The sequence below is a fragment of the Equus przewalskii genome, chromosome 16 (genome assembly GCF_037783145.1).
Source record: "Equus przewalskii isolate Varuska chromosome 16, EquPr2, whole genome shotgun sequence".
Lineage (NCBI taxonomy): Eukaryota > Metazoa > Chordata > Mammalia > Perissodactyla > Equidae > Equus > Equus przewalskii.
In genome coordinates, this window is record NC_091846.1 from 38,265,021 (window position 1) to 38,337,109 (window position 72,089).

At 34.1% G+C, this 72,089-nt stretch overlaps 1 long non-coding RNA gene across 1 annotated transcript; it reads right to left on the reverse strand.

Annotated features, from left to right (window-relative positions):
- Positions 1–36,533: 36,533 nt before the first annotated feature.
- Positions 36,534–40,917, reverse strand: LOC139076389 (uncharacterized). The gene is made up of 2 exons (XR_011527955.1): positions 40,724–40,917; positions 36,534–37,155 (listed from the first exon to the last, which is right to left on the reverse strand). It is a non-coding gene; the product is annotated as an uncharacterized lncRNA (long non-coding RNA).
- Positions 40,918–72,089: the final 31,172 nt, after the last annotated feature.

The window sequence follows — 72,089 nt, forward strand, 5'->3', positions numbered from 1 at the left end:
TTATTTAATATAGAAAACACTAGTATTCATCTGCTCAACATACATTTCTCCCTCTCCTGACTTGTTAGTAGGACCTCTTTCAGGTCTCCTGCCCTACTCAATGTGACTCAGACGAAGGTGACTTCATTCTTTGCTCCAGGGTTAAATCTGTTGACCAGGTTTGTCCTCTGTCTCTGTGAACCCTGGCTGTTGTCCCTGAGGTTTCCTTATCCAAAGTTCCCCATAGCCATACAGGATTTTCCCATTGGGAAGCAGCCTTATCAGGGGCTGTCTGTCTTTAGGATCCCACTTTCTCTTTATGAGACTCTAGTGGCCTAGAGATAACCATGAAGTTGAAAAGTCATAGGCTATTTCAGGACAGATTTGGTGTTTTTTGGCAATGTAGCAGTCTTAAAGAGTTATTAGATTTAGGGTGTACCTGTCATATAAGATAATAATTTCTTCATTATTATGAAAGACATTTTGAATGAGGCTTTCTCTTACTTTGAATCAGATGCATCTTAAACAGTATATGATGCATATCTACACACACAAACACACACATACATATTGTTTCATATGTAGTTCCATGCATTTTATTAAGCAACTTAATTCTATTAGCTGATATAATCCTCAAAACAATTATATGATGAATTATATTATTAATAGTCACTTCTTGCAGACTAATAGATGGAAATTTGTCAAGGTTTAGTAAATTGCAATAGTCAAAAAGAGTAACGGTGATTCCAAGATCCTTTCTCAGGTGGTCTTAAACTCAAATTTATAAATTTCTCTCCTAAAATAAGAGGATATAAACTCCCTTTCAATTTCACAATTCACATATCAAAAGTGCATTTAATCTAAATTTTATTCGAAACTCATGAAAGTATATGCTTCAGTCAAGAAGTAGTAGCATAAGAGGAAGATCTCTTGAATTGTTAAAAAATGAAAACATACTTTTTTTGCTTATTATCTAAACTACATCTAAATGTAATGAGTCATTTCTTGCCTTGCTGCCTTTAACATGAGGAAAAAAGAGAAAACATGACATAGGTGTTGCCATTTTGTCCCTCTCTTTATTAAATGTTTGGCTAGTGAGTCTGAATATCTATGATTCTACCCAAACTTTCAATGAATAACAAAGAAATAATGCATTATTCATCTTTCTAATCCATTGAAGCGGATTCTGAAGGATCTTTATATTCAGAATTCTACTCGCTTAAAACTGAAACATGTCATAGACAGCTTTATGATATGTGACAGTCACTCAAAATAAGAGATGCAACAATAATAACACCAGAAGTAGGGAACCATGGCGATGTTGTTTATTTAACACATCTACAGACTTCTGTAAGTTAGCTCTCCTAAAGAAGAAAAATATTCACTCTTCCTGGAAATAGATGTTAAAATTTTATTTTGCCTTTGGAATTGTAGGTATCTGTCTTTATTCTAAATTCTAAACATGTTTAAAATTTTTAAAATACATTTCTTAGTTGTGGTATTTCTAGAATTAAAGACGTCTACATGACATTAGCCTTTTAAGCTTTGGGATGCTTATAGACATTTTTTCAAATTTATAGCATACAGCACATAACTATGCTGAGGTAACAAAAATTGGAAGAATGTAAAATTTGAATTTTGGAATTGAGGTAAATCTGGGCCAAATTGCTTAATATAAAAGAAGTCATAATCAGAAAGCAGAAGGCAGAACCAAACTTGAAACCGTATAATAAAACAATATATGAAATAATCATAGCGAGAACAATCAAAAAGTCAATGTGTTGCATATAGCAATGGGGATAGTAGCCTAATGTGACCAAGGAAGCAAGAACCCAGAATCAGGATTCCAGTTACAGTAATAAAGTTTCAGAGGTCAGACTTTAATTTTGGAAGTAACGTTGTCTTCAAGTGTAATAATGAACTGCATGAGGGAGGAATGTTGGACATTATATCAAGAGAAATAATACGACAAAGCAGAGAACAACGGAATCAAAGTAAGTTTTGTGTTTGTTTGTTTTGTGTTTTCAGAAATAAGTAGAAACCTCCGAAACAGCAGTGAGTCATTAACTCAGAGCAGTGTCAAAAAAAAGGATTATTAATTTGTAGCTGAATCTCTTCATTACAGACCTAAAGAATTCTTATGGAAATGAGTTTTAAGCTCAGAGACAGGGCTGGGGATGGTGTCACCGGTGTGATGCTAATGAAAATTTTCCAGCACTTGCAAAAATACTCGTTTTGCATTAGATTTTATCCGGCAGTTCCCTTTACAGTATAGATTCCTGCCAATGACAATGCTCTCACAGAAGAAAAAAGATTTCTTTAAAAATGACCAAAAGTAACAGTTGTAACATGGACAAAAGCATAGGACTGTTAAAAATTCCCATTAGTTGAGTAGTTTTTGTATTCCAAAGGGTATGGTTTTTCATGGTAGTGGTAGTGGCGTCTATGTCAACAAGAAAGCCCTATCATTGTCCAAATGTGTTTATAAACTATACATCGATGTTGGTCCTATGATTTCCTTCAAGAAATATTATTGGATGCATTTTGTACATTTGTTCTTTTTGTCCTTAACAAATATGAGTTCTTGCAATGGGGTGCACTTGTAATATAGACAGCTGTCCTTATCTTCAAGTCCCTATTCTTAGAGCACAGAGGATATTTTGGTTTTGTACTTAACTTCAAGCTTGTTTATCTTCTAAGGCTTCTTAAAAACACTCAACTACAAACAATATTTTTAAATTGGTTTTGTCCTATTCTAATTTATTTTTTCTAAGTTCTCTGTTTCAGGTATGAGTCCAATTTAAAAAATAAAATAAAAAGCAAAGCTCTCTTTGTTTTTGCCGCTGATTGTACCCCAAAACATTATTTGAAATGTTCCTGAAATATATTCTTAGAATCTCATATTGATTCCTTCTCATTTTATTTAAAATTTTGAATTTGTTTTGCTCTACCATTAGAGAAAGAGCTTCTAAAATACACTAAAGGCCATTTTTAAATTATGCACAATTGGGTTAAGTCTCTTCCTCATTTGTTTTCATTCTTTTGCTTTTAACCATCTTCTCTTTCTAAGAAGCTAACCACTTAGTCAACTCGTCAGTACAGCAGAGGACCACAGCTGGTCGACAGTGTGTATTTACAAATAGGACTAGGAAAAGCTCTAATCACTGACCTCAGAATTTGGATTAAACAAAGTGACTTTCTTTCAGATATTGATATGACGTGCATCTCTGCACAATTTGTCCTCTTGTCTAACGGAGCTATAACCATTAGTCCTCAAGACCAGATTGCATCGGGGTTTCTTCAGCCTCTTTTTCATATCTCGCATATGGGGGACTCTATTATAACCTCCAACGGATAAAGGAAAGAAAGTGCTGTTGCTGGCAGGAATGCTCTATACATGTCGATTAGATCAAGTTGCTTGATGGAGTTGTTCAGGTCTTAGACATCCTTCTTGATTTTCCACCTACTTGTTCTATTATTTACTAAGAGATGCTTATCTGGTGGATTTGTCTGTTTTTCCTTTCAAAGTTCTAGTAGTTTTTGCTTCATATCTTTTGAAACTCTGTTTTTAGGTCCATAGATGTTTAAAATTGTTTTATCTTCTTGGTAAATTGACTCTTATCACTTTCAATATTTTTATTGATGGTAATTTTTCTCATTCTAATGACTACATTGTTAATATTAATGGAGCCACTCTAGCTTTCTTTGATTATATTTGTATAGTCTATCACTTTCAGTTCTTTTATTTAATCAATATTATTTTCATTCTTAAAATATTTCTTAATATCATATAATTGTGTCATATTTTCTTAATCCCCACTGAAAATCCCAGTCTTTTAACTTGTGTGTAATTTATTTTCATTAATGTATTTATGAATGTGGTGGGATTTAGGTATACTATTTTTGTTGTTGTTTTGCATTTGTCTTCTCTGTTTTTGATCTTCTGTTTCCCTTTTCCTGCCTTTATTTGGGATTATTTGAATATTTGTAGTGTTCCACTTCAATTTAGGTGTTAGCTTATTTGGCTATGTCTCTTTGTATTTTTTCATAGCAGTTTTCTAGGGGTATCATATATATTCATATATGCATGTATAATAATATATATTATATGTACAGCATATATAAACTAATACATATATATAATTGTTTATTTTTTAATTACATATAGTAAAATTCACTCGGTTTACAATTCTATGAGTTTTGATAAACGTAACCATCATCACTATCAAGATAGAGAACAATCTAATAATCACCACAACAATGACTCCTTCATGCTTTCACCTTTGTAATCCAAATCTCTTCCACTCTTAACCACTGGCAACCACTGATCTTTTATTCATCATTAGAGTTTTGGGTCTTCCGATATGTGATAAAATTGGAGTCATACAGTTTGTAGACTTATGAATCTTTTATCATTTAGCAAAATTCATTTAAGCTCATCCATATTGTTGTGTTTGTCAATAGTTTCTTCCTTTTTATTACTGAGAAGAATTGATATACCACAGTTTATTTATCTATTCCCTTGTTTATGGACATTTCAGTTGTTTTCAGTTTCAGGCAATTATGAATAAAGCAGCTATAAAAATTCAATAATTGTGTGTGTGTATGTGTGTGTCTGTGAACATAGGCTTTTATTTCACTTGAAAATAAAATATCTAGAAGTGGAATTTCTGGGTCATATGGTAATGTTTATACAAAACATTTTCCAAATTTGATATACCATTTTGTATTCCCACTAGCAATATATGTGTTCCTATTACTCTGTATCCTCACCAGTAATTGACATTATCAGTTTTTTATCTTTTCTGATAGCTGTCTAGTGATGTCTCATTGTGGTGTTACTCTGCCTTCCTGAATAACTAATGATGCTGAACATCTTTTCATGGACATATTTGCTATTCTTATGTCTTCTTTGATGTAGTGTCTGTTCAATTTTTTCTTCATTTTTATTTGGCTGGTTGTTTTCTTATTGTTGCATTGTGAGTTTTCTTTTTATAGTCTGGATATATATCCTTTGTCACTAGGTCATTTGAAAACATTTAATCCCATTTGTTAGCTTGTCTTTTTATTCTCTCAGCATTGTATTTTTCAGAGCAAAAAGTTTAATGGTTGATGAAATGCAATGTGTCAAATTTTTTTCGTTTTGTGGAGCTTGATTTTGGTGTTATATCTAAGAACTCATTAGTAAGTCAAATCCTCAAATGTATTTCCCTATGTTTTCTTCTAAAATTTCTTTTTTTTTTTTTAATGATTGGCACCTGGGCTAACAACTGTTGCCAATCTTCTTTTTTTTTCTGCTTTATTTCTCAATGCCCCCCTCCCCCGCCTGTACATAGTTGTATATCTTAGTTGCAGGTCCTTCTAGTTGTGGGATGTGGGATGCCGCCTCAACGTGGCCTGATGAGCAGTGCCATGTCCGTGCCCAGGATCCGAACCCTGGGCCACCGCAGTGGAGCGCATGAACTTAACCACTTGACCACGGAGTTGATCCCTAAATTTTCTATATTTTTATCTGTTACTTTTAGTGCTGTGATTCAGTTTTTGTACAAGGTTGAATTATGCATAAATTGAGGTTCGTATTTCATATATGGATGTCTCATTAAAACAGCATCCATACTTTTGAACTTTTTTAAGCAAATTGTTGATATTTATGTAATGTTACTCTTCATCCCTGGTAGCTTTTTAGTTCCGAAGTATATTTTATATGATATTAACATATCCACTCCAGCTTTGTTTCGATTAGTATTTGCAAGGTATATACTTTTCCATCTTTTACTTTTAATCTATTGACACCTTTACCATTAAATTTGGTTTCCTGTAGGCAGCATATAATTACGTCTTATATTTTTGTCTGATCTCATAACCTCTGTTTTGTAATTGGTGTGCTTGGCAATTTAGATTATTTTAAAATTCTAATTTAAATTTATTTGCTATTTGGATATCTCTATTTTTATTATTAGTTTTACTTAGAGATTAAAACTTGCATGCCTAATTCTTCACAGCCTATTTAGAGGTAATATTTTACCTGTTCAACTAAAACTTAGAAGCCTTGCAACCACACAGGACCCTTTACCTTCTCTCTTTATGTTATTGTTGCTTCATGTACTATATCTGCATACATTACAATTCTTCAGACAATGATATAATTTTTGCTTCTTAATCTAGTCTATTATATTTATCCAGATATTTTCCAATTTGCTGCTTTTCTTTTATCCTGAAGTTCAAATTTTTATCTGGTGTAATTTGCCTTCAATCTGAAAAATCTTTCTTTTGCATTTCTTTTGGAGAAGGTCAGCTGGCTACACATTCTCATAGTTTTCCTTAATCTGAAAAGGTCTTTATGTCATCTTTATTTCTTATGAATATAATAGCTATTCATATAATTCTGAGTAATTGGTGCTCTGTTTTGGCAGTTTGGTTATGATGTCACTGGGTGTTTTTTGTCTTGAGTTTATGTCTCCACTCTAGGTATTCTCTCTTTCTCTTTGGCTCCCGTGGGCCCTTGTCCTGGTCCCCTGGCTAGAGAGCTAGCATTCTGTCAGAATTTTAACCATCCCCACCCTTTCCTGCTATTTTGCAGTTCCAGGTAACTGGGGGAGACCTGTGGAGAGGTGGTATGAGGAAACAGAGAGAAAAAATGACAAGGATTTCCCCCCACATTCTTTAGACCATAGGGGCCTCTTGCCCAGAAAGATGGGCTCCTAGTCTATTTTCCTTAATTGAGATATCATTGACACCTAGCATTGTGTAAATTTAACGTGTGCAATGTGTTGATTTGATACACTTATATATTGTAGCATGATGACCACTGCGGCTTCAGCTCACACCTCTATCATGTCACATAGTTATCATTTCTTGAAGTGAGAACATTTAAGATCTAGTTTGCTGGCAATTTTGAAGTATATAATGCAGTACTGTTGACTATAGTCACTATGCTGCGCTTTAGATCTCCAAAACTTATTTATTTGGCAGTTGCAAGTTTGTACCCTTACCATCTCTGAGTCTTAATTAATGCCACATAATGGTGGCTTTGCTCATAGGCCTGGCTTTGACTCTAGTCTGAGAAAAAGGGAGAGAAAGATTTCTCTTCCACACTCTCCTACATGCATAGACTCTTTTTCTGATTCTTCTAACTGAGAAGTGTAGTTTTTCTCTGATTTTGTGCTATCTGCATTCACTGGCCAATTCCAGGATTTGGTCCATTCACTTGTGAAACTCAGAAGATAAAGTGGGGGCAGAGGGAGAAGAAGGAAAAAAAGAAATTCAATTTTGATTTCTCTTCCCATCTGCCTATTATTCTTTAGTTGTCAGAGCCCTCAGGGAGTAGCTTTTTGTTCTGTCCAGACTTAGAAGAAGTCAGAGGGAGAGATAGGCTGTGTAGACTCAGTCCATCTTAGTAAGCCTAGAAGTCAAATCAATGTCTTTTATTCTGAAATTTACTAAAGGGAAAAAAAATGTGCTTAGAATAGTTTTGCATTAGTTAAAATTTGAGAATATTGAACAAATACACATATTTTTATATTCTTCACTTTTATGAAATAAAAAGCATATCTTTGTATTACAAATATTAATGTTATGTATTCCAGCAAACTCATAAAGAATTTCCATGTAAAATACATCTTACCAATTTTGGTGCTCTAAATTGGGAACATTTGTTGGGAAAGGCAAAATTAGGAAGAGTTTCAGAGAAGAGAAGATATGAGTAGACATTCTTAGAATCAAAAGACGAATAGTCTACAGGCAATATTTTCAAAACCTACAACAAAAACAATTTTTAGGAATGTCGATTAAAAAGATAAACACAACTGTAGTATAGAAATTTAACACAATATTTTCATGATAAAATACAAACTCTTTTCGGGACACAGGATAAGTTAGCCATTGTATAGAAGAAACTCAAACTAATTTGTCTGCTTGTATATCATTCATTTAAAAGTACACAGGGTTTTCTGTTGTTGTTTATACTAATCTAAACATACCTCTAAATGTATGTAGTTTAGTTATAACCAAGGTATAATTGTAGATACAGATGATGCATTTAAAATATTCCACATTTAAATATAATTAGCTTCATCAGCATAATATGTAGACAATATGTATTATAATACATTCTTATCTTAACAAATTCAAACATTTTCCTTATAAAACAAACAAATCATGTTTATTTTCTTCTGTATGCATTCATGTATTATTATAACTATTACACCCAGTAGAATCTCAACCATTATGTTAAATACTACCTTAACCAAAATAATCAACTGTTATTTACAATAGACATATAAAAAAAATGGAAGATGGAAAACCAGGAACAGTCTTGAAATGTACTCCCACAAACACACATTTCATATTAATTTACAAAATTTAAGGAATAAAAAATGAGCAGAAATGTTAAAATCATCTATAGATATTTTCATTTCCTGTTTATCTACAGACATTCTATAATGTATAAGATTAAGACGTAAGGGTAAATTAAAAAAAGTAAAGTAATCAACATTTTTTATTTCTCGTTTCTCAGAAATATTCTAGGTTTCCACTGATTAATCATTGCTTAATTCAATCTAATAGTAATTTAATATTTTAAAATTAACTAAAGATCTGGATATTAATCATAAAACTAGTGAAAAATTATAAAAATAATTAAATCATGAGAAATAAAACCTTAATCTTATAAAAAATAAAACTAGAATAAGATGTTACATTATTTTTACATGATGGTAGAAATCAAGAAGACAGATTGCTTTTAAATGAAAATTATACAATCAGTTTAATTAGTTCCAAGATTCATCCTAAGGTGTATTACATAAGCTTCTTAATATTGGTTTATATCTTTTTCTTTTAGAGACATTTTACTCATGTCTACATTGTTTATTTTGTGAACTGATACCAAATGCATTTTTGTCTTTTTCTTTATTTTTGAGGAAGACTGGCCCTGAGCTAACATCTGTGCCCATCTTCCTCTACTTTATATGTGGGATGCCCTCCACAGCACGGCTTGACAAGCAATGTGTAGGTCTGCACCCCGGATCCAAACTGGTGAAGCTCAGGCTGCCAAAGCAGAACATGCAAACTTAACTGCTGCACCATGGGGCCAGCCCCTGCATTTTTGTCTTAGAAAGTATTCTAATAACAAGGCCATATATAAACTTACTTCTTAATTGTATTTTTAGAAAAAACAAAAGCAAAATGTTATTTATTCATATTTAAAGCATTAAACAGGTTGCTTTTTCTTCCCATTAACTTTTAGTTGGACTAGATATTCCTAGAATGATGACATATGTAAATAAATGACATTTGTGAAATAAAATAAATTTTATCTTTAAAATTTCCTGAGTAGGAAAAAAGGGAGACACAGAGGAATAATTAAAAAAAAAAGAAAAGCAATGTCAAGGATCCAGATACAGGCACATATTGTCTTCTATTTTCAAGAATGAGGAAGGGCTTATATGCAGGAAACTCATTTTGAAAAACACAGAATTAGACTGAGAGGAAGGCACAGTAGCCATTGTAAACAATCACTCAGTTCCCTGAAAAATCCCTCAAGACCATAGGATTAGAAAGAATGGCAAGAGATGTCCTAAATTAAACAGACTATCTTTGAGACAGATAAGACCGAAATTCTTCTCATCAGGATTTTCCCATTTTTTTCAATTGTGGTAAATTTGGTTTATAACATTATATAAATTTCAGGTGTACGTCATTGTATTTTGACTCCTGTGTAGATTACATCATATTCACCACCCAAAGACTAATTACAATCCATCAACACACACATGTGCCTAATCACGCCTTTTGGCCTCCTCCCTACTGCCTTCCCCTCCGGTCACCACCAATCCAATTTCTGTCTCTAAGTGACTGTTTGTTGTTGTTCTTATCTCCTGCTTATGAGTGAGATCCTATGGTACTTGATCTTCTCCTTCTGACTTATTTTGCTTAGCATAGTACCTGCAAGTTCCATCCGTGTTGTCACAAATGGCCAGATTTCATAGTTTCTTACAGCTGAGTAGTATTCCATTGTGTATATGTACCACATCTTCTTTATCCATTTATCCCTCGATGGGTACTTAGGTTGCTTTCAAGTCTTGGTTATTGTGTGTAATGCTGCAGTGAACAAAAGGGTGCATATATCTTTACATATTCATGTTCTTTGGATAAATCCCCAGCAGTGAAATAACTGGATCATGTGGTAGTTTTATTCTTAATTTCCTGAGGAAGCTCTATACTGTTTTCCATAGTGGCTGCACCAGTTTGCACTCCCAGAAGCAGTTTATGAGAGTTCCCTTTTCTCCACATCCTCTCCAACACTTGTTTCCTGTCTGGTTAATTGTAGCCATTTTGACCGGAGTGAGGTGATATCTCGTTCTAGTTTTGATTTGCATTTCCCCGATAGTTAATGATGTTGAACATCCTTTCAGGTGCCTTTTAGCCATCTGTATATCTTCTTTGGAGAAATCTCTGTTCAGACTTTTTGCTCATTTTTTAATTTGGTTATTATTTTCTTTGTTGTTGAGACATACAAGTTCTTTGTATATTTTGGATATTAACCCCTTATCAGATATATTGTTTGCAAACAACTTCTCCCATTTGTTAGGTTGTCTTTCAGTTTTGTTGATGGTTTCCTTTGCTGTGCAGAAGCTTTTTGGTTTGGTGCAGTCCCATTGTTTATTTTTTCTGTTGTTTCCCTTGCCCGTTCAGATATGGTACTTGAAAATATGCTTCTAAGACCAATGTCAAAGAAAGTATTGTCTATGTTTTCTTCAAGAAGTTTCATGGTTTCAAGACTTACATTCAAGTCTTTAATACATTTTGAGTTAATTTCGTGTATGGTGTAAGATAATGGTCTAGTTTCATTCTTTTCATGTGGCTGTCCAGTTTTCCCAGCACCATTTACTGAAGAGGCTTTCCTTTCTCCATATGTTCTTGACTCTCTTGTCGAAAACTGGCTGTCCACAGATGTGTGGGTTTATTTCTGGGCTCTCGATTCTGTTCCATTGATATGTGTGTCTGTTTTTGTGCAGTAGCATGATGTTTTGGTTACTACAGCATTGTTGAAAGAAATTGAAGAAGACACAAAGAAATGGAAAGATATTCTGTGCTCTTGGACTGGAAGAATTAACATAGTTAAAATGTCCATACTTCCTAAAACAATCTATAGATTCAACGCAATCCCTATCAAACTTCCAACAACATTTTTCACAGAAATAGAACAAAGAACCCTACATTTTCTATGGAACAACAGAAGACCCCAAATAGCCAAAGGAACTCTGAGAAAAAAACACAGCTGGAGGTATCACACTCCCTGATTTCAAAATATTCCCATTATTTTAATATGCCTTTTGTGGTAAACAGAATAGCGTCCCCATAAATATTTGGTATCCTAATTCTTGGAACCTGTGAGTATGTTACCTTCAATGGCAAAGGGGACTTTACAGATGTAACCAAGTTAAGAATATTGAAGTGGGGCCCATTGTAATCACAAGGTTCCTTATTTGTGGGAGACAGGAAGAGAAAATGTTACAGCCAGAAAAAGAGATGTGATTGCCGAAGCAGATTTTGGAGTGATGTGATAGCTAGCTTTGAAGATGGAAGGATTAAGAGTCAAGAAATGAGGTCAGCCTTCAGAATCTAGAAAAGACAAGAACATCCAGAAGGGAGCCCTACTAACACCGTGGTTTAAATCCCATAAGACATTTCAGATTTCTGATATTCAGAACTCTAAGAAAATAAATTTATGTTGTTTTAAGCCATGAGCTTTGTTGATAGTTTATTAGAGCTGCAAGAGGAAACTAATACAACTCTCAAATGAAAGATCTGTCATTTCTAAAGTTAGAATCCATGAGAAATTGGCTGATGGTAGGCCAAAAGAAGAAGCATTTTTTATGTGTATCTATCGTCCTCAATCCTAAAGCAGTGACACTCTTGAGTGTAGGATTTACAAATCAAGAGCCCCCTGGAAGATGGAATATGAGGATAGGAAATTCCTCCAATATTCATCTCAGAGTTTCAGGGATATGTTTGGTATGATGATTATTTTTTAGGTAACTTGAGAGAGACATTATCTTTCTGTCGCCCAGAATAGAAGATGCTGAAGAGCAAAGCACCTTCTTCCTAGATGTCTGTGACTCAGGATGAGGCTTTGCTGAGGCAGCTGCCTGAGTAAATTTGAAAGCAGACTGTTGCCACCTGAGCATAGGGAAGACCCAACTCTGTTCTTCTGATTAGACTAAATGTGAATGTGAACAGCTGAAAGTGTAAGCAAAGCAGGACTTGGACCGCCTAAGGAGAGCGGTGAGATTTTGGTGGCATATCACTCATGACCGTCCTTTGGACCTTCAAAAGGACAGCTTGTGGTAATCCCTTTGACATACTCTGACTCAGATTCTTAGAAATAGAAAATGTCCAATTGACGGTTTTGTGTGGGACCATATACTTCATGCACTTTGGGTAAAACAGCATACTGTTTACTCAAACTATACACCTGCCATGTGCATCTGAAGGCTACAACTTATAGGGAAACTTGGACAGCCCTGCCATCAACAGGCCAACAAAAAATGGGGACTTTAGGGGCTGGATTTGGAATATGGGATCAAGCCAAAGTGGCATTTCCAAAGGCTTGGCATCACAATGAAAAAGACTTTCTAATGGAAATATGGGCATTGGAGGGAGAGCACTTTAAGAAGGCTTCCTATCCCTGGAAAACACTTTGGAAAGATACTGGAAGAATTCATGTGTGGACTGAATGCATTACATGACTGAGTAAACATCTCCTGGTCAATGAACTGACTGAGAATTTGCACACTCCCCCTGTCGTAGATATATCTATATCACTACAGAATCTGATGTTTTAATAGTCAGTGACTAGGCATTATAGAGACCCAGCCAAGGTGGGGTGGGGTGGGAAGGGATTATGGAAATCTTCTGGTAAGATTAAACTATGGTAGTGTGGCTTTTATTATTGTTCTTAATGGCCAGAACATAGCAGTTTAAAAGAGAATTTACTTTTTAACTAGTTGAAATTGGGCAAAAATGGTTGCACCCTTAGGTGAGATCAATGGATAGTGTTTCACAGTAATATCTGGACGTTTGTATTGGAGAAAACCTGTGTTATGATACCTGGAGTATCATTAAGTCCATACCTAGTTACTAAGCTGGACATTGTAAATGTGTGGTTAATGACTAAAAATTATTTCTGTTGAGTAGGAATGGAAAATGATACTCTAATTTTAACTGGATTTCGTGTGTCAAACATTAATCTCTCCTATAGTTATACAGCATAAGAAAGGTTTTGTAGGATTATTAGTAAAATTAAATAAAAAGCAAACATATGGAGATGATAAACTCCTGGGTGAGAAAGCATTTGGAAAGACTGTGTGGAAGCCCCCAACTGATGTGATACCTATGGAACTAAATTAGCCTGAAAAAGAGGTCAAATTGCCGTTAGGAAAATTTACACGCAATAGAATGCGTCCATCAACACGTGTGAAAGCATACCAGCATCTCTTAATAAAAGAGCGAAAACATATTCCAATTGGTGAGACATTATCAAAAGATCTGTGCAGAGAGAAGTTCACATTTTGTTCTCTATTTTTTTAGAATGAATTCTCACTTTCCATCAGATTCAAATACTTGTGATCATCACCATGGTAGAAGGTTTCTTGCTTTCTAGAAAATAATGCATAAATATTTTAATACAAATTAAGAAAAGATGCTTAAGATACATTAGTCAAAGTGATACTGCTCAGGTTTAGAGCTTACACTGGGGCAGAAGGGAGAAGCAGTAGGCAGGTCCTCCTTGGGTGCACTCTAGATGGTTCCTTGTCAATATTGACGAGTGGTACTTAGTAGTTGAAAGATAAATGAGTACCCCACAGGGTTTACCAAGTCTTGATGCTTGATCTAGGAATGCTTTTGAAAAGAAATGCCTGATGCCTTGAGGTTGTTTATTGTGACTAAACTTGCAATTTATGCACTGCAAACACACGACTAGTGAGCTTTATAAGCTGAGAGACACTAAAACTTAGCTTCCCTGAGTTAACTCAGTTACTGTACACAGTTCTTATCTCTCTGAGTCTGGAACACTTCTCAAAGGGAGAAATATGTGTCTGCAGACTTTGGGGTCACCCAGGGGTTGAGGTGAATTTTGTTTCTATTGAGTCTCTCTTAAATCCTTTTCTCATTGCTATTAAACCTGGGTTGTGGACGCAACTTGAAAAGCAAAACTATTCGTAATTTTCTTGTTTCTCACTACTGAATTTTTCAATCTCTGGCATCTGTACCCACATACTATCCCTTTTGTTCCTCTTGTTTCCTCACTTCGGGCACTGATTTCTTTTTCCTTTCATCTGCCTAGAGGGTTTGCTTCTCCCTATTACTATCACTATTCAATTTTTACTTAGATCATTCAAATTAGCTTATAAAAATATTTAAATATCCTCACACTAAAATAAATAAAATTTTTAAAATTCTAATTTAAAAAACCTACACCACAGCATCCTTCAGTGTGTTTGGTTTTCTGCTTTTCCTCACGTTCAAGTGTTGCTGAGAAATCTTGCCTCCACTCATGAACTCTGCTTACCCCATTCTCTTCTGAATCAACTTTATTTTCAGTGCTATTCCTTTGAAACATCTCATTTTATCGCCTTTCGTCTCCACTGTGTCACATCTAAGCTGCACTTAAAAGTTGCCAACTCTCCTTCATGAAACTCTTTGCTTTTGAGTTACCATATGTACTCTCCCAATTTTTTTCCTATTTCTTGTTACTTCTTTTCTAGACTCCCTAGCTGAATGACTCATACCTTCCTAAAGTTTCTTGAAGTTCCTGATCTTCCTTGAAGCTCTCTAGTGTCCATTCTTAGATGGAGATCTTTTCTTCTCTGTTTACCCTCACTCCTTGAGTCATCCTTCCTAGACCCATGGCCATCATTATTTCGATTCTCCAAATTATTTCTCCAGTCCCACCTTGTTCCTCATATTCTAGGTTTGCAGATAAAATTGACCACAGAAATCACCTTATAGATATGCAGTAGGGAACTCAAGCCTTTTGTACTCAAAAGGAAACTCTTGCTTTCTCACTTCAACCTCTCACTTCTCACCACTTCTCCTATTACTGCCCTAGATCAACCTGGCATCATCTCTCAACAGGGCTACTGTAATAGCCTCATGAACACTTTTTCTGCTTTCATCCTTTCCTTCTGAAATCGTGCTGCCCTATAAACCTTTCTACAATGATTAAAATGTTGAAAATGATGAAAATATCTGTACTGTCCAATATGATAGGCACTAGCCACATGTGGCTCTTGAGCACTTCAAATGTGGTTAGCGTGACTAAAGAAGCGAACCTTAATTTTATTTAGTTTTAATTAAATGAATTTTAATTTAAATAGCTACATGTAGCTGGTAGCTTCCATAATATTAGCGCAGCTCTAGAGGCTACTCTCCACATGGAAGTCAAAATGTTCTTCTCAAATCATGAATTTAATTATGTTTCAGACTTAAATCCCTCCAAACTCAATTCCCTACAATAGCCTGTATGGTCCCTTCATCATAAGGACCCAGTTTACTAGTCTGACCTAACTTATTTTTTGTTTCAAGGCCCATATATTTGCTCTTATCTCATCCTGCAACACTCCTTACAGCTCTGTTGTTGTGACTTGCTCCCTCCATTGTCTCATCTCTCCTAAATGACTCTACTTTAGAGAAGCCCTTCTATCTAAAGGAATACTCCCCATCACATCTTCCCCATTATATGCTTTCTGTTTCCATATGCTCTGAATCAATTAAAAATGTATAAAAATGGCTATGAAGAAATACAAATTTCTATAATGGTTCATTGTTTCCATAAGAGTATTTGTCTCTTTTGTTTACAGTTCAAGCTTCAGAAGTTAGAGAAGACTTTCATATAACCAGGGTTTAATGCTTACTCATGTTCCAAATATACAAAAAAAATTTTATGTTGGTAAACATTAGAATAAAAGTACTCATTTTCCAAAGAATTTGAAAGTTACATATAGATCAGAATACAAAAAGAAAAGCAACAAATTTAGAAATTATAACATGAAATATAGTGCTAGATCTAAAATTAAAAGCATGTCATATTAATAGATGTAAATATGCCAAAATAATCTATTTTAAATGCTCTTTTAAAAATATAAAATAGTTTTAAAAATAAATAGAATGAGCTACAACAAACCAGGTAAATAATTAAACACAATCAAAAAAAAAAGTAGGTATCATGAACTTATTTCAAGCAAGTTAGAACTGAAGGCAATTAATTAAAACAAATATGGCCACAATGTGATAAAGGATATAATCGATAATGAAGACATATAAGCTGGGCCTTGTTAAGCTTTCATGTTTGGTAGAGCTGCAATATACTTTTAAATTCTAATTTATACTTGTAAATTTAAGAAATATTAACATTGCCTTAAAATTTGATACACACAAAAATGTGGTGCCCAATAAATTGTGCTGTGGTTCAATGCAGGAGGTATCCATTTTTAATATCTTACTGGTGATATGCCATTAAATTATACATGTATGGTGATAAATCTAAAATAGTATGCTTCAGATTACTGAGTTCAAACCCTATTGTGTAGATTAATTAATAATGGGAGATACACTTTATCAATTCCGTGGACACAAAGGCAGAAATCATAGAATTATTATTTCTTTAATTCTGTTACCTCCATAAGCATTTTATGTTACCTTCCTGTTAAAACACTGTAATCTTATTACATGTTGAAAATAATACAGCAGATAATTTAATTTTTCTAAATTAAGGTGATTATATTTTTATTAAGTAAGGAGAAAGTGATGAATTGAATCTCTTGTGGGCTAATATCTATTTAGCACATAATTCAGTTGAAAATATCTGCTTATTTTGTGTTAATTGGAAGATGTAACATTTGAAAAAACATAAAGGCACATTTATATTTTATTTGCAACAAATACGTATAAAGCACAAGGGATTTCTCAAATACCTGTAAAGAAATGGATACTCAGAGTAAAAGAAATGTATACCTAAGAAAATAAAATATTAAATTTTGCTAAAGCAATCATTTTCATAATTAATAGTTGTTCAATCAAATGCAATCTGTAATGAGAGCTCATAAGTGTGTTAAGAGGAGACATCATACACAATGTATATGAGTGTCTGTAAACTCCACAAATCCAGAGGGGACCAGTGTATGGTCTACTATGCAAACATCATCCCCTATATTTTGCAAAAAGATGTCCTCACTTCATAATTGCACGATAAAGTCATTAAATTTTTTTATATTTTATTAACATGTGGTCATGCCAATTTTTCTAACCTAGTTCATCATCTCAATTCCAATTTTATGTCAGAGAAAATATTGAGGTAAAAATTATTTGGATTTTATTTCATATCAAGAATAAGTTTAACAATAAAATTAAGTTATCTAATGTCAGTTAAAAGAAAACTCTCAAATTGGCTAAGATCTACTGGGAAAAAAAGGCATCTTCGTTGTAAGGTAAATCATTGAGAAAAAAGACAAAAATAATAGAAAATTAGTAAAAAAAATAAAACTGTATATATATTTGTTCTATTTCCAGAAAATGAAAAAAATGTAGCCAATAAACTTTGGAATGATGTTTTAAGTAACTCACAATCAGAAAAATAAAAAAAAAAAAAGTACTAAAAACATTTTTCAAACAAAAATTGACATTTAAAAATTTTGCTAGTATCCTTTGTTGGTGAGGTTAAAAAATACTGTCTTACACTATAATTCATGTTTTGTTGTTTTTTTAATGACATTTTGGTTATTACATTGATAATTCGTTATTATTGGTCTGGAAATATTTTGAATTTTTTTTATGCTAATCTTGTTTAAAGCCAATTTACTGATAAGCTAACTTTCTCTAATAATGCAGTAATTTATTATCTTGGATTTCCTAGATTATTTCCGTAAATGATGACTTCTTTTGCAATGTTTATAATTCTTGTTTCTATTTTTTGGCTTGACTGTAATGAAAATGCTCTGGCATTTCACTAATGATTTAGCTTCTTCTTTGGGCTTTCTGACAAAAGTAGTTTATTTTTATTCCTATATTCCTTAGTGATGGTCTTTTAATTTCTTTTTTAAATTATCAATATCAACTAAATTTTGTATTTATCCTATCATAGTACTTTTTATTATTTTCAGAACTTTTGCTTTGTCTTACCCTGGGTATGGAAATATTGAGAGATAAAGGAGCTTCTTTATCTGATGTGTGTTTTTGGTTATTCTTCCCTTGGCCTTAGGCTCTGCTATCTTTCTTTCCAATGGCAGTTTTCTCTGTATTTTCGACTGTCATCAGCCTCGGCAGTATTCAATTTTTAAAATGTGTTCTCTCTCCGCTTAGAAAATACTCTGTCTCTTCACTTTGCATTCCAATCTGCATCATATCTTCTTACAGCAGGAAGATTTCCAGTTTTCCTGTTTCAAATAATTCTTTCTGGTATTTCAAAACAAACTTATATTTGTCATAAAACAATGCCATAAAACAGATTCTTTCCTGTTTTGTTTAGGATCCGTCAAATCATACAAAAAGACTTGTAGCCAAATGGTGCCTTATGTTAAAGAAACTAATATACCACATGCACTTTCAATAAACCAGGCACTGTTATAGGCACTTGATTTTTAAAACTTAAACCTCATGTCTACATTCTAAGGAATTTTTAGTCCATTGGTTAGGCAATGAATTTGAAAAAATAGTACAACCAAGGGCAAGGCCAGGGTTCCAACCAAAATCTAACCCTATCACCAATTTAACTATATATCATACACAATTTTGTTGAAGAAAAGATGTCGTAGATTAAAGGTCACTCTCTTTCTCTTTCTCTCTTTTTTCACTTCCGCTGTCTCTCTTTTTCTCCTGTGTGTGTGTGCACATGAACATGTGTGTGTTAGCACAGACTTTTATGAAAAAAGTAGTGAGGACCAATTGTTAGGTGGTGAGTAGGAAATAATTTTCATTTTAGCAAATGAGACTAAATCTGTAATATTTATATGAACTGCAAATCAGCAGGTACCACTTCAACACGATGTTATCAGGGCAAATACAAGGATGGGGCAAATAGCAGAAATCAAATCTACTAATAGCGTATAGAAGGGTCTATTATCTTGTTAAAATATATCACATAGTGAATAATTGTCATTTGTTGTTGCTAAATGTTGAGATAGATGATGCAATTCCTCATCCATACTACTATTCATTTTAAATCATCTACCTTTTTATTGAGATCAAAAAAATAAATCCTAAAGAAAAGAGTTTTGAGAAACTGTATTGAAAAGAAATACAAAATTAGTATTTTGAGGTCTGCTTATTTACATATTCTTTCTCCTGTTCTAGAATATGCACCACTTAATACAAACTAATAAAAAATTAAATTGAATAGAAAATCCTCATAAACAATTTAGCTCAATGTGAATATGTTTCCAAATTGTTGGTGGAAATAAACTTTTAATACAGACTCTGTTATTTTTTTCCTCAAGAGTTTCATAAATAACGAAGTGGTGATGTACAACGAAAGCAGTAGTGTCCTCCTATCTAACTTATAAAGAAACTTTTTTAAAAGATGAAGTTTGGTTTCAAGGCAATTTTCCCTTCTCTTTTGAACCTTTAACTCTGTACAGATAAAAAGCCTAGTATAGTGTTGAGCATGAATCTTATGAAGCATTAACATCTATCCACTAAATGTGCTACACTGTTCTAATTGAAAACAATATTCAGCAATACCATTAAGGTAATTAGAAGTTCTATTGTAAATTAACAACTTTAAGAAAACCAATTTTCCAGATAGGACTGCTTGGATAATGCAGGCAAATATATACCTAATAATTGTAATTTGAAAAGTATGCTTACTCTCTAAAGGAACATTTTAAGACTTAACGTTTTCTAATTGTTACTAACTTTCATTTAACTTTTCAATAGTTGAAGCTTTTCTGTCTTAAAATCACATTGACTTTAGACCACATAGTTTATAGTGCATCAATTGCTTATTTTCTTCTAAATTAAAATAGCTTTATAGTACTTTTGAGTTATATATACTGTGCTTTGTGCTACAGACATTTTCAAAACAGGCAAGAAAAGAGAGATACCTCAAAAGGTAAAATGATTATCTTAGAAAGAAAGCTTTTCATATAGAAACAAAGTACAGAAACAGCAGTTAACACACATTATCAATCATAAAACAGAAAAGAAAATATATAAGCAAAAATGACTATGCTTTATTCATAATACTACTATATCCAAACTTTTTCTGTAGATTTGATTAATCATCAAGAATAATATCTTGGACTATTTACTGCTATTCTAAAATTCAAATATAGCAAAGATAACACCATGCTTGGTCACATTCATTCACCAGTTGTGCCTACATATAAACTCATCTACAGAAACAATACTGTGTCCCTGTTTTCCACAAGAATCACAATTCTGACACTTTCCTGTTGAAGTCCCACAGTATAAGTGACACTGAAATAATGATATAGAAGGAAGAATACGGAAAAAACTTGGAGTAGTTCCTGTCTTTCGTCTGCGAGGTCTTTTATGAATTCCCAAGCTAAAGTAGATGTCCCTACTATCTTCTCCATTGCACCAACTAATTCCCCAAATCTACCTCTCAGTAGACATTGTCATAATTAACCTACCACTTTCTGTGCTGGTCTCTATGCTCTATATTTACAGACATTAATTTCTGCCTCATCTACCACTGTATCTGTAGCATCTAACATTGTACTTGGCACAAAGGTTATACAACATAATACTAAATAAAATGCATAAATAAATGAATGGATTTAGCCAATTATTCTTTCTGAGAGTCACAAAATTTCTTTAGGCCTTGAATATTTTAAATAGATATTTAACACATGCTTATCAAAATTTTTCTAAATACAGAATTGTAACAATTTAGTGCAAGAATTTGTTTACATGGTCCCCTCCTCTGGTCTGTGAGCTCTTCCAGGGAAGGGCACCCTTATCTACTTTTATATCTCCAAAACCTAACCCAGAATTTATTTAATAGTAAGTCTAGATGAACTTTTAATGAACTATGTATGAACAAAATCTCAGAGACAAGTCAGGAAGAATTGATCAGAACATATTTTTATTCACCGTATTACAATATAACCTTGTAAGTCTTTGAAAAGCCGAGAAGCTGAGGACTGTAGTCTATCTGGCTATCTATCCACTCACCGTATTAATTTGAACATATATACACACACATCAAATGGAGAATATAAAACTTTTGCTAAATCCTGAGTTACGTGAAACTGGAGGTTGTTCCTTTAATTGTGTAAAACTGTGCATTGCATAAATCAAAAACAGAGAATATGACCTGTTTTAACTTGATGATTGACTCCTGTCATTGTTCTACATTTTAGGAAATTATTGAAGAAAATGAGAGTTTTGTATTTGTGCTACCACTTTGAGAAGTTGCCTTGATTCAAACTGTGAACCAACATAGGTGACTATTTTATCCATTCAAATAGGAAAGTTAACGTACTATCAGGTCACCAAACAACTTTTCAAAAACTTCTTAGAGGGCCCAGCCGAGTGGTGCAGCAGTTAAGTTTGTGTGCTCCATTCTGCTGCCCAGAGTTCACCAGTTCGGATCCTGGGTGTGGACCTACACATTGCTTCTCAAGCCATACTGTGTCAGGCATCCCATATACAAAATAGAAGAAGATGGGAACAGATGTTAGTTCAGGGCCAATCTTCCTTATCAAAAAGAGGAAGATTGGCAGCGGATGTTAGCTCAGGTACAGTCTTCCTCAAAAATAAAAAAAACAAAAGAACTTCTTTGGGTGGCAAACAAAAGACCCAATGACATCTTGAAACAAAAATGGCGGAGACTCTTCAGTCAAAATTCCTTTTAGCAATAAGTGAAAACTCAGCTGTGCTTTATTTTGTTTTTGCCCAAGAAAGGCTTTTAATTATGTTTCTTCAAGAACGTAGGGAAAGTAAATACACACAAAAATAGTATAACCCGCATCATAAGTAACATATAGTATTAAAAAAATCACAATTACTTGTGAAGTTTCCTAAACTTGATTCATATTTAACAATTATGGAAAAGAATCATTGATTTTCTAAAAATTGGTTTTGAATAACTGAAATAATCAGTGCCAACAGCTTTATTCCTTGCTGTGCTAGTAATGAAAATACACTTGTCAACCTAAGTCATACTCATTTTGGTCGGTCCAGTTGTGCTCTCTGTCATTCTACTCATATTTTGGACAGTTTTTTCCTCCCTCCATTATAACTTAGAAAACTGTAGACATGAGGCTGATTATTCATCAGTCACACTGGATTATTTGGTATAAGGAACCCAATTAAGGAAACAGAATTAGAAATAAAAAAAGGGACTCTAAAAAAAAGAAAGAAAGAAAAAATAATAATGTGAAAACATTTTTTCATGCCAGGTACAAGTCTTAATCCCTACATACAACAACTCCGATCCAGTCTTAAAATTGAAAACCAAACCCACCCCCCAGCCACACACACACATATGTCCTCACCCTAGAGCAGTTTCTTTCTTTCTTTTTTTTTTTTTGTGAACAAAACTTAGCTCCTTTAATATTGAGAAGACTGGATTTTCTTAAGTACTCAAAGACCTGATAAATTATTTGGGCAAGACACAAAATCCTTGCTTTCCATGTAGATTACCTAAAAGGTAACAAAACAAAAACACCTCTCCCAAAAACCTTTTACAATCTCTTATTTAAAGACCAATAGCCCAAGAAAACATTGCCTTTTTAAAAGAGAGAAAAATTAGTTCTAATTTTGCACCAGTGTACTTTTGATATTAAAATTCATTCATTAAACACTTAAATAAATACATTGCAATCGTAGCCAGCTTGACTACACATAAAATTCCTTTCCTAAGATTCATTTTCCCAAAACTTCTACAATTTTTTTTTTTTTACTTTATGACCATCTTGTTTATTTAATGCCCCTGTCCCTCTGGCATATCTTTTTTTTTTTTAATTGCAGTAATGTTGGATTATAACATTACATAGCTTTCAGAGGTACATCATAATATGTTTCAAATTCTGTGCAGATTATATCATGTTCCCCACCCAAACACTAATTACAGTCCATCCCCTCACATGTGAGCCTAATCGCCCCTTTTGCCCTCCCTCCAGTTCCCCCAAGGTAACCACCAATCCATTCTCCATTGCTATGTGTTTGTTTGTTGTTGCTTTTATCTTCTACTTATGAGTGAGATCATATGGTATTTGACTTTCTCCCTCTGACTTATTTCACTCAGCATAATACCCTCAAGTTCCATCCATGTTGTCACTAATGGCTGGATTTCATCATTTCTTATGGCTGAATAGTATTCCATTGTGTTTAAATTCCACATCTTCTTTATCCATTCGTCCTTTAATGGGTACCTAGGTTGCTTCCAAGTCTTGGCTATTGTGTATAATTCTGCAGTGAACATAGGGGTGCAGGTATCTTTATGCATTTGAGTTTTCAAGTTCTTTGGATAAATACCCAGCAGTGGAATAGCTGGATCATATGGTAGATCTATCCTTAATTTTCTGAGGATACTCCTACTGCTTTCCATAGTGGATGCACCAGTTTGCACTCCCACCAGCAGTGTACAAGTGTTCCCTTCTCTCCACATCCTCTCCAACACTTGTTGTTTCCTGTCATGTTAATTGTAACCATTCTGACTGGAGTGAGGTGATACCTCATTGTAGTTTTGATTTGCATTTCCCTGATAGTTAATGATGTTGAGCATCTTTTCATTATGCCTGTTGGCCATCTGTATATCTTCTTTGGAGAAATCTCTGTTCAGATCTTTTGCTCATTTTTTAATTGGGTTGTTGGTTTTTTTGTTGTTGAGCTGTATGAGTTTTTTGCATATTTTGGATATTAACCCCTTATCCGATATATGGTTTGCAAATATCTTCTCCCAATTGTTAGGTTGTCTTTTCGTTTTGTTGATGGTTTCCTTTGCTGTGCAGAAGCTTTTTAGTTTGATGTAGTCCCATTTGTTCATTTTTTCTTTTGTTTCCCTTGCCCGGTCAGACATGGCACTTGAAAATATGCTTCTAAGACCGATGTCACAGAGTGTACTTAGAGCAGTTTCTTAAACTCGGTTAGGGCCACCCTTCTCTAAAACAAACAATATCCTAAGAGTTTTGCCAAACACTTTTTAGTTCAAGTCCTCTGAGAAGCAGATGCCAAAGTTTGATTAGATACACAATACATTTATTACGGGGGCTACCTTTGAGAGACAATAGACAGGGAGCCTGGAATGGCTGGGAGGTGTTTGCCAGTCATAAAGATCTGACTGTGAATGAAGGTGGCAGGGAAGAAAGGAAGTTGGGTGAAAAAATGGGATTGCCTGTTGTCCAATTCTAATTAACGTTTTTAGCAAAGCCAGTGAGGAATCCTTGAGTCAATGCCCCATTAGAAGGGTCTGGCATCTTCTAGGAGCAGGGTTGCTTTAATATCCCTGCCACACTCAGCCAGGGGTGGGCACAACCTGAAAGAAATAAGGCTTCAGCAGACATGTAGTGATGGACTTCCAGAGCATAGCAGCTGGGCCCTGCGCTCAGCGATCTGAGGAGCTACTTTTTATGACTGTCTCACTTACCCCCTGCCAAGATTTGCTTTAGATTCATTCAAAGACTCATACATTAATCCTTTGTATTTTCTCAAGCAAGGCCACCAAAAATCTACCTTCCATTGGTAGGTCATGGCTGGATATGAAATATAGTTGTTGCCTCAAAAGAGACACAAAAGAGAACATAAATCTCACTAAGTAGAAGCCTTTGGGGCCAAGAGTAAGGCTCCTCTTAGATCATTATCATCACCCAGGGGTATGCTGACTTTTCTGGAACAGATTAACAGCAGATTAAATGATCTGCTTCAGACTTGTAAAACTCCGTGTCCACAATTTTCTGCAAATTTCCAATAACCCTGAATATTTTCAAGAGGAATTACAAACCATTATGACCTGTTACAAATCTTATTGAACAGATTATAATTAATTACTCAAAGTTCTTTTCCCAGGAGACAAATTCTGCAAAGTACTTATAGAAGTGGACTGACCAAGAAACTAATCCCTAGGAAGTATAGAAATGTTTAGAAATAGACAAAGATAAATTGGTAGAGATATTCTTTACATTCAACTCCTAAAATGTTCACTAGTTTAAAAAAAAAGCAAAGAGAAAAAAATGATGAGTTGATGAAGTCCTTGTTTTTGTGTGAACAAAAACACGATTTTTTGACTTGAAATACCACTGGGTTTTAGGTGTCCTGTTGTTTCAAAGTCATTTATTCAAATTTCAAGAACAATTTAAGATCTTTGCAGCACTCTGAGAAGCTGACTAGCAAAGTTCATGGACAAACTGGCAAATTAGCAGATTATTGTGAAGGATGAGACAAAATTGAAAGAGAAAGAGACATGAAGTTAATGGCATGTGAAATTTCTCATTTCGGCTTAAATCATTAAGGAATATGATGTAGGACTTTCAAGAATAAGGGAGGTTTGATGCAAAGAAGAGTGGAAAATCAAAGAGTTAATAGATTTTCAATTCCTCCTGGATCATGTCACTCCACTGAGCAGGAAGGACAACAAAGTCAAATGTGCCAATAATCCTATTAAAGAACTTCTTCAAAATATGCTGAAAAGAACTGGCAATCACATCATTATCATTAGACATATGGAGGGCAGCCTAAACAAATCAGAATTCAATTTAGCCACTCATATTTCTAGACCAGGAAGGTCCTTTTTCCTTTGTGAAATTGCAATTCATCAAATCTATTTTCTCAAGGACAATGAAGCTGGCAATATTATATTACATAAAGGAAAAAAACTGCTGCAATTCCTTTCTCTTCTAAAATTGTCCATGCTGGTGTTCTCTAACCAAATAGCTTATTTTTCCATCTGCCAATTTTTCTATGCCTTTGGATCTATTTCATCATGCATTTCTTCTTGTTTACAGGTAATAATATTAGCATGACGGCTTAGCCCATTTGAAATGTGTTATTTTTGGATTATCAGATGATATCTATCTAAACATCTTCCTCTCCTTTGAAGAGGTAATTCAGATATTATTCACTTTGCAGTTGGAACTTCAGATATATTCTATCTTTCAGAAGCAGAAAATTAGCCAATTAAGTTTAGTTTCAATTTTGTTTCAATCATAACTGTTAGACACAGAGTGAGTTCCAGGGCATCCCTCTACCTTGTCATCCTCAATATCCCCTCTGAAGAAAGCTGTGCCACCTATTCATGGTTCTCTTCTGCAGAAGGCCATTGTAGGCTTTGAACATCCCCTTACAAGACTGTAATTTTCCTAATTAAGAAAAGTAGGAGGCAAGTATACTTATTTTTGTAATTAAAGTAGTATTTTCTGTTCCCGAAGTCACTAAACGAACCTCTATTCTTACTGATACTTTGTTTTTTAAAAAGTTGTTAGGGCTTGTGTGTGCGTGAGTGGCTATTCACATTGACAGCTTGTATCTCTTTCCTATTAGCTAAGGGGCACAATTCTTTGGACCATATTATAACAGGGTTTTGTGAATCCCAATTCTTTTTTTTTTGTTTCTCTCTCTTTCCATGAAAAAAATTCAACTTGATGTTTTTATCTCTGTGTTCATGTGAATCCTATATATTGATAATCTCATGTTTCTATTTCTGTTGAGTATTCCAGAGATGATTCTTTTTTATGACTGCTTTATAAAGTAAATCCACAAACCAAGCAGGCAAATCGCGACTCAAGTGGAACAAAATATCTAGGATATGGTCTCTTTGCCTATATCTTCCATGTGGCTGATAATATTATTCAGATATAACTGGACCCCATAATTGCCACCATATTACATTGAATTCTTTCTTACGTTTGTCTTGGCCATGCCTCGCTTGGTAAGCCCTTACAAAATCCAGCCAGATTAGCCTCACCTGAATCTCTCCCCTGATGTAGGAAGAGGAATGTCACTTATTTTATTGGAAAGTTAACTTAAGATACCTTAAAATTCTTCCAGATTGAGCATAGTTTTCTCTGTCTTTGTCATTCCCATACTGAAGAGCAGTAGAAAAAGAAGTGGAATTTTTAGAAAAAGCAAACAAAAGCTAAAATCTTTGGGGCCACATGAAACCCTAATAGACATGAGAATAAAAATCTTCTCTAAGACTTAGTGAAATATTTAAGAGGAAACCTACATACCATCTCAAAAATGTGAGGGGCATTGTACTAATAAGGTTACTCAAAATCACTCCAAGGCACAAATGAATTTGGAGAGATCTTACCTTCCACAGATTTGCAAAGCATTCCAAGACTCCTCTAAAACACTTTGACATCAGTCACTTTCTGATGACTCATCCAAGGTTAAAAACCATCCAGGAAAAGTTTTCTGGGTTCACATTGTAAATAACCTTACCAAATTCTTCTAATCACCCCCACCATTCTAAAGTGTCAGGATTTAAGGTCTAGCATGTGTATCTTACAGCAAGAAGCTGTCTGCACCAGACAATGATTCTGTAGGCTGTTTCCTCTTCACACTGGGTTCTGTAAGGTTATTTCATTGTTTGGGAAAAACATTTCTATGATTATTGTTGGTCAGTTTACTTTTTTTTTTTAAAGATTTTATTTTTTCTTTTTCTCCCCAAAGCCCCCCGGTACATAGTCGTGCATTTCCAGTTGGGGGTACTTCCAGTTGTGTGTGGCATGTGGGAAGCCTCCTCAGAGTGGCCTGATGAGTGGTGCCATGTCAAACTGGCAAAACCCTGGGCTGCTGAAGCAGAGCACAGGAACTTAACTACCTGGCCACGTGCCAGCCCCTGTCAGTTTACTTCTTGTAGAGAAATTATTCTACTGTACTATGGACATTTGTGGCACATATTCCAGCCAAGTTGAATTTCCCAGACTAATGGCTTCCCAGTGTTTGAAAAAGCCATTGGTTGTCCTAGATTGGGTTTACATACCTATGTGTTACATACATCACACTGCAGAGTTGATTACTACTCAGAATGTGGACTTGCTCATTGTGTCATTGGCAGCTGTATTCTGCCTTGGGAGATAACATCTGAGTGAGCAACTCAAAACTTCACTCAGTGGTGCTTTAAAAAATTAAGCTACCAAATATATTCAGTCATTTTTCTTTGGGAATGGAATTAATTTACATGATTTGAGTACAATGCCACATCACAAATTAAATGCAGTTAAATAAATAATCCATAAGGGTGTTTATACTTTAAAAACAAGCTCATTACTGAATGTATTTAGAAAATAACCATTTCCAATGTAAAAAGTTGATCTAGGTGCTAAATATGTGTACGCAGACTTATCAATACGCATCAGTATTCCCGCCAGACAGACTACCATCTAGCAAATATAAAACTTGTAGCAAAACAAAAAGATATTATCTGGGGCAGGGAAGAAGGGGAAAAAATGTCTCAGCTGTAAAATATGACTATAGAAAAGTATAAAATTACTCCTACAATTGAAAACCGCTGTATGTATGGAATAATGGCACTCATAAGGCAGGTTTCTGGGAAGGCAATCTCACTAACATAATCATTACTTAGATTAATCAAGTAACAAACATTGAGACTTTTTTGGAGGAAAATATTTTTTCTAAATCCCAACTCTTAAAATTTGAAATATGAGAATGGATTTATTCCTTATCTAAAAATTGATTTTTACTATGTCTCCTATATGCAGCTACTTAGTAACTAAATAGTTCAGTGTCAGTGTCAATAAAATTTTAGTTCAATGTCAATAAAGTTTCATTCAACACAATTTTCCCCTTAATACTGTGAAAATACTGCAATTCCTACTTTTAGCTTACTCATCCCCATGTAATCAGGCTTTGTATTGACTGTAACAACTGGGCTCATAAAATCCTATCCTTGTTTTGAAAGTTAAAACTACAATAGGGGGGCTGGCCCCGTTGGTGCGCTCCACTGCAGGAGGCCCAGTGTTTCGTCAGTGCAAATCCTGGGCGCGGACATGACAACGCTCATCAAGCCATGCTGAGGCAGCATCCAACATGCCACAACTAGAAGGACCCACAACTAAGAATATACAACTATGTACCGGGGGGCTTTGGGGAGAAAAAGAAAAAAAAATAAAAACCTTAAAAAAAATAAACTACCATAGGATTATATTAGATTTATTGTATTAATTGTATATAATTATATTATATATATTGTATAATTATATGATATAAGAAGTCATTGAGAGCAATCACATATAATTTAACTATTCCAAAGATCCAGACCAAATAACAAAAACTCAAGCTTTTCTCAGGCCATGTGATTTATGATATCAGGATTAGAGTTAAACAAATTAAAAAAATTTCTATCTATTTTATCTCAGTTAGTTTTGAACAATTAGCAATTTTAACTGGAGATTGTACTAGGAAACTTTAAATAGAACTTTTAAGCACGACAGGCATAAGCACATAAAATTGAATGGCCATTTACTCTAATATTGAAACCAATATAAAAAACATTTTAGTCAGTCAATAAATCTTTGCACATTGCCCTAGTCAGTTCTATATCTAGAACTCACAAGACATCTTAGGGAGAGATGTCTTTAAAGGAGATACAGTGCTTATGCTGCTGATTTTACATTTATTATTTCCTCTTTTTTGATGATAAATGTTTCCTTAATGCTTTCATAGAAAGGATTTGAGAGGAGAGTCAAATGCATTCAACAGAGAGAGTAAACAGCATAGGTATATTTTATGCAAATCAAGCTATTAATATGGAAATTGGAGTGAACTAGAAAAGCCCTTTTTAGCAGAAAATCACAATTTTCATAAACAGTCAAGGAATTTATCTAGTCTGCTTTAACATATAATGTATCCCAAATATGTCAACTGAGTTGGTATCAAAAGCTAACTCTTTTGTAATTTTTTTTCACAGAGTTAGGAAATAAAGCAAGTTTTCCATTCTTTATTTACCAGAACACTACCATTCAAATTCATGTGATAATTGGGGGATTTTGAAATCTGAAACATTTTCTGGTTTTGTTCTGTGAAAAAAGAAACAACAGGCCCACAATGGGGTCACTTGTTCTAAGCTCACCAATACTTAATACCTAACCTAACTGTAGTTACAGTCTCTCCCTGGAATGTAGTCCTAACTGGTCAGTCTGGAATTTTCTGGTCAGCATCAGTGAGGTGCTCTGCCATGTGGGCCCTTTCCATCCTCCAAAAGAAAATGAAGTAATCCTTTTACTAGACCCTTTTGTCCCCCAAAGGGAGGTGACCACGCCTGAAAAACTCCTTTTCTTCATTTATGACTTCCTAGTCCCAAACGCTCTCTGCCTTTAAAAACCTCTCCCTTTCCGTAGCCCTTTGGAGCTCCTTTCTGCTTGCTAGATGCAGTGCTGCCCAATTCATGAATTGTTTACTAAAACCCATTAGATCTTCAAATTTATTCAGTTGAATTTTGTTTTTTAACATATTCCTCTGATAATATGAAACTAGGTGTTATATGTACCCAAGACAGGGCTTGAACTCAGCTTTCACTTGATAATTGAAGCTTCCACCATGTGGCTGCAATAAAAATCCTGCTTTCCTACTGCTTTGTGGACTATGATACATATTTATTTTATTTATAACTAGCTCATGGTGTGAAATGCTCCTGTGTGTTGGGACTGCTGGCTTCATAAGTAAGAGTTTATTTCCTTGTGTATTCTGTATTTGTGGGGATGAACTCATCTTCAGAAGTATATTATGAGGGTAACACATGCTCTGGTTTGTGAAAGTGTCCCTTGGAGAAGTTTTGCGGCTTTTTCTGCTTCTGTCAGTTTTCTACATATACTATCAGTTCAAGACCAGGTTTCACATTAACATCTCAGTTAGGGGTCCTCAACCTGATTGGGTAGCAGAATTTAAACTCTGTCTTGCATTGTACATAAATCAAATTTGGTTTTCAAGTGAATGGCTTCACTATTCACTCATAAGCCAGGGTAGATGACCAACTCGTATGCTGAGCCTCTATGCAATTGTGCAGGGTTTGCCTATTTCTAGTTTGGTAAATGGAAAAAGGCTTCCACTTGGCTTTATATAACAAGCTCATCTCTAGCACCTTGATTTCCTGGGGGCGTATAGTCATGAGAAAATTAACCTCTGGGCATAGACACAGCCCCCAAGCCCCCATGGACCTTGTTTGGCTTCAACTCCTCCTTACTGCTCTGGTTATGAGATTCTTCTTATTTTCTACATGTTTTTCCTAAAACTATGTTTATTTTAAATGTTAATTACGTGCAATCTCATATAATTTAAAACAACTAATTTAAAACAACTTATTATATTAATAAGCAACACTGGTAATTTCAACATACATGTGATTCCATCCAGGGCAAGTTGTTAGTTGTTTGTTTTTAGCATCCTGGGTTTTGCTTTTAATGGCGGCATGAATACAGCAGTTTGGGCACTACTTTTTGTGTGTTGTAGGACTGAACAAGTGAGTAAATAGATTGATGTTTGCAGCCAGTATTCTCAAAACTGAGAACAGAGAGATACAAAGGCAAAGATCGGCATAAGATGGGAATTCAATTATAATTATGAAATCATAACCACATAGTCAATAAGGGACAAACTAATATCATGTGCTGCCTCTTGATGTGAAGACACAATGTCATAAATATAGTATTTTTGCCAAAAATGAATAAGATGAACCTAATCATGAGAAGATATCAGGCAAGCCAAAACTAAAGGACAATTTATAAAACAAGTTGCTTCTACTTTTCTGAAATGCAAATCTGAAAAAGTGATATAATGAAAGACAAAGAGAGGTGACGAACTAACTCGTATTGAAGAAAACTTTTTTAAAAAGAAGTAAAGGCAATGAATGATTCTAGATCAGATCTTCAGTCAGAGGGCTTTGTAAATAAACCTATCTATGTTACATACATTGCCGTGAAACTACAGAACTTCAAAGAAGCAGCTAAAGCAATCAATAAAGACTATATAAAGGGATGACCAACAAATAGACAAGACAATTTTCATTAGAATAAAATGAAATTTCTAGATTAAAAGGCTTTGGAAAAATTACAACATCATGCCCTACCTTAAATTGTGTATCCGGTTATTCTACCATTTAATAATGTAGGTAAATTTTTGAATATCACATATGACATTCATTAGTCATCAACCCTTTCTGAAGAAACATATCAAATGTGTAGTTTAATAAAAGGCGATTAATTATGAAATAAAAATAAAATAAGCATTAGTGAGAAAGATATAGCTACAATTTTTTATATTTGATATTGACCATAAAATAGAAGGTAACTAATTTTGGGGTGGGAGGATCAAAAACAAGTTAGAAATAAAATTACCAATTATGAAATACGAAGTTTGACACCCAAAAGTTTGAAAATAAACATTATTAAATAAGAAACTGCATATTACTTAGCAAAGTCATTGAAATTAGAATAAGGTGCATATAAATTGTTTTCCTGTATATTAGCAAGTAACAATTGGAAAATGAAATTAAATTTATTATTAAGCTGCAGTAAATGTGAAATCCTTAGGAATAAATTTAATAAATTTTGTAGAAAGCTAATACACTGAAAACTACAGAATATTTTTGAATAAATTAAAAAAGACATAAATAAATAGATAACCAATGTTCTTAGCTTGGAAGTCTCACTACTATTAAAATTTCTGTTTTCTCTGAAAATGCTCTGTAGATTAACCACAGTCCCAATCAAAATCCCAGAGCCTCTCTTACATAGGAATTGGCAAGCTGCTGCTAAAATTATATGAAAATGCAAAGAACCTAGAATAGTCAAAACAATTTTGAAAAAAATTGGAGGACTTAGATTACCTATCTCAGAACTTACTTTGAAATTAATACAATACAGGCAATGTGGAATTATCATAAAGATAACATAGAGATGAATGGGAAGAAGAGAGAATTCATAAATAGATCCACATATAAATAGTCAATTGATTTTAGTCAAAGATGTCAAGTCGATTCATGGGCAAAAAATAGTTTTTCAAGCAAATTATACTGAAATGACTGGCTATCCATATGCAAAATAATGAACCTCAAATCTTTCCTCAAACAAATCATTGAAATTACTCAGAATGGATCATAGGCCTTAGAGTAAAAGGTAAACCTAAGACATTTCTGGTAGAAAACAGAAGACTGTTGTGACCTCAAGTTAGGAAAATATTGATTAGAAAAGTCATCAAGAAGCATAAAAATAAAGGAAAAATTGATAAGTTGCATTTTATGAAAACTAAAAACTTTTACTCTTTCAAAGACACCTTTAAGAAAATAACGACACAACTGTGGTGTGAAACAAAATATATACACTATAGCATCAAAGAACTTGTATCAAGAGTATATAAAGAACTACAGCTCTATAAGGCAAATTATATATAATGCGATCAGAAATGCATAAAAATGTCAGTAAAGTCACAGTCTTATCAAAGTGTTATTAACTAATGGTTTTATTGTTACCTATATTTCAGCTATTATCATTTTAATATTTGCTAGTACATGGAGGATAAAATGATGTTTCAAAGTAATTTTTGTGTGCATTTCTTTAATTAGAAGTTAAATGGACTTTTTTACCTGATTATTTCTTCGCTACTGCTGTTTATACATTTTCGAGCAATTTATTTTTAATCAATATGACTGGAGTCTGCATCTTTTAAAGAATATTTACTTTAATATATGAAATGTCGTAGATATGTTTTACTGAAAGGTAAGTTATTGAAATGATTAATAAAACAAAAGTGAATATTTATTACTAAAAAGGGAACTGTATGACAACTATTTGCAGCTGAGTTTTCAGTAAATGTTTAACTCAAAGGAATAAATAAGAAGTTCCATACTATTAATTTGTTTACCTTATCATGTGAATGTAATGACATGATTAATAAGCTTTTAAGAAATCTGGCCAAGGAATTGCCTTTAACCTGAAGTACAGCTATAGCAGTGAGTATAAATAGGTATTAAGCTAGTCAAGTGTTAAGAAAAGTCATATGTAAGGAAAATTCAGTTATGTTCTGGATCAGAATGGCTTGATAATCTGGAAAGTCAAATTCAGGTGGGCAAGGTTCAAGACATACAGTGCCATTTGTTCTGGATTATGTGCAAAAAAATGTTGACTTCAGATCAGAGAGCACTTTAGGAATAAGTTCTCTGATTCTCTCGATGGGGCCACAATGAGAACATTATTTTCAATTATCTTTTCCCTTATTTCCAGCCATTAAGATGTAAGCCTTATAATTAAAATAGTTAATGATACGCCTTAGATTCGATGGAGGTGGAGAAGGGATTGTAATCACATCATCTGGCCTAACTTGGACTCCGTGTGAGTATTCACTTCTCTGTCTAATACACCAAATTTGTCAATGTAAACAGGATAATACCCTTCATTTGCTGTTTCGACACTTTTATCTCATTTTATCCTAATCCAGAGGCAAATGTTTCTAGTACCATCTTCAACCCAAAGCCTATTTCAGTGTTTATATTAGGCTTCCTGGATATGATGGGGACAAATATTGGATAATTACCCAGGAATTTTCTTTGTGGTCCTATTATGGGCAAAAAAGTTTATTCCAAACTTTTACCGTGCCTATGCACGCAGGCAGACTACCAAGACATAAGTACACATAGACCAACCTATATCACCTTGTGCTAAGAAGTGAATATTTTTTACCAAGCGAATAATCCTGGATTTTCAGTCCAGGGTTCAACTGAAGGAAAGATAAAGAATGAATTGGTCTCCTAGAAACCTGCTTTCCGAGTAATATATAAACATCTTGATACTTTGTTAACACGCTATAAATAAAAAGCCAATAAAAGTTACAATGCCTATAGTTGCTTCAGATAATTCTTTTTTGCAATAAATCCAGCCAGTAACTGGTTTTTCCCATCCCTTTAGCTTATTAACAATTGAAAGTGTTACATCTTCATTTAATTGGATAAATAGTTGGATGGAAGCTATATTAAGTAGTTGCATTCCAGTTGGGCACAAAATATGTAATTTAAAAAACGGTCACAGTCTAGGGGCCGAAGCTAGAGAGATAGATATATGCCGTCTCATATACAGAACACCATCATTATATTATCTTCAGGGCATCCTCTGAATTTGGTTATTTTATCAACAAGAGTGCTCTGTAAGAAAGAGAGGATGGTCAGTGAGGCTTCAAATGTGTTTATTATACCTTGTATCAACACACATTATAAGTGCCCTTATTGTGACATTTGCCCTTTTGGCGTACATAAATCTTAATAAATGACAAGTTTATTTTACTGTTGTGTTTACTGGTAAAGTCTGTCACATGGATTAGAAAAGAAATAATGTCAAGTGCTAAAATGCTTTTATCTTCTATCAATTGAGCTGAAAATAGGAAGATGCCCCTTAATTATGAATAAGGCCTACACTGTAGGCCTGAGATGTTTGTAGATTCACATCATTTCCAGTTTCGGCACCATCAACAGCCTCTAAAAATTTAAATGTTCTAACTGTCGCTTCATTGATAGAGACTGGAGATGGGAATATTGTCTGTGGGTATATGTTTTAGATAACATCAGCAAGTCAAGGGAAAGATAATAGAGTTCCGTAGATCCATTTATTTTTGTGGAGAACCTGAAACATGATAGTCATTGGGTAGATAATGATGAAACAAAGAGACTGTTGATATATGAACATATAATATCCACATTTGAATTTTCTCAGCACATTTGAATTTCTAAACATTAACATTTATTAATCTATTATATAAATTCTGCATGAACTTTCAGGCAATATGTGAATTTCTGAATCTTTTGGGGAAATTCTGCATATGTAGAAGTACAAGCAAATTAGCAGGGCCTGGCCTCCTTCAGATCTCTTACTCTTTCAAAGGTGAATCCACTAAATTCTAAAATTTGCTGTATTAAAAAAGTAGTAGATGAACTGGACAGATTTTTCCCTGCAGTATAAAATAAATTCATCATTAGCGTTAGATTCCATCATTATCCAAAGGTAAGATTTTTTTCTAACATATTAAAAAGTAGATGAGCAATGCCATCACTATTTAGAAGCTTTCAAAAATTAAATAAAAGGAACTTTTATATACATCAGGCCACTTTGTAACTGAGTTGCAAAAGAATGATTGGAATAAACTCCATCTTTCCTGGAAAATTCCTCATTTGGGGGGCCCAGTTTCTTTTTACTTTAAGAAGAGGCATGCAAGTTCAGTGGTTACCAGGGGGTGAGGGGTGGGCACAGGGGGTGAAAGGGAGCACTTGTGTGGTGACAGACAAGAAATAATGTACACCTGAAATTTCACAATGATGTAAACTATTATGAATCTCAATAAAAAATAAATAAATAAATAAATAAATAAATAAAAAGAAGAGGTATTCAGGCCAGAATCAGAAAATGATACAACATGCAAGTGACAGAGCAGGAATTTGAAGCCAGTTATAACTGATTATAGTACATTTGTATGCTCTCCCCTAAATTATCCTATACATCAGTAAGATATGGTAACTAAAATTTTCCTGTTTTAAGAATTTTATGATGAATTAGATTCATTAGCAATAATTTAATACAAGAGTATAGCAATCATTTTAATTGGTTTATTTCTTATTCTTTGACTTTGAACAAAAACTCTTCAACACAAATTGTGATGCTGATAATAGTGCTTAAATTTAAACAGTGTATTTTCAAGTGGACCAACCTAATGCTCAGACATGGCATTTTATCAAACCTTTTCTCCGTTTGTTTTCTGCATTGGTATACAGAGCAACAGAGTGAAACAACTTTTGTTAAAATAAATAAATCACCTGAAACTATTATTCTTGTAGGTCAGAAATGGTCAAATATAGACAACTTCATACAGTTCAACCTAGTATCACCCAAGTTTTACATAAAAAGCAAAGGAGGCTCATAAATCATCAGTGCGTTGATCCAGTTCCTACAAGTAGGGAGAAGCAGATCTGTAACCCACGTCTTTCCAATGTCAAGTCAAATGCAATTTTCACTGCATTACAGCTGTCTTTAGTGATGATAGGTCTTTCTCAAGATGAAATGGAAAAGGCAACTGAGCAGTATTTTCAGTGCACTCCACACCTAGTGTTTCATCTTTGATGTGCTGTAAAATTGGTCTTCTCACTGATTTACTGTCCACTTGTTTTGAGTTGTTGCAAACAGGTAAGAATATGGAAATAACAGTTTCCTTTGGGAGCTGAAGCAGGGAAAATTGAAACAGATAGGTTACTGGCAAAAAGAGAAGCTGTGGTAATAGTTCAGATTTTTTTAAATAAGTTAAAAATTATAGTTCACCATAGGTATTTGGCACATGAAATCTATGCCTTACAAAAAAAGGTCCTTAAACTTGTCAACCCATACAACACCATTTAATGCTGTACTTGATGTCTCTCATGCACTGAGTAAAGTACCCTCTTCCTAGTTAAAACTTCTGTATAGTTTCATATATTCCCTAGAAATGAATGTTTAATGATAATTAAGAAGGAACAAAAATAAACATAATTATAAAATATTTACATATAAATATTTATATTAGGTTTATAAGTTTATACAATTATAAAAATAATTATTTGTCCTTAGATTTCATCTGTATATTCTATAATACTGATTTGGGCGAGTAAATTCAAAAATAACTCCTATATGTTTATGTTAGAAGTATTTACAAGGAAATAATCATGAATATTAAAGAAAATAAGAATTAAACACTTTAATAAAATTCAACCACATGTTTGAATTTTTTTGGTAAAGTGTTAAAAAGGGGCTGTGCAGGGGCTGTGCAGGGGCTGGCCCTGTGGCCGAGTGGTTAAGTTCGCGCGCTCCACTGCAGGCGGCCCAGTGTTTCGTTGGTTCGAATCCTGGGCGTGGACATGGCACTGCTCATCAAACCACGCTGAGGCAACGTCCCATATGCCACAGCTAGAAGGACCCACAGTGAAGAATATGCAACTATGTACTGGGGGGCTTTGGGGAGAAAAAGGAAAAAATAAAATCTTTGAAAAAAAAAAAAAAAAGGGGCTGTGCAGTGTGATCTCTCTCCCCATCCACTGCATCAACATCATATTTCCTATTATGCTTTTCCATAAATGCAAAAACATCTTGGAATAGCTCCCTTCTTTAGACAAACAAAAAACAACAGAACGCCAGCCTGCAAATGTACATGCAGAACATGAAAATCTCCTTTGAGCCCACAAGTCTCTCTTATGATCACTCCATTTCTGAATAGTTTCCAACTAGAACTCTCAAGCTGCCTGCTAGCATCCATCAATCACATTCAGAGTTATAAAGACATGTCTGCATTTTCCTCACGTTGTGATTGCTCACACCACTCTTTATCAGTACTTTTGTATACACTTTCACCAACATCCCTTTTCGTTGCCTGTATCCAATTCTCTCTCTGAAAGCTTTTAAGATTGTTTCTTTATTTCTTGATCTCCTAATGTACCAGCTGAAGTGTCTCAGTGTGCAGTGTGGATTTGCCATATTCATCGGCCTGGGCACTCAGAGGACATTTGTCTATAGATTCACATCTATCAGTACTCATGATTTTTGTGTATTCTATTTTTATTTATTACTCATGGGTTTCTTTGTTCTCTTATTTTGCACAAACGTTAGTCAAATGTAGAACCCCTTCATCAACATATTTTTCTAATAATTGCTCTCCTGTTTCTTTCTTTTTTTTTCTATTCTCTGAAAGATTTTCTTAACTTTGCCTATCAACTCTGTCACTGATTTCTGTTTGTATAATCATACTTAGTATTTCCCAGAACTCTATTCTGCTCTTTTGACTGTTCTTTTTGTCATAGAATTCTATTCTTGCTTCATAGATTCGATATAATTTATGATATACCTGAAGATAGTAGACTATTTTCTGAAGTTAGTTTTTACTTTATTTCCTGGATTTCACGTGCATGCTCTCTATGTTATTTGATTTATGTTTTTTCTATTGGTCGGTTACCTTTGCTTTCTTACAAGCTGAACACTTTTGATAATGTTGTTTCATTGGCCCCTCTGTGTGCATGGGTTGAGACTATTTGTTAGGGAAACTGGATTGTCAGCCACCTTTTGTAAAATGGACCACTGAATGTTATTTTCAACAGGTCATATTTTCAGGTTGTTTTACTTTCTGAAGACAAATACCCTGCAGTCTTGTCAGGGTATTTTAGGAAGTCACCTGCATTGCAAAGTGAGTAGGGGAAAGACCTTAAATTCCATCCAACATTAACCCACCATGATAGAAATCAGTGTAGTTATTGCCCTGAGTTCAGAGTGGGATGGAATTATTGATTGGAAAGGATAAAGTGAAAATTATCTCAGGTTATGGGAATTTCTATATGTTGATCTGAGTGGAGTTTTGGGGTCTGTATAGATATTTTTAAAACTATTGAGTTTTATACTTAAGGTTTGTGCACATTACTGTATATAAATTAAACTTGCACAAAAGTAAAATTAACAATATTGAAAACAGGATTTATTTCACTGAATATATTCACAGCGATGCAGGTTGATGTGATTTCAATCCTCAGTGTAGAAATCTATCATGACGGAGTTTCCATGCACAGTATAAGAGACAGCCACTTAGGGACACACATAGGGAATGCATAGGCTCCAGCCCCCACCTCCTCAAGAGGATGAGGAAAGATTGGAGAGAGGGGAAATTAAGAGAGAGGGAGGGGGCTGGAGAAGCTCTGCAAGGAAAAGCAGAAAAAGTCAGGAGTTTAAGGTATTTTCCTAGAGTTTCGCATTCCACTCCCCGCCCCTACTTCATCTGACTCCCTGGACCCAGTCACTTTACAAGTACTGTGATATTATGAACCAGTGTCATGCTGAAGGAGGAAAAAAGGAAAATCTCTTTGAAACTGGAATCTCAGTCCTCAGCTGGTGTGAAATGAAAAGCACACCCTCAGAATATCTCCAAGTACATAAACTTTTAGGAGAAAAAACTAGAAAGAAGAGTGGCTAATAAGCAACTTCATTTCCTCACCACCTTATCTCTTCCCTAAGGCAAGGAAAATAAAGCCCTCTGAAATGGTATAGCATACAGAAAAGGAGAAAAAAAAAAAGATTCGCATCACAAAATATTATCTCAACTACAAATGTAGCTCTTTGGCCTTAAGAATTTCAAAGCAGGAGCTATCTCTGCTATTTCAGTCATATTTTCATGCACATATAGCAAGTATCATCTTCAAACAAAAGGAATGAAGGTAATTCAAAATACTATAAATGAAAATATTTATTTTCAAACTAATTAACCTATCTGAACTAGATGTACAGCTTGATGAATACTGTATAATTTGCTTACTGCTTTGAGGTTTAAAAGCTCAACAATCTCCTTCATGTCTTTCTAAGCTACCTCTTGCTCCCTGCTGTGTGTACAAAGTTAAGATTGAAAATTAAAAGATTAAAACATAAATAATTGAATGTCTTATGTGATTTTCAAAATGCTTTGTTATTAAATTTTGATGATTGTTGTGAAACTAACTTACACAAATACATTATGAAAATATAGTAATTTCAGATTTGTTTCAACAATCATTATCCCTATTTTTTGTATTCACTGTAAAAACTTCTGTAGATTTACGCAAAATAAAACACACAGAAACAAAGGTATTCATAGAACAGGCATACATCATACTCATGAGGTTTTAAGTTCTTAATGTCTATGTTAACATTATCCTGTACAAACACACAGTTTCTAGAGCAGAACAGATTGTTATTTACTTAAAGCAAAGAACATCTTCACGTTGCCCCTGTGTCCTAATTCTTACCTTTGAAGTGACACGATGAAATCCAGATATTGCCCTACACTTACAGGGTCTGCATTCTAAGCAAAGAGTCAGCCCCAAATATTATTCTCCTGCATATACAAAGAGGTAGCTGTCTCTTCTCCCCATCTAAGAAAGTTTTCTTTGAAACGTAATTGGAAGGATTCTTGTTCTCTTACTCCATCTCTTTGGTATTTAAATAAATCTCCCCAAGGGAAAGATAGGATCAGAGTTACCAACTTGGCAACTCAAGAACATAACCACAGGGTTTCATCATTCCTTGGAATGTAAATACGTATCTCTGAGGAGGTAATAACTCTGGGGTTCTCTCATTATATAATCAGTCATAAATTATCTCTCAAGGCTTGTTTTTAGCACAGGTTCCAAGTTTCAGTAAGAATTGCTCAGAAAGCCCTAAGTGTGAAGAAACATAAAAACACTTTCTTGGGACTGGGCCAGTGGTGTAGTGGTTAAGTTTTGCACTCAGCTTCACTGGCTCGGTCTTTGCAGGTTTGGATCCCAGGCGTGGACCTAGCACTGCTCATCAGGCCATGCTGTGGTAGCGTCCCACATAAAATAGAGGAAGATTGGCAACAGATGTTAGCACAAACATTTTCTTTATAGTTCCACACATTCCTAAAGTTAAGTCATATTGCCATGAGTAAAGAATAGCTAAATATTTATGAAGAAAAACAAATATAATTTTATGAGTGCAGTGATGGTCTTCGTATTAAGTATAATTATAAGGAGGAGCAGGTAGTAGAAAGAATAGTGCTAATATAATTGTTCATCATAATTAATCATTTTTAGATTCTGGTTTATAATCACAAAATAATTTCTCTGAATGTTTTCCTTTGCCCTTGCAAACAATGTTGGTAGTTAGTCAGATATTTATTAATATTTTATTGAAATTTGGTTCATAGATAAGTTAACTTATGCCAATGCAAACTGAGTTTGAGTGAGGGACGTGAAACTAGGCTTCCCATGTATCATTCAATGTCCTTTTCACTGCATCATGTTACACTGAAGATGTTAATGGATATGATCTTCCAATTGGCGCAGTAAATTAAAAAGATAGATACATACAGACATAGGTACATATATACACCCACACATAAATACAAAGATAAATACCTGGATAGTATTAGGGAAATAGTGTTAGGGAAAATTCTTTATGTATAACTATAACAGGAGGTAGTTTTGCAGCTTGGAGCAAGATACCCACCAAAGTGGGCAGAAACTGGGAGATAGGGGTGCTATTTCCCTTGGTGATTACATTTCAATGAGATGGAGCCCAAGTCCCTGAGAAAGACATTCCTGGGTTATGAAGCTGACAAAAGACTTACTTAGTTTCTAAAAGATTTAAATACCTTTGAAAAAGATAAAGAAATAAATTATAAGTTTCCCAAAGTAAATGCTCTAAGAAATGGAAAAGACTCTTCCCTCATTTTCAACATGGAGAATTAAGCATTTTAATTTCTATTTTTGCTGACATATACTCACAAAACAGACACCAGCTTCAAAAACTTTCCTGATGACAAGACATTTTATCTATCAGTCTCAAAAAATATTTTGACTTTTTCTTTTTTTTTTTACTTTTACTACTGTGTGTAATTTTTCTCATCACTTTTTATTAAATACTCATGAGACTATTATTTTGTTTATCTCTTCATTGAAAATACTTGTGGGACATCAATATAAAAAATCCAAAGGAGTAAATAGCATTACAGTAGAACATTACATATAAAAATGTGAACTAGGGGCCCGCCCAGTGGTGCAGCAGTTAAGTTCGAATGTTCTGCTTTGGTGGCCCAGGGTTTGCCGGTTCAGATCCCGGGTCTGGACGTGGCACTGCTTGTCAATCCACGCTGTGGCAGGTATGCCATGTATAGAGTAGAGGAAGATGGGCATGGATGTTAGCTCAGGGCCAGTCTTCCTCAGCAAAACGAGGATGATTGGCAGTAGTTAGCTCAGGGCTAATCTTCCTCACCGAAAAAAAAAAAAAGAAAACAAAGAAAGAAAGAAATTATTGTGATGAATACCTCCTAAATGATTATGATAAAGAGTTCTGGGTTCTGAGTAGAATGAGATTATTAATTCAATGTTGTATTAGACTGTTCTATTTATCTAACATTCAATAACACTAAATATGAAATTAAGGTAAATATTACTTGTCATTGCATGAATATAATCATGAGTAATTTTCGGAGGTAATTTTCAATGTGTATATTTAAAAATCTGCTGGAAGAAATATTTCTCAAACTCATCAGCTATATCTTATTCATTTAGTAGAGATAATGCCTAGAGAATTTGGAACAAGGTATAATTTAGTCAATGTAGAATACTTTTACATGTCATATAGTACCTTGGTGTACCTGCTGATACAGCAGTGACAAACGATGAGTAAATGCATAGCAATAAGATATATTGGAGTATATAAGGAAGCTGTTTGGTTTATAACTAATTTGGCCTGACCTTGTTTTTCCAGAAAGCCCTCACATGGGCCTGCTGAGTGTGCATTGTACAATGGCTTTGAACATTTACAATATCCCAAAGCCAAGAATGATGCCCTTAAATATAGAGATGTTACCTCTATCAGTATGTCCTCAGGGATAAGCATTGCTTCCCAGAAACTAAGGATTAATTATCAACCTTGTGTGTTCAGCTTGTGACCACTGACCTGCTGACCATTGAATTGCTGTACTCACCTTGTGATCGGTGACCTGCAATGCTAGCAAAGCATCTCATGATTGTTCTAAACGTGAAATTCCTGTCATTTGTGATATATGCTCTTTGTTCCAAGATGGTGTATAATCATTCTGTACACCCCACTTGTTCGGAGTGTTTCCTTCCTTGGAGAAGGAAGCTCCAGAGCTGTAGTCCTCAAAGCTGGTTCATATAATAAATTCAACTCCATTTTGATTTAACGATTGGTTATGGATCATTTGCATTGGAAAAATTTAAATTTTTTATTTAGAGAACATAGAGTATTTCTTTGTGGCAGCTGATTTAAAGATGAGACCCTACTGCCTATTGTAAGGACAAATAAAAATTAAAAATAAGAGGCTTAATTCTCCATGTTGAAAATAAGGGAAGATATTCCCCTCTTCTGTTTACTTAGATCATTTACTTTAGAAATCTTAAGATTGTAAGTAGTTCATCCTCACTTTGAAATGTATATAAATCCTTTTGAAAACTAAATAAGACTTTTGCCAGCTTTATGACTCAGGAATGTCTTTCTCAAGGACCTGGGCTCCAGCTCTTTGAAATGTAAACATTCAGGGAGTTAACACTCCCATCTCTCAGTCTCTGTGGGATGGTTGGAGCTTAACATCCGTGGGCATCTTGCTCCAAGTTGCAAAACTACCTCCTGTCATAAAGATAGGAAAATTTTATTGTTATTTTGTGTAAAGCCAATTATCAAATGAATTTAGACTGAACCACAAGTGACAAATGATGCTGTCAGGTCCTCTCACTTGAGGACTGACCACTGTTTATCTCAAGAACATGTATGTAATGGGTTGTATCTGCTTGGCTTTCAGTTTCCCCCAAAACTGAGAGAAAAATATTTCCAGAGATATTTCATGAAAAATCACGTTGTTTAATAAATGGAAAATACCATGTTATTAAAATTGGAAAGAATTATGCCAGAATATTGTTAGATATGTGATGTTCTTGAAATGAGGGTAGACATGAAAGGGCCTAAAGGTAAGCCTCCTTGATAGAAATTATCATCTGGGTAAATGCATATTTAACTGAAAGCAATTATTAGCCTTTATGCTGTCCAGTGTTTTGCAGTGTAACCAGGATTCAAAGATACAGCTATATGATTATCTTAGTAAACTCCCATTTAAATTTTAACTTTTCACACACACACCACACTGATCTATAAACACTCATGCCATTGGCATATTAATCAAATCTAGAAAGATCATAAATTTTGTAATTTTTCACACATATTTTTATTCATACATATCCTACTCAGTAGGTATCATGTATATCAAGTGATGATAAATTTTTTTAAAATATTTCCATTTATGCAACTAAAGGACAGAATTCACAGCAGCCTTAGACATTTATATCAATAAGAGGAAGAAAAACTAGTCCTAAAAAAAATAAAGGATGAGAACAATAAAGCCAGATATGAGGAAGACAAAAGTAAACATGATGTATAAGAGTCTCTGTGTAAATGTATGTGAGTATGTATGTGTGTGAGAGGGAGTGTGTGCATGCCCATGGCGTTTTCCCCATATCAGAATATATGGTACTGTACTAGTCTAGGTTTTCCGGAGGAACAGAACCATATGCATATGATTTCCATTCATGTAATTATGAGCTACCCAGCCAAATACAGTTTTCTCTCTGAAGGGTGTGTGTGGGGGGGAGTTATTATAAGAAGTTGGTTCACACTGTTGTGGAAGCTGAGAAGTCCCAAGATCTGCAGTTGGCAAGTGGAGACCCAGGAGAGCTGACGGTATAGTTCCAGTTTGAGTCTGAAGGCCTGAGAAGCAGGAGATCCAATGCTGTAAGTTCCAGTATGAGTCCAGGTTTGAAGACAAGAGAGAACTAATGTCCTAGCTTAAAGATAGTCAGGCAGAGAGCCCAAATTCTCTCCCTTTCTGAGGCTTTTCAGGTCTTCAATCATTGGATGAGGCCCACTCACAATGGAGAGGGTAACCTGATTCCAATGTCTACTGATGCAAATGTCCTCACTCAGAAATACCTTCATAGACACACCCAAAATAACGTTCTAGCAAATATCTGGGCACCCTATGGCCCATCGAGTTGAAGCATAAAATCAAGCATAACATGTGACACTGAGTGTGGTGAGCTTGATATATTCTAAATCATGTGTCAAAACTACCTAGTGAGCTCATGTGTAGGAGAGCCATGGTGTTCTGCCAACCATCTCTTCATTTGGGGAAGGTTTTCCAATTCCACCAAGATCACATATATCATAGCTAGGATTGAGTCTAAGGAAGGAAAAGAAAAGAAGATCTATCTGAAATCAAGAGGAGATTGCTACTTGATCTCTTATTTTTTGTTTTACAATGGATGATTTACTTAATTGCATTTCAAGACATCATGAATGCTTTAAAGAAAGAAAACTAAGCAGAATAACTCTGATTCTTTTTAAATTTCATGTATGATTTTTAGTTTGTTTTTTTTGAGGAAGATTAGCCCTGTGCTAACCTGCTGCCAATGCTCCTCTTTTTTCTGAGGAAGACTGGCCCTGAGCTAATATCCATGCCCATGTTCCTCTGCTTTATACGTGGGATGCTTACCACAGTATGGCTTGAGAAGCAGTGCAGAGGTCCGTGCCCGGGATCCAAATCCGTGAAGCCTGGGCCACGGAAGTGGAGTGTGAGAACTTAACTGCTGTGCCACCAGGCCAGCCCCGTGATTTTTACAGTTTTTTATTTGGCATAATAAAACTTGCATTTTTTTCTATATCGCAACTTCAAGTGAGGGCATTATTGCTGATAGCAGTCTATAGCCCTTTTTTGAAACAGGAAATATTCTTCTGCCAATATCTTTCTCAAGGCATTTTGCTGGGTTGCTCATAATTACCTGGATGAAAATGGGCACTTGTAAGGAAAAGAGATTCTTGATTGTTATGGGTTTAGTCATACCCCACCCTGCAAACGGTATGTTGAAGCGCTAACTCTTGGTTCCCCAGTGTGATCTTATTTGTAAACACGGCCTTTACAGAGGTAACTGTCTTAGAATGAGGTCATTTTAATGGACTCTAATCCAATGTTCCCGGTGTTCTTATAAAAGACGGAAACTTGGACACAGAGACAGGCACACACAGAAGGAAGATGTGAAGACATGCAGAGAGAAGAAGGCCATGTGACTGGAATGATGTTTCTACCAGGTAAGGAATTCCAAAGATTGCAGTGAACAGCAAAAGATAGAAGAAGCTCTCCTAGAACTGTTAGAACTGGCCCTCCTGACATTTGATTTCAAACTTCTAGCCTCCAAAACAGTGAGGCAACAACTTTTTCTTGTTTTAAGCCACCCAGTTTTTGGTATGTTGTTATGGTAGCCCAGAGGAACTGATGATTCCCAATATGCAAGAAAATGAGACTATGCCAATATTTAGGTGGTTTTCATTATGTGCAGTATTATTCTTAACAGAAATCTGAATCAGGATTTAAATTTGAAGAAAAAGAGAAAAATGAAAATTTAGCCGCACATTGGAGACCTACATTAATGAAATAGGGAAGTGTTAACTAAAGTTCTGGAAAGTTAAAGTAGGGGTCTCCTTTTTGGAAGCTGTAAGTGTGATATCTCCTAATGACTTTGTTAATAATATATTTCAGGGTTTGACAAACTTCTTCTGTAAAGGCCTAAAAAGAAATATTTTTTACTTTGAGGATTGGAAGTTCTTTGCCATAACTGCTCAACACTGTTGTTGCAGTGCCAAAGTGGCCATAGACATAGTCACAGTAAAAGACTGAGCAAAATTATGGTAGAATAATATACAATATATAAAATATACAATATACAGTGACACTTTATCTTCACAAACAGACCATAGACTGAATTTGGTTGAAAAGTGATGGTTTGCCAACTCTTCGCTTATGTAATTAACCCTCAAAATTTGAACAATGTTTTTTTTTTGAAGATTTTATTTTTTCCCTTTTTCTCCCCAAATCTCCCCGGTACATAGTTGTATATTCTTCATTGTGAGTCCTTCTAGTTGTGGCTTGTGGGACGCTGCCTCAGCGTGGTTTGATGAGCAGTGCCATGTCCGCGCCCAGGATTGGAACCAACGAAACACTGGGCCACCTGCAGCGGAGCGCATGAACTTAACCACTGGGCCTCAGGGCCAGCCCGTGAACAATGTTTTACAGGAAGACCTATGTTAGCTGTGAACGTTTAACAAGGTTATGGGTAAGCAAAATCACATTTTTTAATTCATAGAAATTTTTTTTCTTGTGCTGAATTTATGATTTGGATTAAATTTAAGCACATTCATTTGAAAAAGTAGTTTTCATCTTTTGGTATAGGTTTTTAAAAGCTAATTCAATATTGTTGATAATTTGAGATATGACTGTGGCACCATGGTTGTATCTTCTTAAAAAGTCCTTATCTTTAGAGATATAGACTTTAAGAAATAGGACTTAAATGTTGTGATGTCAGGAATGATCTCTAAATAATAGAAAAAGGGAGAAGTTAGATGAGGGTGACGATGAGGCATGGTTGGCCATGAGTTGTTGTTGTTGATCTTTGTTATGCAGGTACGTGGAAATTTCATTATTCTGTTATATTCGGTTCTATTTATGTGTGTATTACAATTATTCACACTAAAAACAAGAAACATGTGTATTAGTGTATTAGCGGATGGATTGAACAACAGAAATTTATTCTCCACATCTCTTGAGGCTAGAAGTTAAGTTCAAGGTGTTGACAGGTTTGATTTTTCTTGAGGTCTGTCCCCTTGGCTTACAGATGGCAGAAGGCTACTCACATAGCCTTTTTTTTTTCCTTTCACCTTTACTGAGGTATAATTGACAAATAAAATTGTAGAATGTTTAAAGTATCCATTGTGGTGATTTAGTGTACATCTACATTGTGAAACAATTCCTCATCTAGTTAATTAACACATTCATCACCTCACTTTTTTATCTTTTTTCAGCTGTAAGATGAATAAGGTTCGACTGGCTAACGTAAAACATGGTGACTACAGCTGATAACACTGCACTGTATAATTGAAATTTGCTAAGAGAGGAGATTTAAATGTTCTCACATAGCCTTTTCTTGGTACTGCAGCATCCCTGGTGTCCCTTTCTCTACTTATAAGCACACCAGTGCTATTGAATTAGGGTCCCAGCCTCTAGGCCCCATTTTAACTTATCACCTCTTCCAAGGCCCTGATACAGTACTCCAAATACAGTAACATGCATTGGTGCCCACTCATAGGATCTCACTTAACTTTAATTACCTCTTTAAAGGCCCTAGCTCCAAATAAGGTTACATTCTGAGGTACTGGGGCTGCGACTTCAACATATGAATTTTGGGAGGACACAGTTCAGTCCATAACATGCTGATTCAAGCCAATCTATAAACATATTCATTAGACTATGTAAATATTATGGATTGTAACATACGGAGATAAGGTAAAAAATGAAATGATTCGAAGCTACCTTTTTTTTTTTTTTTAAAGATTTTATTTTTTCCTTTTTCTCCCCAAAGCCCCCCGGTACATAGTTGTGTATTCTTCGTTGTGGGTTCTTCTAGTTGTGGCATGTGGGACGCTGCCTCAGCGTGGTCTGATGAGCAGTGCCATGTCCGCGCCCAGGATTCGAACCAACGAAACACTGGGCCGCCTGTAGCGGAGCACGCGAACTTAACCACTCGGCCACGGGGCCAGCCCCTCGAAGCTACCTTTTTTAAAGGAAAGCTTTTCTGAAATTTTAAGACAGAAAAGTTTCAAGGAGCAGGTGCAATATCTTCTTCAAGTCTTTATTTTCTACGTTACACACAGACTCATATAATTTTCTTGCCCAAATCATTTTAATATAACATAACAGTTTGAACCTTACAGGGCAGCTTAATATTCCCTTCTATCGCATGCTGTTACTCTAAAGTGCTTTTAATTTGTATTTTCCCGTATATCACCAAGTTGTTTGCTTTTTGTTTTAATGTAATTTAAAAAGTTTTCAGTAACCTAAAATGTACATTAAAATAATATATTAAAATTGTGTTATGTGGTAGAAAAAGGTGTTCCCTGAGGAAATATTAAAGTTATAACTATATCTTGCCATTCAACTTTTTTCCTATGTGCCTAGTTGGGAAACATCAAGCAATCTTCTTTTTTGTTTTTAATAATGTGGCAAGCTACTTGTAAACATGTATTGATCCACTAAATATTTCATCCTGGGTTTTCAGTAAATGTCACATTCTGTGGCTCAGCTAAATTAGAGTGCAAATGTTTACAAGCAAAATTCATAACCCCATGACATCTCTGTAAAAAGAGAGGTAGCATAATAGACTAAGGGCATTTATATACACATTGTTTTCTATAAGTATAACCATGTCAATAAAACAGTCAGCAGGACCAAGTGCTCTGTTACTCAGTTGGAAACAGCCCTTCTTCTTAGATTTTTTTTTTCCAATATGGCCCGGAGGAGAATGCAAATAAACTAGTCAGGTAAATCTCACTAAATTCAGGTTAGGTTTCAGAAACTTAATCTTCATAATCACTTAGCCTACTATTTATCAACATCCTGAATGCGGATAATTTTGCATACTTTATATATGACTTTTTAAAACAAGGGTGATAGTAGAAGGCACAGCAAGGCAGAAATTAATATTTTCATGCAGATTGATTTTTTTCAGTATTTACTTATTATAGCATTGTAAAGAAATCTAAGCAAGAGTGCTTACTTGGAAAAGAACACGTCTTCTTAGATACGTTTTTCTAAGCCTTTTCTTATAAAATTAGGTGATGTATGCCTATATCTAATATTTATAGTAATCAGTAAGTTTATTTTTTAATTTGATGATTAGACAATATTCCATATTTTGTAAACAAGTTAAATCATTTGAAAATTAATCTACTTTACCCTAAAATAGCATAATTTGGGATTAAATGATTTATACATAAAAATTGTACTATAAATGTAAGTCATCACTTCTATTACGACAGCAGACTCATTCTTTGAGAATCAATTATTTGGTACTATATCTGTTAAATAAGCTTCAGAGTTAAACAGAATTTTTAAAATTTAGTTGACTTTAAAGGTTATTACTTTCAATAAAGATAATTCAATAACATGCTTTATAAGACAGCCTTAGATGTTTTTATGAAAACGTAAACATGAAGAAACAATAGCTAAAGTGTAGGTAATATAGGAAACTGTATTATTACAGTTTTCTTTATGAGTTTTACATTAAACAAGATATAGTTTAATATCCTCTAAGTGTGTCACAACCTGGAGGTGGTCCTTTTTGACTTGAATTCTAGGTCTAAGACTTACTAGCGGAATGGCCCTGGGAAAGGCCTCTGAGCCCCCATGTTATCATCTGTATCATGCACATTCTCTAGGGTCATTTAATATTTGTATGAGATGATATTCTAAAGTTACTATATAGTACCCACATTCAACAAGTTATATTTATTTAATAAATTTAGTAAACATCAAAATATTTGCTTATCCATTAACAAATTTAATACTTCAAGAAACTTGGAAATCAACTTTCTAATTTATTTTTTTTTAAAGATTGGCACCTGAGCTAAACAACTGTTGCCAATACTTTTCTTTTCTGCTTTATCTCCCCAAATCCCCCTGCTACATAGTTGTATATCTTAGTTGCAGGTCTTTCTAGTTGTGGCATGTGGGACACCGCCTCAACGTGGCCCGAGGAGCGGTGCCATGTCTGCACCCAGGATCCGAACCAGTGAAACCCTGAGCGACCGCAGCAGAGTGCAAGGAACTTAACCACTCAGCCACAGGGCCGGCCCCAGCTTTTTAATTTCTAAAAGGAACAAATTAAGTTAAAGCTCAGATTGCCTAAATAATTACTTTATAAACCTCTATCATGTAAGTAACAAATCTGGAATTCAACCTTTATCGTTTGAGTGAAATTGCATTTGCTATTCCATTAATCTGGGCTGCCTTCATCCTAACTCCATATATCTTTCATTCTGTACCCATAAATGCCAGGCTTTGCTTCATTCCTGTAAGAGATAATCACACATGATATTCATACATCTTTCATCGTCTTGACTCGAAAGCAGCTAGAAATAGATTTGGTGTGAATATTGCCCAAAGATGCTCAGGTCTGTATTGATACACAGAAGAAAAGGATTGTTTTTTCTCATAGAAAAGATTTTTGATGTTGCAAATTAGCTTGGCTTTATAAATCAAACACTGATAAATATTTTAAATTTATTTTTAATATATTCCTCATTATTTAAGAAAAATATGAACACATACTTACTCAACAACTCTAAAAAATTCCTTTTCCTTTATCTTTCCCCCCTCTTCTGCCTTCTTTCTCTCTCAATTCAATAAGTGAAATAAAGGAAATATAGTAAAAGCATATACTTAGAGAAAACAGCATGTACTTTAATATAATTAAAATGCATAATATATTTCAGGAACCAACAAAGAGAATAGAGGCCCCCAATATAATCCTGAGAATTAAATTTATGTTTTATCCACAAAATATTGCCCATGTAGTTTGATAATTGAGAATGTGCTAACGGGATGACTCAAGATGCCATTTTGATACAGTTAATTGTGGAAAATGTATGAATATAGTTGCACTGTTACATCTCCATGAAATGATAGTGATAACTGAGAAAAATGATACCCAAAGATATATCATCCAATTTGCACATTAAAAGCATAAGAGTCAGAAATCTGGGTTAATTTTAGGCATTCTTACAGATTTGAGCAATTAATTTTAAGGTTAACAGTTTAATTTACTTCTCTTCGCCATCTGTGCTTGAAAATTATCAGACATTGCCATAATATAATGGCCATTATAAATAGTTTATAATTGATAAATAATCATATTTATAATTTTGGAGTGGTATTGAAAATACCTTTCAAGAAATTTGTAGAGAGGACATATTTCTGCAAGGCTAAATCAGATTGGCTCTCCTCCTGAACTTTTACTTGATTTTAGCTTTCACACCGGAAGAAGGATCCTGTTGATGTACATTATAGCACCAGAGTTTTTCAAGAGTGTATGGTCATTATTTGTAAGTAAATTTTGGCCCTACAGGTGTTCTTTGTAAAGAGTTTCATGGAGAGCTGTCAATATGCACATGAATAATTGTAATGATATAATTTTATTTCACATTTTCCTCATATTCTTTGAAGATTGACCTAGAGTCCCAGAGGAAAAACAAAATCAAGGGTCAAATCAAGGGGAATTTGGAAGGATACAAAAGAGGAAAAAGACTTTCTAAAATCCAGTTGGAGTTATTTAAAATGAACTGAAAGAATATTTGGTGACAAAAGTAAGAATATTTACATGTTTGTGGCTACTTAAAAAATAACATTGTAATTTTGGATGATTTAGGCATTGTTAAGGATGCGAGGAGAAAATAAATGCAGGGATTCTTCGTTCTAGGATTTAAAAAATATAATTTTTGTGACTCCAAAGTGAAAGCATATTGTTGAAATGAAAAAATATTGCATTCTAAGATATCTGAAGAAATAGAAGAATTGTACGGAGAAATTGGAATAGACACAACATGAGGAATACTCTCTAAATATGACACACATCCCATGGAATTAGATGTTAAGGCAGCACTACGAAAGTGGAATGATACGTACATGAAAAAATTTTAGGCTCTTCTTTGCAGTGTTAGGAAAAACAAAAAAATACACCAAAAACTTCACAGAAAATTTTTTGTAGAAGAGGATTCCGTAAGAAGATGATCTATGAATGTAATCTCTTCTCTTTTTCAGTTTCACAACACATTTTTAAAGAAAGTTTGATTAATTGCTCTTGGAAAAGCCATAAAGATCCCTGAATAAATCAAGGAATTATTAGGTAAAGTGCTGCCTATACTACATCTGGACCATGAACTAATAGCCTTTTAAAAGCAACACAATAATAGATTCAATCCACTATTGAAGGTACTGCACTGGTACTGAAAACTCAGCGTTTGGTGAGAAGGATTTTAGAATGACTACAGTGGGATAATATTTTAACTATGAATTAATTTACGAGCAAAGTGTTCTGGGAATGGAATATATCATTGACCAAATTAATATTTATATTACCAAGTTTAGAGGACGTGGTTCTCAAGGTGATGAAAAAGTAGAAAGTGTCGATTGTAGTAGTCCTTACCAGAGTAGAAACTGCTTTGAAATCATAATCTAAATTCTAGATCATTCCAAATAAAGAGAATGGAAAAGATATATGCTTTTTGAAATAAAAAGAAAAAAATTAACTCAAGGCAGAAAAGAAGACAAGAGTATAAAAGTTTTAAGATGAAGTGTCTCATCTAGGATAAAAGAAGGAATGACTAGAATACCTCAATGCCAGAGTCAAGGGCATATATATCTCCTTTCGGGTAGGAATGACAGAGGCCCCAAACAAACTCGAACGTACTTCTATCCCTCAGAGAGAGAAGAGGAACATGGGGTTATAGATTTGTCCATAGTGCTGGAAAACTGGAATAAGGCAAAAGTTGCCAATGAAACGATTTTAGCACCAGGCTATGGTGGTATTAAGTCTGAGAAAAGCAGTCAACGAACGTGTGGATTACAGAACAATTAACCAGTTGAGTGAGACTAATTAATGCGCCATTCATTGAGTTTGGAATGCCTTAGTCTCAATTACAAAGGGCAAGTGTTTTCCAGTGGAATGTAAGGAGTGTGTGCTATCTGATACCTCTAGTGGAAAAGATAAGGAGAACCCAGCTATAGCTTATCTAGCAGAGCTTGTAGTGGTTAAGAGATTGCCTCATTGCTTCTCTGTGACTCTGGTTCCCTTCAGTAGCCAAGACATGTAATTATTTTGTGTGTATTTCCTTATGAATACAAAATATTTCCAAGTACTTCCTTATGTAACAACATGTCTTTGAGGACTTTGAAAAGGAGAAAAAAATGACTATTAAAAGTGCTAAAACACCTTGAGATAACATTGGTTGAGATAACATAGAGTCAAATGCCATAATTTATTAAGCATGAGGGCTATTCCAGTTCTCAAAAAAAAAAAAAAAAGCATAAACATAAACTTACAAATTATTTCTGCCCCATCATAGCAATGTACAGAACTTTTAATTCCTGTGTTGTCGATCTTAGACTAGAGATCCTCTGGCAGGCCCCAGGACTCTCCCAGAACAATGGCATGGAAAATATCATCCCAGGAGAAGAAAGGCAACTTTTACTGTATTGAACTGAACAATTTGGGGAGAGATGAATGGAAAAATATAGGTAGGCTTCGGGAATACTGACCCAAGGTGCTGTGGGTGATATATAATTACCTTGGAAACTTGTAGAAAGAGGTAGATGTTCATCAGTTGTAATGAGTGCATTACTCTGGTGGGAGATGTTGATAGTGGGGGAGGGAATATATGGAAAATTTCTGTAAGTTTCTTTCAATTTTGCTGTGACCCTAAAACTGCTCTTAAAAAAAAGTCTTTAAAACAACAGCAACACAAACTAATACAGTATCTCACCTGGCATTTAACTAAACAGGATTAATCTCTGAGCTTCATCTGCTGGTGAATGTGGCTGCTAATGATGATAGCAAATGACAGAAAAGGCAGTGTGTCCCCTACATAAGGTGACAGGAATATGGAATCTTCCTGCTAAATTTGTGAGATCAAATTGAGTACTGGTAGTGGACAACTAACAGTAGACTCTAGCTCTTGATGTGGACTGGTTAGGATCCATGCTTCCTTCAAAAGTAATGGCTAGAATACAAGCCTGAGGTATTGAGATAATGCTGGATAACAAGTGTACACCCTTTGGAGATAGGTGGGGTGGGCAAAACCATGTGTCATATAGGCAGCAAATCCTTCAAGCTGGTTCAGAAAGAAACCTCAAATTCTCCATCTGTGATGACATATCATGGAACAGAGGAGGGGGAGAGGGCCCCAAATTTGCACAAAAGTAGAATCTCCCTGGAACAAGAGAGGTGAACTATCAAACCCTGAAGGCCAGTGTGCAATGACTCTCTTAGAACCATATTGGGATGGGAAGATGTATTCTTTACTTAGAGCCTAGAGGGATATAATGATAGAAGAGACGTGGAAGGAAAGCAATCGGAGGGAAACTAAAGCCAAAATGGACTCCTGCTAGGTCATCAATTCTGCACTGTGTCTGCTGAAACTGAGTGGAATTTGGTAGCAAAAACCAATATTTCATCTGTCTTTATTTTCATCTATTACCAAGATTGTGTCCTCATCAGTACTACACTGTACTGTATAGATTATAAGCTCCACCATACACTGGTGAGCATAACAAAGGTGTTATACATAACATTAGTGGTTATGTGCCACTCACTCTTCTAAATGCTTTACATATATATATACATATATATATATATATATTAATTTCCTAAATCCTCATGAATCTTATGATGCAAGTATTTTCAATCCACCTTTTTACAAATGAAGGAATTGAAGCATGCAGTGTTAACCAACTTGCCCCAAATTACAGAACTAGTAAATGTTACTAGTAAATGGTAGAGCTAGGCTTCAAACCCAGGCTCAACATTTATACTGAACTTATAAAGAACTTTTGGCTTTTCTCATTAGCACACTCTGCCCCAGTACAAGAATACTTAACATCTATGACAAGAGTTTCAGCTCTTCTCCTCATTCTATCCTTAAGGGGAACGGAAGGTAGCCTTATAGGTTCATAGAGTCCCTATGTGTATTCAAAAATCACAGTGTTATAGGTCATCCATTCCTAAGAGGTTTCGTTTAACCTTTAGCTTCAGAGCTAGCTCCTTAATTTAGTGCTAAAAATATTCCTGCCAATATCATGGTCTAAACATGGAGGAGTAGATTAGAATATTTTTCAAGCTATGGTTCCATGATTTTATTCTGCTCGTCAAGTTGGACATAAATTCTCTTATATAGAATCAGCCCTTCTTTGAGGTATCCACTAATGATTATGCCTTTCAAAATTCACTGACAAGAAACGTCCTTCCCATTAGTGTTCTATGTCTGTCTTGATGAATTTAACATTTAGCTGTTCTCTGCTACTTGTACAGAAATGCCTTAGTGTTAACAGTCATAGAGCAAGGTTGTATAATTTCAGTAACATAACACCAATCACTAATGTGATCATGCTAAAGTAAAATTATGATAATACAGCATTATCCAGTTTAATATAATTTTGAAATGGAAACCGGAACTGCTGCCACAGGTGTAAATTGGCTGTTTTGAGATAAAATTGAACTTGTTCCACTAAGAACACCAATATATTTTGAAAACTGTTTTATTATGTTAAAAGAAAATTATAACCTCGATAATTGTAAATAGTTCAAATGCTCACTTTGACATCTCTCAAAGGTATTGTTGTATGCTAAAATAGTTTCATTTTTATGTATATTCATCTACTCTATCACAATTGAGGAAAATAGAGTAAATATAGAAGTTTCTTCCTATATAGATTTCCAAATTTTATAATGGCGCCCTCTTTAAAATGAGATACAATTGTTCTTAGTTTATAGGACTAAAGTTCAAGAAGCAATTGGCAAGAAGTCTAACATTTTGTAAGGCAACATATTTTGTTTCTATATGAAATTTGCTAACGGACTAGCACTCCCCCCAAAAAAGGATAGGTATAAAATAATGTCTATTTCATTTATATAGAATATTTAATTGCAGCATATTTTGATTATGATCTTCACTTAATGTTAGACATATTTTAGGCAATTTCTGTTAATAAAATATAATCACAATGTTTTCTTTATTTTTCTAAATTTCAGAAACACTTTTTATTTGAATGACTATAATGAAATATTAGATACTAGAACAACTGTAATAAGTGAAACATAAGAACAAATGATACTGACAATATGGAAAAATCGTAATCCTTTTACATTGCTGGTGAGACTGTATAACAGTATATGTGCTTTGGAAAACAGTTTGACAATTTCTTAAAGAGTTAAACATAAACTTCTCTAAGCTCTATACTTCCATGAAGGGTCATAATGGAGTGATGAGCATATTATAATTCAGATTTATAATGATGGTTACACAACTTGGCAAATTTTCAAAAAAGAATCATTGAATTGTTCACTTGAAAGGTGTGAATCATATGATATCCAAAATACAATTTATAAAATTCTTTCAAAATGAAATTATACTTAAAAAACTGTATAGGCATCATCTCAAAGAACACAAGATCTAGTTATGATAGTCAGATTATTCAACTGAATTTCTTGAAAAAAGAATACTGAATCAATTTGAATATGGAAAGTTTCCCAAAGTTTCGCCACATCTCTTAACATAGAGTTTACATAGCATACTTGATCTAAAGGACAAAAAAAGGGAAAAAGGATACTTTTTATACAGATATTGTAGACATTTTTGGTAGACTATCTAAAACCCATTTAAGACCTTCTACCTTATTAGCAGACTTGACTTTGTTTGCATAGAATTCTCAAGAAAGTTGCATTCAACCAGGAGTAAAATTTGATTGTAAAAAGTAGAATTACAAGGAACAATATTCTCCTAGTTATAGTATAAATACATATACACATTGATAACAAAATTTGGAGAAAAGAAACAGACATTTTAAAAAGCATTGAGTAGAAAGAAACTTAAAACTCATTTACAAAAATATCAAGATAATAACAATAGTAATAGTTCAAAATCTATGGGACAATCACTGCTGTTTAAGGATGGTAGAGTAAAGACATTTTTAATCTTCTTGATTCTCTGTAACATACTGAAAACAACAAAAGTAATGTTAAGACAATGGAATAGTGATATCATCAACGAAAGGATGACATAGCCATAATAAAAGGTGTCAATAAATGAAGAATATCAATTATTTGAACTTAAATCAGGGAGGATGAACAAAGCTGATTCAGAATTATTTCCCTTTGAGAAGAGTGATAATGTCTTAAAAGGTAAGTGAAAGTTCCTGAAAAACCAAAAAGTGATTTGTTTTTATACAAAATGGCATGTTTTAGAAAGAACTGAGTGGACCACAATGGAATGAGATCTTTCCCTATAGTGCTATCTCCATGTTAAATATTGGGATAACAGTCTAGGATTGAAAGTAAGCTACTAGATGTCTTATATTTATATTTCATGATCCATAACTCTTATTATTATTTTTTTTGGATGAGGAAGATTGGCCCTGAGCTATCCCCTGTTGCGAATCATCCCCTTTTTGCGCTAGGAAGATTGTCCCTAAGCTAACATCTGTGCCAATCTTCCTCTACTTTGTATATTGAACGCCATTACAGTATGGCTTGATGGGTGGTATGTATGTCCATGCGTGGGATCTAACCTATGAACCCCAGGCCACAGAAGTGGAGGGTGCAAAGTTAACCACTATGTCACCAGGCTGGCCCCATGATCCATAATTTTAATGTGGAAAAAGTGCTTGGAGATGAGAAAGGAAGGAGAGCATGACCACAACCATCACCTGCGGCTGCTGAACAAAGTGAGCTGAGTAGTGCTAATCAAAAAATACCTTAATAAAAAAATCTATTTTTCTTCTTCTATGGCTCTTAGGATATCTGAGAACACTTCTCATGCTTCTCATGAAATCTTCTGAAGACTGAGCTTTTGAAATATTTTTCTTTGTTTTTAATGGTAATAATATTGAAGCTAAGAAGTGCAGAAAAAATAATTATTTCACCAATACTTCTCAATAAATGGAAGCGCGGGCTGTAGAAAAGAAAAAGGAGAATTCAAAAGACACAAAAGGTGAGGAGTAAACTGGCAGAGCTCTAGAATGAATGAATGAATAAATAAATAAATAAATAACTACAATTACCAAAAATATGTCCACGTTGTTGAAAAAGTAAAATCTAATTAAAAGAACAGCACTGAAGAAAATATTATATATAAACAATAGGAAATTCCATAAATGTGTCATACCTGTTTCTAAAGAGAATCGTAAAAAATCATTGAATGGGTCTTTATATGCATATAATTAATCTATTAATAGATATGTATATAAAAAACAAATAAATGCATTAAATTTTTTAATTTAAAAATTTTTCTGAGCATAGAAAATATATGAAAGTTATTCCACACTCATTTTATGAGGCTAATATAGCTATGATACTAAATCCTAACAAATATGTAAAGGAAAAGGAAACTAGAGGTCAAAAACTCAGAAATCTAAATGACAAAAAGTTCAAATAAAATGCTAAAAATTGAACCTAATAATTTTGTATTAGAATACTATACATATGGACATAGATTTTATTCCATGGATATGTTTGTTTCAATATTTGGAAACTGTTTTTCATTCACCAAAAACTAAAGAGAAAAATATCAACAATTATCATTAACTCAATAAATGACCCAAACACTTGTGATAAAAATTCACCATACTTGGTTAAAAACACCTTAGTAATCTAGGATTAAGAAAAAAAAAATCCCAATCAAGCCTTTCAATAACACACAAGAATATCATATACTGATGAAACATTGGCAACATCACCACAAAAATCAGAGGGCGGTGCAAAATGGTACTGATCATCACTATTATTCACATTGCATTTGAGGTCTTTGACAACGAACAAAGCTAAAAAAATTTAAATACTTTTTAAAAGAATATATTTCATCATGTATATAAAACCATCTACATAGGAATTTAAAACTAAAAAAAAGAAATAATGCAAGGGTTTAGCAAAAATTAAAAAGACAAATCAACTAGTACTACAGCAAATATTTAGAATTTGGCACTTTCATATGATGTTGACAATAGCAAAATTTTAAATAAGACATTTGGACGTTTCTAAGTAAGATTAAACTTAAAATATTTTTGGGCTCTATCTGTGAATGTATGTGCTCAAAAGTACATATATGCTTCTTCTTTAAAAATTATTTCTCAGGATTTCCTCAATATAAAGCATAAAATAATCTGAATATCCATTAATTGGCAAATAGATAACTTATACTACTTACAATCTATGAACTATTAATTTTAAAGTGTTTACATTATACTATATTTGATATATCCCAAAAATATCTATAACACACCAAATGAAAACGATAATAAAAATAACAGACATGAATATAATTACCAACATGTGACAACAGCTTACCAATTTCATTCTTTGCATTTCCTGATCACGACTACATTCTAGAGGCCAGCGTGGTGGCGCAGCAGTTAAGTTTGAACATTCTGCTTCCATGGCCCAGGGTTTGCCGGTTTGGATCCTGGGTGCAGACCTATACACCACTTGGCAAGCCATGCTGTGGTAGGCATCCCACCAAGAAAGCAGGGGAAGATGGGCACAGATGTTAGCTCAAGTCCAGTCTTCCTCAGAAAAGAGAGGAGGATTGGTGGCCAATGTTAGCTCAGGGCTAATCTTCCTCAGGGAACCCCTCCTCTATGTTCTGTGCTAATTTCCTGTTGCTTACACGTATTCTCCCCCAAATCCACCTGCATCTTATTTTTTCAATAAATAGAATTTATTAAAAAATTGGATAGATCAATTGCTTTCTGTAGACATATCAAGTTTTATCAATCTATTCCTTGACAGTGAGCGTTGAGTTGTTCCCAGGTTTCTGATGTTATCAACAATGTTGTGAACATTATTATATGTTTCATAGTGAATTTGTTGTTAGTGTCATTGAGTTGATTCTGACTCCTAGCGATCCTGCATACAGCAGAGCATACAGCAACTGCCTGATCTTTTTTGCACCATCCTGTCACCTTCTGGACCTGTATCAGACAATGTTCTGCTGCTATTCATAGGGTTCTTATAGCCAACTTTTTCAGAAGTGAGTGGTTAGTCTTTCCTAATGAATACGTACAAGGAAATTTCAGTGACACACTTTTAAAAATAGACTTACTGGTAATGAAAGTGCAGAACTCTGGAACTCATTACCAAGCATGAAATGCAATAATTCTGTATGTCAAGATTTGGGAATATTTTTTAAAATGAATAAGAAGCTACAGCAAAATATTACTTAATTCTTATCATACGTATTCCATATCATAGAAGAAACATTATTATAAATTAAATCATTAAATCATCAAAGGAGTATTGCAAACATCTCCAATTTCCCAAGTGTAAAAGAGGTTCATAGGAGCTTTTACAATTTTCCAGAAATGTATAGCATGAGTTTTTTTTATGACATTAAAAATACAGACAAAAATGTATCATGTTAGAACTACTTTAATAAAAGCAATGCAATATTGATACTAAAACTTGAAAAAATTTACACAAAGTAGAAACTAAAATGAGTTGTTTAAGTAGAAAACACTTAAATATCAGTAATTCCTTATCATTCGATCTTACTGATTTCACACCTAGAAATAAATCAATTTCTGATGAATTTCACAAACACGAATAATAAAATAAAAATCTTTTGGAGGAAATTATAGGAGAACATTTTACTAACTCTGGATCAGGCAATGATTTCATAAACAGGACTGAACTGGTGACAATGATAAAAGAAAATAAGATAAACTGTGCAATACTGAATTTTCTCTTCATCAGAGGAACCACTAAAACAGCAAAAACACAATTCATGAAATAGGAGAAGAAATTCATAATATATCCATCTGACAAATGACTTGCATTGAGATTGTAATTTAAAATCTAATAATTAACAGGAAAAGGACTTCAACAGACACTTTTTAGGAGAGGATATTCAGGGGGCCACCCAGTGGCAGAGTGGTTAAGTTTGCCCACCCTGTTTGGCTACCCAGGTTTTGCAGGTTCAGGTCTTGGGCACGGACCTAGCACCGCTCATCAAACCGTGCTGAGGTGGCATCCCACATAGCACAGCCAGAAGGACCTACAAGTAGGATATACAGCCGTGTACTGGAGGGCTTTGTGGAGACAAAAGAAAAAGAGAGAAAGATTGGCAACAGATGTTAGCTCAGAGTCAATCTTTAAAAAAACAAACAAAAAAAGAGGGTAGTCAATTGACCAAAAACCTGCGAAAAATGTGCCTATGTGTATTAGTCAATGGAAATCCAAAGTAAATCCAAATGAAAGGGTATCAAATGGGAACAATGAAAAAGTTGGAAAGTCCCAAGTGTGGGTAAGGAGCACCTGGAGCACTTTCACTGTGGAGGAAGAGTGAATTGATGCAAGCTCTTTGGAAAACCTTCCCTGTGACCAAACAATTCCACCTCTAGAATACTCCAATGGACACCAGAATGTTCATAGCAAGGCTATTTATAGAGACAAAAGCTGGAAGCTATCTAATGCCCATCAAAAGTAGTATTCAAAAGGAAATAATATAGAACATTAAGAATAAAGAACAAAAAAAGTTGGCCTAAAGAAGACAGACACAGATTCATACATACCAATCTTTTATTTCTAAGAGGTACAAAAGTGAAAAAATAAATCTAAGCTGACAGTTGTCAAGATAGTGCTTGCTTACCCTCAGGAAGAAATAAGAGCTAAAATTAAACACAGTAGGGCTTCTAAGTTGTTGATAATGTCAGTTTCCACCATTTCCACTATGAACTAACAGGAAACCAGTGTATTTATATCTTTCCCTATCACTCTATTTTCTTAGTTATTTTAGCAAGATTGTTAATAATGTAGATTATCACACTAATCTAGACTACAAATATTATGTACTACTCAGCAATTGATAGAACACATTTTGTAAAAAGTAAATGCACATATCTGAAAATTATCAATCTTCTAGACCTCATATATATTTATCAAATCTATGCAGTACTGCACAAAATGCATGATTTTCAAATACACATGGCATATTCACCATGATAGACCATGCAATATGCCACAAAGAAAGCCTTAGTAAATTAAAATAATTGAAATCATACAGTTAGTTATTGATTCCCGAAAAATAAACTAAAGGGAACTTTAGCCTGAGGTTCATAGTCCAATGAGGGCCATTTAAGGGGAACATTAACTTTCCTTGGACATTTTTGAGACTTCCTTTTGCTATAAAAATGCAGGTAGCTTAATCTTATTTCATCCAGAATAAAATTCTAATTACAACACTTCTCATTTGAGGGCCCGCCCCGTGGCTTAGTGGTTAAGTTGGGCACACTCTTTGGCAGCCTGGCTTTGGTTCCTGGGCATGGACCTACACCACTCATCAGCAGCCATGTTGTGTTGACAACCCACATAAAAATAGAGGAAGATTGGCACAGATGTTAGCTCAGGGCAAATCTTCCTCAAGCAAAAAGAGGAAGATTGGCACCAGATGTTAGCTCAGGATGAATTTTCCTCAGCAAAAAAATGGATTAAAAAAGAAATTTCACTTAAAGCTTCACATGAATTCACCCAGAATATATTTCTATCCTTAAAATCAGTACACTCATAATTTTAATCAGATTCTCTCATATTTTCTAGTATTAATAAATGGAAGCCCTCTACTTCACTCGTATGTTCTATTCAGGCATTAAATGAAAATGCGCTACAAATCTCATGTTCTTTTAACAAAATTGTATTATTTTTCTGTAGCGTAGAATGGAAGTTACCTCTTTTCTCTGTTTCTATTTATATATGCTATAAAAATAATATAGAAACTATAATATTATAATTGATTTTCTTTTTGTTTCTCTCTCCCTCTTTTAAATTCTTGACTTTTAATTATTGCTAACTCCCACTTTTAACACAGACACTGAACTAGGGTAGATATTCAGTAAATACCTATTGAATTGAGTTATAACTTAATAATATTAATTATTTTTAAATGAAATATTTAACTATCAAGAGTCATAGAATATTCAGAGATTTTCAGTTTATTTTCTTCCCAGCAAATAAGCCTAAGAAAACGTTACTATGATCAAATGTCTTAGTAAATATTAAATCTCAAAAAATAAAGTAGATTATATTCAATGTTAATATTATCAAGTAAAATGAGCAGTCAATTAGACCACTTATTATTTAAAAACCTATTGTGTACAAGACACAGGAGCTACAAACTAATTAAACATTCTTTTCCAGTATCAGGAAAGATTTATAAGTTGCTCAAATTCTCTTCAATGTTTGAGATTCTTTCCAAGCTAGAAACTTTTAAAAAGCAAGAAGTGGAACCTATAAGTTACACCTTTTTAACTGTCCTTTTTTCTAGAAATGATGACCATGACCTTTTATTGGAACTTTTTAAACTTCTCTTGATTTCAGTATGATGTTATAAAATGTTAAAATGCTGGCAGAATTTATTGATATTACAGTCAAGAAACTTCTAAGAAGCTCTGTAAACTCATGAATAATATGACATAATTGCTTACGAACAGTGAGTGTATCATCTGATGTGTTCCTTATGGGAAAATATAGGACGCTATAAATAGTGCATGAATATTTATTAGTTTCAATTAAAGAAGTTTATTCCCTAACCTGAAAATAATTCTTTTCTTTGGTATTTTGTTGAAGGATTTTTTCCCTGGGTTTTGGAGACTAATTTACTACGGTGTATTAGTTTTCCATTGCTGCCATAACAAATTACCACAAAATTTGTGGCTTAAAACAACACAAATTCATTATTTTACAGGTCTAGAAGTCAAAAGCATGAAACGTATCTTAAAGGCTAAAGTCAACATGTCAGCATAATTGTGTTCATTCTGGAAACCTTAGGGAGAGTCCCTACTCGCTGTTTTCAGCTTAAGTTTAAGTAAACTTACTTAACTACTCAAGTCCAGATGGGATGCGTGACTTCTAGAGAAAGATAGAGACATAGGCCTCCTCTAGGTTTTTCATATTCCTATTCTGAGTTTATCCCTCTTTTATAACAATTATTTTTGTTATTATTACTTGATTGCAACTTATATAAAATGTAGAGAATGTTCCCACAATCAGTCAACAATTCACTTTGTTTAATGTTGCTCTTTGGATTGAAAGCCTAACTATAGTTGGACTTTTTGATTACACTTCTATTTTGCAGTGCATCTTTTTGTACTTTTAGCTTCTAAATATACTAGAGGCACAATACTGTCTTAAGTTTCTGGAAAATCCAATACAATATGAAATGTTTTTTCATCTTTTATTAATACCTTAAGCAAATTAGTAAATTATTCTAATGAAAATTTTGTTCAGATTACTTTTGATCTCTACAGGGTATTGTCTTAATGTTCCAATTCACCATATTCTTACTAATTACTACAGTTGGAATTTGGTGATTTACCTTTGATTATCTATTTGATTTTCTAGTTACAAATCTATTTTAAGGAAAAACTAATGTTCTTCAAGCTCATGTTGAGTCCTTCTACGACTTTTCTCAATCATATTTCAGTTTAAGTTGTCAAATTGTTGTGTGGCATTTGGAAATGCCATACTAACATAAAATTTTTATCAGTAAAACAAACAGTCTGCTCAAGCACTCTGGTTGTTGAAAATTTTTTCTCATCCAAACTGGCACAGTGCAGTTGTTTATTTTTTCTTCCCTCAAAATGCTGTACTTCACTTCCAAGGCACTCTTAAAACACCACAGGTAGTGAGAAAATATAGTAAACTCAAGTTTGCTGTCATAGAGCTTGGCACCACCAGGGGCCTTATATGAAAACCTAGGGGATATTCACTGGTCTGTATTTAGCATTTCTTGGTTAATGGCAGTGAGTCAACAGTCAATTCCCCAAATATTTAAGATCAATAAGTTAGGCAAACTGTCCTTTGCACATATATTTTTAAAATAAAAATACCCATCATATATGTTAATTCCAATAATTTGTACCTAAGCATTCATTATTACTGCATATTTACTATTCTTACTAAATATTTTTGGTTTCCCTCTAGTTGAAAGACCCTGTAAGAGTCTAAAATTTCATTTTGAAGTATATTTTAACAATGATACAAGCGATTTTGTTTTAACTTATTTAAAAATGTGAAGGGACTTCAGGATATATTTTACAGAATGTTACCTTATAAAACCAACCTGCATTTCTGTATTTGTATGGAAGTACTATATAGACTCTCCACATTCGACAAATATTTCCTCATGGCATTGTTATATTGACATTGTTATTATGATCTATTTGACTCAAGAACTGAGTATTTTAGAAAGCTTACGACAAAACCTGCTGAAACAGGGCATCTGAGAATTTACCTCAGTTTCTGTGTTAGTTGCCTCGTTTGATTCTATGAAGATGTCATGCGGTAATCTAACTGGATTGTTAGGAACACTAAGACGAACCAATGAGCTCTTTTAACGTGGTTGCTTGCAGGAACGCAGAACTAGTAGGTGTCCCGAAAACCAGAAGTTCAAAGCAGTTTGGATGTTGATATCATGGCTTTCAGCAATTTTGAAGTTTAAGCTTGTAAACTAACATAACCTGAACCCAAGCACGGATGCACATTCTCGACAAAATTACATTCAGCAGTTGGATTTTGAACTTGGATCTAGTACAAATTTCAGGATCAATAATCAACAAACCTAATGCTAGCTTTTTAAAAACAACAACCAACCAAAAGTATAATTATCTTAGGAAATACAGGACAGTTTATATATCATCAAAAATATGGAAAAAAAGTAATTGGAATAAAGTTTCATATCAATATAATTAATTGATTTTAACTTATAAGTATGGACAACAGCAATAAATGTAAACATTGAAAACAGTCAGAGAATTGCCACTTGAGGATAAGACACAAAAGTTACAGAAGATGATATAAATCATCTTCCGGTTCTAAAGTTTTACTTCAAGCCAATAGGAATATCTATGTCAAGCTGTTGTTAAATTATATTTTCACTGATGATGAAGCTGAAAAACACTATTTAATTTTAATTCCTTTTGTTTCTTACTGTTTTTTGTTTGTTTTTAGTTATTATACAAAAGAAAGCATTTTTTTTAAAAAAAGTAATATGTATGGAAATGAAAGAAATGCTAAAATCTTACTAAAAATTGTATTTTTTTCTATCTTATGTTTCATTTTTATAGATGAGGTATAATATGAATGCAGACATTCCCCAAAAAGCACAACCTCTCTACTTTAATAGATTACTTAGATTTTGATAGTCATAGAACTTATTGAACTAAACACATTGGGGTATATCTTAGAATAATCCAATAAAAGTATACTGGAAAATAATTGAAATTATTTTATTTGAAAAATAAGCATTTATCATTTAAATCAGAATTTTTTTTTCTTTTGGAGTCTGAATGATATGCCATTTAGCCACCCACTTGTTTCTTCTAACATCTTTATCAATTAAAGTGTACATATATTTTGTTTATAAGGAAGTTTACGAAACTGATAATATCCATTTGTCTGCACAATTGACTCTTCAAGGTGTATTAAAATTAGGGATGTCCTGAGTAATCCAAAATAAGTTTTCAACTGCTTCAGAACATTTGTTTTTAGTTAGGAAAGACATAGAGGATAAAATTATCTTTGGTACTTTAGAAATAATTTTCATTTATCTATTTATGATTTAATGATCAGGAATGAACAGATTGATGAATATAATTTATTTCTGCTTAATAATTTTGCTAATTATTGACTGACTGAGGAAATATGGGTCCAAATTCAGCAGTGCCTACTTAATACAGAAAAATTGCTAATAACACCATAATAAATAATACAGGATTTCAGAAACCTAAGTATTCTAAAGGTCGATAATTCCATGTGAAATACCAATACTGTCAACTGCAATAAATTGAAGAAATTATATTTATTTAGCTGAAAATAGAAATGTGAGCTTTTAAAATACAGGCTATAGAACATAAAGTACGGCATGATCTAGTTTATGTAAAATTACTCATTTGAATGTCCATAGAAAATTTTCACCAAAATATTAGTTGTAGCTACTTTTGGTTGTTAGAATTTTAGAATTTCAGGTATGCTTCCTGTCTTTAACAATAGCATTAGGACTCTCCCTTCTTCCAAGGCTCTTGTAAAGCATGATTAAAAAAAGGAGACTTAGTGGCTGAAGAAAACAGTCCAAAATTCACCTTCAGTGGTTAAAATGTTTAACTTCAAATTCATTTCCAATTTTTATCCTTCTTCTCTTTCTTTTCTTCTTTTTTGTTTTCATACTTTATATAAAGATCTTTTTTCCCCAAGAAGAGAAAATTAATAATGATATCATAATGAGCCAAAACTAACTGTACTAGACGATATCATGAACCATTTTTAGGTAGGCATCATTTACTAAGATAACAGAGCCTTACTCAATAGATTTTTGCGTTGTAATTCCAATACTTGTCTAACACACAGTGATGTGCTTTTGGCCAACACAGCCCAACAAAGATTAACATAGGATGGAAAGACTTGGTGGCACTGGCCAAATGTGGTTAATTTCTACATGATGGTTTTTGTTATTAAGTGATCAAAGGTAGATCTGAAAGAGTAACATCGAGTTGAGGCTAAGTAGTACACCTGTTTATTCTTTTTAATGGCATCTAAATTTGAAAGTCTCCAAAAGTATACCATGTGTTCTGCAGTTCTTTTCAAAACTCTTTTTGTGAAAGTTTGAGTCCAAAGTCAAACTTACACAAAATGTCCTTAGGTTTTGTTACTGGGGAGACAGGAAACTCCTTTTCTCTCAGGTATGGTGACGTAAGGGTTTCTAGATTTTTGGCTTTGAGGCCTGTTGCTTTGTTCATCCCCTAACAACACAAATCATGAATTAAGACCAATTACCCAAGACACCAACTCATGTTTTAGAGGAAATTGGCATCAAAGGAATCGGTGGTAAGCAGGAATATGATTTATTCTCATTTAGATGGGACTTCGAATTTCTACATTTCTTAACCTGATTTAAAATGGGAATATATTTGGTTAATATGAGAATCTGTCAGTTCTAAGTTGGAATTCTGGCATTATATAATGATGAATTTAGCTAAGGACAAAATAATAAATCTAAGCAAAATGTAAGATAAGATTAAGAAAGAAGATGTATAAAACTTGAAGTGTTGAAGAACTATGTAAAAGAATGCAAGATATTGAAATGGTTATCATGACCCTCTCCAAAATAACACACTGGGCACATAATTTTAAAGTGAGAGAAAAATTTCAAGAAACAAGTAATTCTTAATTTTATAATTTTAATCATCTTATCTCTTTCCTCAGGGTTTATTATATTTGAAATGTCACTATCATGCATCTAATTGCAAAAGTCAAAAATCGAGAAACACTTGCCTGTTCCTCCCATTTACTTTACAATAATAGATATTAACCTGCTAATTGAATTTCTGACCATTCCTCAAATCCATGTAACTCTATTACTAACTACGATGCTAGTCCAAGCTACCAACTTCTATCTCCTAGACCATTATAATAGACGACTAACTGTTCATATACTTTCCCAATGCCTCTATAATTCACAAAGTAACCCAGTGTAATCTTTGTAAAATTTAAATCTGACTGTTCCTCATCTATGATTAACATCCTTCAATAGCCTCAATTTTATCTTATGATAAAGAATTGCACTGCTTTAAATGGACATTCTCTTTCAGCTTCGTCTCTCACTGTTCTCTTCTTTGTTCCTGTCACACTGAACTTTCTTCATTTTCTTAAAAGATCTGTCTCCTAATATCCTAGAACATATGCATATTAATTTTAATAGCTGTGAAAATTCAATTAAACATTAATCTTAATAAAAATTATAAAGACAAAACTTTCAGATTAAAAGAAGATTTGAAACAATCAATAGACTTATGAAAAATTTTCAACTCAGATAAAAATTAAAAAATAAACATCACTTAGCATAATACCCTCAAGGTCCATCCATGTTGTCACAAATGGCTCGATTTCATCATTTCTTATGGCTCAGTAGTAGTCCATCGTGTATAAATACCACATCTTCTTTATCCATTTGTCCCTTGATGGGCACCTAGCTTGCTTCCAAGTCTTGGCTATTGTGTATAATGCCGCAATGAACATAGGGGTGCAAGTGTCTTTATGCCTTTGTGTTTTCAAGTTCTTTGGATAAATAGCCAGCAGTGGAATAGCTGGATCATATGGGAGATCTATCCTTAATTTTCTGAGGGTACTCCAAACTGCTTTCCGTAGTGGCTGCACCAGTTTGCACTGCCACCAGCAGTGAACAAGGGTTCCCTTCTCTCCACACCCTCTCCAACATTTGTTGTTTCCTGTCTTGTTAATTATAACCATTCTGACTGGAGTGAGGTGATACCTCATTGTAGTTTTGATTTGCATTTCCCTGATAGCTAATGATGTTGAGCATCTTTTCATATGCCTGTTGGCCATCTGTATATCTTCTTTGGAGAAATCTCTGTTCACATCTTTTGCCCATTTTCTAATTGGATTGTTGGTTTTTTTTGTTGTTGAGCTGTATGAGTTTTTTGTATATTTTGGATATTAACCCCTTATCTGATATGTGGTTTGCAAATATCTTCTCCCAATTGTTAGGTTGTCTTTTTGTTTTGTTGATAGTTTCCTTTGCTGTGCAGAAGCTTTTTAACTTGATGTAGTCCCATTTGTTCATTTTTTCTTTTGTTTCCCTTGCCTGGTCAGACATGGGACTTGGAAATATGCTGCTCGGACCAATGTCATAGAGCATACTGCCTATGTTTTCTTCTAGAAGTCTCATGGTTTCAGGCCTTACATTCAAGTCTTTAATCCATTTTGAGTTGATTTTTGTGCATGGTGTAAGGGAATGGTCTACTTTCATTCTTTTGCATGTGGCTGTCCAGTTTTCCCAACACCATTTATTGAAGAGGCTCTCCTTTCTCCATTGTATGCTCTTGGCTCCCTTGTTGAATATTAGCTGTCCATAAATGTGTGGGTTTACTTCTGGGCTCTCAATTTTGTTCCATTGATCTGTGTGTCTGTTTTTATGCCAGTACCATGCTGTTTTGGTTACTATGGCTTTGTAGTATAATTTGAAATCGGGGAGTGTGATACCTCCAGCTTTGTTCTTTTTTCTCAGGAATCCTTTGGCTATTCGGGGTCTTTTGTTCTTCCATATAAATTTTAGGATTCTTTGTTCTATTTCTGTAAAAAATGTTGTTGGAACCTTGATAGGGATTGCGTTGAATCTATAGATTGCTTTAGGAAGTATGGGCATTTTAACAATGTTAATTCTTTCAATCCAAGAGCATGGAATATCTTTCCATTTCTTTGTGTCTTCTTCGATTTCTTTCAACAATGAAATAAGTCAGAGGGAGAAAGTCAAATACCATATGATCTCACTCATAAGTAGAAGATAAAGACGACAAAGAAAAAAAAAAAAACATAGCATTGGAGATTGGACGGGTGGTTACCATTGGGGAAGGGGGGAGGGGGGAAGGCAAAAGGGGTGCTTAGGGTCACACGTGAGGGGATGCACTATAATTAGTGTTCGGGTGGTGAACATGATGTAATGTATACAGAATTTGAAATATGATGTACATCCAAAAAAATAAAAATTAAAAAAATAAACATCATTTTTAAATGATAAGATGAGTGAACTCAAAAGTGGGTATATTCAAAGTTGGCTATCCTGTGGGACAAATGGAATTTTCTATATTATTGGCAAAACTGCCATTGATACTTGCTTTTTTGGAGGGAAATTGCTCAGTATCTAAAACCCACACTCATGTTCAACTTGACACAGCCTGCCCCTTGCAAAAATCACAGTATACATACATAAAATGAATCTCTTTATTCTATTTTTGATATTTATAATAGCTCAAAATTAGATATGAATAAAATGTCCATCAAAAGGTAGAAACAATGAATTTAATGGTAAGTAAACTGAAAACCAGCATATTCTGGATTGTTTATTATGGCAGACTTACTGGAGGGCAGATAGTAGATGAGATAGAGAGGAGATTTGTCATCTTCTCTTTTTTGACCACAT